General features: G+C 45.5%; 1 long non-coding RNA gene, 4 other non-coding genes and 2 pseudogenes across 5 annotated transcripts; all 7 read right to left on the bottom strand.

The window, feature by feature from the left end:
- Positions 1-824: 824 nt before the first annotated feature.
- Positions 825-960, bottom strand: LOC138668285 (U2 spliceosomal RNA; annotated as a pseudogene).
- Positions 961-26,914: 25,954 nt separating this feature from the next.
- On the bottom strand, positions 26,915-27,116 carry LOC138668053 (U2 spliceosomal RNA; annotated as a pseudogene).
- Positions 27,117-31,872: 4,756 nt separating this feature from the next.
- Positions 31,873-65,330, bottom strand: LOC138664261 (uncharacterized). The gene is made up of 4 exons (XR_011318316.1): positions 65,269-65,330; positions 35,688-35,744; positions 32,436-32,688; positions 31,873-31,986 (listed from the first exon to the last, which is right to left on the bottom strand). It is a non-coding gene; the product is annotated as an uncharacterized lncRNA (long non-coding RNA).
- LOC138668163 (U2 spliceosomal RNA) lies at positions 39,175-39,371 on the bottom strand. Its single transcript, XR_011319107.1, has one exon. It is a non-coding gene; the product is annotated as a U2 spliceosomal RNA (small nuclear RNA).
- LOC138668169 (U2 spliceosomal RNA) lies at positions 46,990-47,177 on the bottom strand. Its single transcript, XR_011319110.1, has one exon. It is a non-coding gene; the product is annotated as a U2 spliceosomal RNA (small nuclear RNA).
- LOC138668155 (U2 spliceosomal RNA) lies at positions 54,104-54,292 on the bottom strand. The gene has a single exon (XR_011319104.1). It is a non-coding gene; the product is annotated as a U2 spliceosomal RNA (small nuclear RNA).
- Positions 62,448-62,631, bottom strand: LOC138668161 (U2 spliceosomal RNA). The gene has a single exon (XR_011319106.1). It is a non-coding gene; the product is annotated as a U2 spliceosomal RNA (small nuclear RNA).
- Positions 65,331-72,089: the final 6,759 nt, after the last annotated feature.

Genomic DNA, 72,089 nt, shown 5'->3' with positions numbered 1-72,089 from the left:
CAGTTGTCTTCCCAGCTCTCCTGAAGCTGGGCATAGACCCCCCCCCACCATATGGTCTGCTGCTGTTTCAGCAGCAGACTGAAGACGGCGCCATTTTACTCTGCCTTAGATAGGCCCAGAGCCCATTGTGACACGTGAGAGTTCCGGAGTCAATGGCTAAAGGCCCCATTGTGACAGCAGGTGAAGGTTCCGTGCACAGATTCTATCTACTGCAGGCAGCGCACCTGATTAGTCAAAAGCATTAGAATACTACTCACACAGTACAAGACAAGATAGACAAGACTAGCATATTCAAGATCATCACAGACCCAATTTTTCCTTTTTTATTTAAATACATATCATACACCACATAATTAAAAGTCAGTGGTCCACAAGAGGGAGCAAATGTTTTACAAAGGAATTCGTGCATGCGGTCACAAATGTAGTATGTATGGCCGAACTACTCGCAGGATACTTCAATTTAAACACTTAATACTAACAGACAGCAGGGGCCTAATTTTGTAGATGGCACAATATATTAGCAACACTATTACAAAGGCCTCATTCGGGCCTACATCTTAACACACTTGTTGCAACCAGCAAAGATTGATTGATTGATTGATTGATTGATTGCATATTGGATGCAATCCAATGCTGAACATGCATAGGTGAAAGCAAGGCACAGGAAATGTTGCAAATGGTCCAGTGAAATTGAGCAAATTGCTACATTTGCCATCTGAAACGTGCTTCTTTGACCCTGAAAAGAATTCTCATAAAGGGTTAAATGACAACTTGCTGTGCTGATTTCAATTCAATTCAATCTGTTTTTGGAAACCGGATCAGAGAAGGGGTGCACTGTTCCCGGAGATACTGCAATAACGGGTCAATGCGTGGAGTGGACAGAGCAACCTCTATTTCCAGCTCCCTGTTCTAAAAATCCATTTAATATATTGTTAGGGCTAGCGGAACGCACCAAATAATAAGACTGATAGTGTATGGTGCATTCGCAGCCCGGGGTCCACCGTGCAGAGATGGAACCTGCTGCTAAGTAATGACGGACTATATGGCGGTACTCATAGGTATACACATGTGGGTTAAACTTCACCCAATGTGAAGGAAGCGATCCTGTTGCATCACAAGATCGCGGTACCGCACATAGAAGGCGAGCAAGCAGTCAGCGAACTTAACCCCAACTAGGATTGAAGTCCGATTAGACCCTTGCTGGCACAACACCGCAACTGGGTGTGTAAGGAAGTTGAGTAACAATATAGGGCACAAGAGTGCATGCGGTGCCGCACTGACGAACGCCACTAACCACCCAGGCTTGGGTAAGGAAAGCACAGAGGAAGTGCACGGCGCCGTACTGGCGGTCACAGCAACTGGATGCTGTAACGTGTGATTAGTGCTGATGGCTAAGTCGGGCGCTAGATAGCAACCACACACCTTCCGCGAACAGACATTCAATAGGGAAGGGGTTTCCAAGGACGACTTGCACTCACAACAAACACACGTAAGCAAATGTACACTAGCGCATGGCCGTGCGGTCATGCGCAGTTTATATAGTTGCAGCACAGGAAGTGGCCACGGATACTTTGCCCTTCCAAGACCTGCCAAGAGGACCAATGGAATGTGCTGCAGAGCCTGAGCACATGACCCTCGATCTCCAACAGGAGATCTTGCCCTGGGCATGCTCAGTGTGTGCAGACAAGGACTTAGTCCCAGAGAAGTCCGCTCGCTGCTGACCAGCACTGGGTTTAATAGCAGAAGCTGAAGAAGCAGCAGTAACTCTCTGTACAGAGTGAGACTGAGCAAGATGCTGGGTCTGACGTCCCTGCTGAGCAGACTCCACTGCGGCTGGATAAGGATGGGAGACCGCAGCGAAGATGGCCCGAGATTCCCCCTGTGCAGAAGCGGGAACTTGAGACCTAACATTACCCCCCGTCCTAGGGCCTCCCCCTCCTTGGGCCTCGCTACGCTCGAAAGCAGCAATGAGCTGTGGGGCCCGAATGTTTTCAGCAGGCTCCCATGACCTGTCCTCTGGGCCATAACCCTTCCAATCCACCAGATAGAACTTTTTGCCGCGTACCACCTTGCACCCCAAAATAGCGTTCACCTCGTAATCGTCCGTAGACGAACCCGATGTCCCGGCAGATGACTCGGAAAACTGGGACATGTATACGGGTTTCAAGAGGGACACATGAAAGGTGTCGGTGATACCCAAGCGTGGAGGAAGAGCCAAACGGTAGACCACAGGATTAACCTGTTCGAGAACCTTGAAGGGACCCAAGTAGCGAGGAGCAAACTTAGTGGACTCAACTCGCAGCCTGATGTTACGGGCGGAGAGCCACACCAAGTCGCCAGGGGCAAAGATCGGAGCGGGGCGCCGATGGACATCGGCGGAGGACCTCATTCTCTCCTTGGAGGCCCGGATGGCATCCTGCGTGCGGTCCCAAATGTCCCGTGCCTCCACAGCCCAGTCTACCACCCTGGAGTCAGCAGAAGACACAGGCATGGGCACAGGAACACGCGGATGCTGGCCGTAATTTAGGAGGAATGGAGTCTGACTGGTGGAGTCGGCTACGGCATTGTTAAGTGCAAACTCTGCCCACGGTAGCAAGGATGCCCAGTCATCCTGCCTGGCAGAATCAAAATGTCGCAGATATGTGACCAAGGTCTGGTTGGCCCTTTCTACCAACCCATTCGTCTCGGGATGATATGCCGAAGAGAGATTTAACTCAATACTGAGTAGACGACAAAGTTCCCTCCAGAATCGAGACACAAACTGGGGACCCCGGTCACTAACAATTTTGTCTGGCATACCGTGTAGGCGAAAGATATGCTTGACGAACAAGACAGCCAACGCCCGTGCAGAAGGTAGCCGTGGAAGAGGCACCAAGTGCACCATTTTGGAAAAATGGTCGGTGATCACCCAGATAATGGTGCAGTTACGAGACTTGGGTAAGCCCACCACAAAGTCCATCCCGACCATCTCCCAGGGCCTGTCCGCCACCGGCAGAGGAAAAAGCAAACCAGCTGGCCGTTGCCGAGGAGTCTTGTTCTTGGCGCAAGAGACACACGCCCGAACATACTCTGCGACATCACGAGCCATATGCGGCCACCAGTACGTCCTCGCCAGTAACTCAGATGTCCTCTTGGTACCAAAATGTCCACCCACCCTGGACGAGTGTGCCCAAGAGAGAACCTCCCGTCGCAAATTGGATGGAACAAAAGTCTTGCCCGGGGGCACAGACTCTAGCGAAACCGGGGTCACAGTTCTCAAGCTCTCGGTGGGGACAATAAGCCAAGGCTCCTCCTCCTCCTCCGCAGATGACACAACGGAGCGAGAGAGAGCGTCGGCCCGAATGTTCTTCTCCCCAGAAAGAAAATGGAGAGTGAAATGAAACCGGGAGAAGAATAAGGACCATCTGGCCTGGCGAAAATTCAACCGCTGGGCTGTCTGCAGGTACACCAAATTTTTATGGTCTGTGAAGACTTGGAAGGGAAAACGTGCTCCCTCCAAGAGATGTCTCCACTCCGAGAAAGCCAACTTCATGGCTAGCAACTCCCTGTCCCCGATGGAATAATTCCTCTCTGCTGGTGCGAAGGTCTTGGAGAAACAGAAGCAAGGATGCTTCCGACCTTGAGCATCCTTTTGGAAGAGGACTGCTCCAGCACCAACAGAAGAGGCATCCACCTCCATGATAAATGGCTTATCAACATCGGGGCGGTGTAGAATGGGAGCGCTAGCGAAGTGTGACTTTATAGAGATAAAGGCCTTGGAGACCTCCTCAGACCACAATTTGGGATTCGCCCCCTTCTTGGTGAGGGCAACCAAGGGAGCTACCAAAGTTGAGAAGTGCGGGATGAACTGGCGATAATAATTGATGAACCCCATAAAGTGCTGCACCGCTTTAAGAGAATGGGGTTCCTGCCAGTCCATCACAGCCTGTAGTTTGGCAGGATCCATAGCCAATCCCTGGGCTGAGATGATGTAGCCTGTTGTGAATTCTGTGGCAGAGCTCCATCTTGTGGTCACAAGTGGTACTTCGGCTGATTCTCTCTGTGAGCTTCCGTTGGTGGAGGAAAGTGGTACTGCGGCTTCTGAGTTTCCTTCCTCAGGTGATATGGTGAAGTCGTTAGGTGCTACCCTATTTAACTCCACCTAGTGCTTTGATCCTGGCTTCCAGTTAAATCTCTAGTATTGGACCTGTTTCCTCCTGGATCGTTCCTGTGGCCTGCTGCTCTGCATAGCTAAGTTCCTCTTTGCTATTTGTTTGCTGTTTTTTTTTCTGTCCAGCTTGTCAATTTGTTTTTCCTGCTTGCTGGAAGCTCTGGGACGCAGAGGGTGTACCTCCGTGCCGTTAGTTCGGTACGGAGGGTCTTTTTGCCCCCTTTGCGTGGTTTTTGTAGGGTTTTGTGTTGACCGCAAAGTTACCTTTCCTATCCTCGCTCTGTTCAGAAAGTTGGGCCTCACTTTGCTAAGTCTATTTCATCTCTACGTTTGTCTTTTCATCTTAACTCACAGTCATTATATGTGGGGGCTGCCTTTTTCTTTGGGGTATTTCTCTGAGGCAAGGTAGGCTTATTTTCTATCTTCAGGCTAGCTAGTTTCTCAGGCCGTGCCGAGTTGCATAGGCAGCGTTAGGCGCAATCCACGGCTGCCTCTAGTGTTGGTTTGAGAGGATTAGGGATTGCGGTTAACAGAGTTCCCACGTCTCAGAGCTCGTTCTTGTTTATTGGGTTATTGCCCTGTCACAGTATGTACGCTGACCTCTATGTCCATTGTGGTACTGAATTACCTTTCATAACAGTACAGGAAGCCAAAAATACTAATGATTCTCAATAGAGGCAAAAAAAGAGTTCTGAGACCATTTTTTTTTCTCTTTGCACTGTGTTTTGCCTTTTTTTTTCCCCTAGACATTTGGGTGGTTCAGGACACAGGTGTGGACATGGATATTCAGGGTCTGTGCTCTTCATTGGATAATCTCGTTATAAATGTACAAAAGATTCAAGATTTGGTGGTTCAGAAGCCTATGTTAGAACCAAGAATTCCTATTCCTGATTTGTTTTATGGTGATAGAGCGAAGTTTGTGAATTTCAAAAATAATTGCAAACTGTTTCTGGCCTTGAAACCTCGCTCCTCTGGTGATCCAGTTCAACAAGTGAGAATTGTTATTTCTTTTTTGCGTGGTGATCCTCAGGACTGGGCATTTTCCCTTGCGCCAGGGGATCCTGCATTAAGTAATATTGATGCGTTTTTCCTGGCGCTCGGATTGCTGTACGATGAGCCTAATTCAGTGGATCAGGCAGAGAAGAATTTGCTGGCTCTGTGTCAGGGTCAGGATGAGATAGAGGTATATTGTCAGAAATTTAGAAAGTGGTCTGTACTCACTCAGTGGAATGAAGGTGCGCTCGCAGCTATTTTCAGAAGAGGTCTCTCTGAAGCCCTTAAGGATGTCATGGTGGGATTTCCTATGCCTGCTGGTCTGAATGAGTCTATGTATTTGGCCATTCAGATCGGTCGACGCTTGCGCGAGCGTAAATCTGTGCACCATTTGGCGGTATTACCTGAGCTTAAACCTGAGCCTATGCAGTGCGATAGGACTTGGACCAGAGTTGCACGGCAAGAACATAGACGTCTGAATGGGCTGTGTTTCTACTGTGGTGATTCCACTCATGCTATCTCTGATTGTCCTAAGCGCACTAAGCGGTTCGCTAGGTCTGCCACCATTGGTATGGTACAGTCAAAATTTCTTCTGTCCGTTACCTTGATCTGCTCTTTGTCATCGTATTCTGTCATGGCATTTGTGGACTCAGGCGCTGCTCTGAACTTGATGGACTTGGAGTATGCTAGGCATTGTGGGTTTTTCTTGGAGCCCTTGCAGTGTCCTATTCCATTGAGAGGAATTGATGCTACGCCTTTGGCCAAGAATAAGCCTCAGTACTGGACCCAGCTGACCATGTGCATGGCTCCTGCACATCAGGAGGTTATTCGCTTTCTGGTGTTGCATAATCTGCATGATGTGGTCGTGTTGGGGTTGCCATGGCTACAAGTCCATAATCCAGTATTAGATTGGAAATCCATGTCTGTGTCCAGCTGGGGTTGTCAGGGGGTAAATGGTGATGTCCCATTTCTGACTATTTCATCATCCACCCCTTCTGAGATTCCTGAGTTCTTGTCTGATTACCGGGATATATTTGATGAGCCCAAGTCCGATACCCTACCTCCGCATAGGGATTGTGATTGTGCTATCGATTTGATTCCTGGTAGTAAATTCCCAAAAGGTCGACTGTTTAATTTATCTGTGCCTGAGCACGCCGCTATGCGGAGTTATGTGAAGGAGTCTTTGGAGAAGGGGCATATTCGCCCGTCATCGTCGCCATTAGGAGCAGGGTTCTTTTTTGTAGCCAAGAAGGATGGTTCACTGAGACCTTGTATAGATTACCGCCTTCTAAATAAGATCACGGTTAAATTTCAGCATCCTTTGCCATTGTTACCTGATTTGTTTGCTCGCATTAAGGGGGCTAGTTGGTTCACCAAGATAGATCTTCGTGGTGCGTATAATCTTGTGCGTATTAAGCGAGGCGATGAGTGGAAAACTGCATTTAATACGCTCAAGGGCCATTTTGAGTATCTTGTAATGCCATTCGGACTTGCCAATGCTCCATCAGTGTTTCAGTCCTTTATGCATGACATCTTCCGAGAGTACCTGGATAAATTCCTGATTGTGTACTTAGATGACATTTTGATCTTCTCGGATGATTGGGAGTCTCATGTGAAGCAGGTCAGAACGGTGTTTCAGGTCCTGCGTGCTAATTCTTTGTGAAGGGATCAAAGTGTCTCTTTGGTGTCCAGAAGGTTTCATTTTTGGGGTTCATCTTTTCACCTTCTACTATCGAGATGGACCCTGTTAAGGTCCAAGCCATCCATAATTGGACTCAGCCGACATCTCTGAAAAGTCTGCAAAAGTTCCTGGGCTTTGCTAATTTTTATCATCGCTTCATCTGCAATTTTTCTAGTATTGCTAAACCATTGACCGATTTGACCAAGAAAGGTGCTGATGTGGTCAATTGGTCTTCTGCTGCTGTGGAAGCTTTACAAGAGTTGAAGCGTCGTTTTTCTTCTGCCCCTGTGTTGTGTCAACCAGATGTTTCGCTTCCGTTCCAGGTCGAGGTTGATGCTTCTGAGATTGGAGCAGGGGCCGTTTTGTCGCAGAGAAGTTCTGATTGCTCGGTGATGAAACCATGTGCCTTCTTTTCCAGGAAGTTTTCGCCTGCTGAGCGAAATTATGATGTGGGCAATCGAGAGTTGCTGGCCATGAAGTGGGCATTCGAGGAGTGGCGTCATTGGCTTGAAGGAGCTAAGCATCGCGTGGTGGTCTTGACTGATCATAAGAACTTGACTTATCTCGAATCCGCCAAGCGCTTGAATCCTAGACAAGCTCTTTGGTCGTTGTTTTTTGCCCGTTTTGACTTTGTGATTTCATATCTTCCGGGCTCTAAAAATGTGAAGGCGGATGCTCTGTCTAGGAGTTTTGTGGCCGACTCTCCAGGTGTATCTGAGCCGGTGGGTATCCTCAAAGAGGGAGTAATTGTGTCTGCTATCTCCCCTGATTTGCGGCGGGTGCTGCAAAAATTTCAGGCTGATAAACCTGATCGTTGCCCAGTGGAGAAACTGTCCCTGATAGGTGGATGAATAAAGTTATCTCTGAGGTTCATTGTTCGGTGTTGGCTGGTCATCCTGGAATCTTTGGTACCAGAGAGTTAGTGGCTAGATCCTTTTGGTGGCCATCTCTGTAGCGGGATGTGCGTACTTTTGTGCAGTCCTGTGGGATTTGTGCTCGGGCTAAGCCCTGCTGTTCTCGTGCCAGTGGGTTGCTTTTGCCCTTGCCGGTCCCGAAGAGACCTTGGACACATATCTCTATGGATTTTATTTCGGATCTTCCCGTCTCTCAAAAGATGTCAGTCATTTGGGTGGTCTGTGATCGCTTCTCTAAGATGGTCCATTTGGTACCCTTGTCTAAATTGCCTTCCTCCTCTGATTTGGTGCCATTGTTTTTCCAGCATGTGGTTCGTTTGCATGGCATTCCGGAGAATATCGTTTCTGACAGAGGTTCCCAGTTTGTTTCGTGGTTTTGGCGAGCCTTTTGTGGTAGGATGGGCATTGACTTGTCTTTTTCCTCGGCTTTCCATCCTCAGACTAATGGCCAGACCGAACGAACCAATCAGACCTTGGAAACATATCTGAGATGCTTTGTTTCTGCTGATCAGGATGACTGGGTGTTCTTTTTGCCTTTGGCTGAGTTCGCCCTTAATAATCGGGCCAGCTCGGCTACTTTGGTTTCACCGTTTTTCTGCACCTCTGGGTTCCATCCTCGTTTCTCTTCAGGGCAGGTTGAGTCTTCGGACTGTCCTGGTGTGGGTACTTTGGTGGACAGGTTGCAGCGGATTTGGACTCATGTGGTGGACAATTTGACCTTGTCCCAGGAGAAGGCTCAACGTTTCGCTAATCGCAGATGCTGTGTGGGTCCCCGACTTCGGGTTGGGGACTTGGTTTGGTTATCTTCTCGTCATATTCCTATGAAGGTTTCCTCTCCTAAGTTTAAACCTCGTTTTATTGGTCCATATAGGATTTCTGAGGTTCTTAATCCTGTGTCTTTTCGTCTGACCCTTCCAGATTCTTTTTCCATACATAACATACTCCATAGGTCATTGTTGCGGAGATACGTGGCACCCGTGGTTCCATCTGTTGATCCTCCTGCCCCGGTTTTGGTGGAGGGGGAGTTGGAGTATATTGTGGAGAAGATTTTGGATTCTCGTGTTTCTAGATGGAAACTCCAGTATCTGGTTAAGTGGAAGGGTTATGCTCAGGAAGATAATTCCTGGGTCTTTGCCTCTGATGTCCATGCTCCCGATCTTGTTCGTGCCTCTCATATGGCTCATCCTGGTCGTCCTGGGAGCTCTGGTGAGGGTTCGGTGACCCCTCCTCAAGGGGGGGGTACTGTTGTGAATTCTGTGGCAGAGCTCCCTCTTGTGGTCACAAGTGGTACTTCAGCTGATTCTCTCTGTGAGCTTCCGTTGGTGGAGGAAAGTGGTACTGCGGCTTCTCAGTTTCCTTCCTCAGGTGATATGATGAAGTCGTTAGGTGCTACCCTATTTAACTCCACCTAGTGCTTTGATCCTGGCTTCCAGTCAATGTTCTAGTATTGGACCTGTTTCCTCCTGGATCGTTCCTGTGGCCTGCTGCTCTGCATAGCTAAGTTCCTCTTTGCTATTTGTTTGCTGTTTTTTTTTCTGTCCAGCTTGTCAATTTGTTTTTCCTGCTTGCTGGAAGCTTTGGGACGCAGAGGGTGTACCTCCGTGCCGTTAGTTCGGTACGGAGGGTCTTTTTGCCCCCTTTGCGTGGCTTTTGTAGGGTTTTGTGTTGACCGCAAATTTACCTTTCCTATCCTCGCTCTGTTCAGAAAGTTGGGCCTCACTTTGCTAAGTCTATTTCATCTCTACGTTTGTCTTTTCATCTTAACTCACAGTCATTATATGTGGGGGCTGCCTTTTTCTTTGGGGTATTTCTCTGAGGCAAGGTAGGCTTATTTTCTATCTTCAGGCTAGCTAGTTTCTCAGGCCGTGCCGAGTTGCATAGGCAGCGTTAGGCGCAATCCACGGCTGCCTCTAGTGTTGGTTTGAGAGGATTAGGGATTGCGGTTAACAGAGTTCCCACGTCTGAGAGCTCGTTCTTGTTTATTGGGTTATTGCCCTGTCACAGTATGTGCGCTGACCTCTATGTCCATTGTGGTACTGAATTACCTTTCATAACAGTAGCCTAGGAAAGGTAAAGACTCCTGCTCAAACATACACTTCTCCAACTTGGCATAGAGGGAGTTTGCCCGTAGGAGGTCGAAGACTTTGCAAACATCTCTCCGGTGGGAGTCAATATCTGGAGAGTAGATGAGAATATCATCCAGATAGACTACGACCGAGGTGGAAAGCATATCCCGGAAGATATCGTTCACAAAGTCTTGGAAAACGGCTGGGGCATTACAGAGCCCGAAGGGCATCACCAGATATTCATAGTGCCCATCCCTGGTGTTAAAAGCCGTCTTCCATTCGTCCCCCTCACGGATGCGAATCAGATTGTAAGCACCCCGCAGATCTAATTTAGTAAATACCCTTGCTCCCCGAAGCCTATCGAATAGCTCAGATATCAAAGGCAAAGGGTACTTGTTCTTAACGGTGATGGCGTTAAGACCCCTGTAGTCTATGCATGGACGCAATTCCCCACTCGTCTTCTGCACGAAGAAGAACCCTGCCCCAGCAGGTGACACTGACTTCCTGATGAACCCTCTTGCCAGATTTTCCTGGATGTACTGTGACATTGCCTCCATCTCCGGGAGAGATAGCGGATAGACTCGACCCCGGGGAGGCTCAGCACCAGGCAAGAGGTCAATAGGACAGTCATAGGGGCGATGGGACAGAAGGGTCAGCATAAGACCAATACTGCTTGGGGAGAGAGGATAGATCTGCGGGTACCTCTGTTGTAGCAACCTGAACGCACTCCCTCTGACACCTACCCCCACAAGATTCACTCCATCCCAGAATTCTGCCTGAGGACCACTCGATATGAGGAGAGTGGTACCGTAGCCAAGGTATTCCCAACAGGACCACATCAATTCCCTCTGGAATGATAAGCAGAGAAATAATCTCCTGATGAGATGGCGACATGGACAGAGTAAAAGGGATTGTCTGATGAGTTATCTGTGAGGGCAGAGTCGACCCATTCACCACTCGTACCATTACAGGTTGAGCTAGCATAACCAGAAGTATTGCGTGGCGTTGGGCGAAGGCAGAAGACATAAAATTGCCCTCCGCCCCAGAATCCACACAGAGCTCTACCGAGTGGGAGAATGAGCCTATAGTAATTGTCCCCTTAAAGGACGATTTAGAGGCAAACGGCGCCGTGTCTAGGGTACCTCCACCTACGACCACTAGACGCTGACGTTTCCTCGACCGCTGAGGACATCTGGTGGCTAGATGTCCAGACTGCTGGCAAACATGACAGACCCTGAGTGCACAAGCGGTCCGGGACTTAGATCCCGCTTGTGACACTTCCCTGGCCTCATGTGACTCAGGAACCAGGACCGGAGATTCCAGAGGTTTGGCGAAAGTAGGAGCCAGCCGAAACCTCTGCCTACACTGGGCTCGCTCTAACCTCCGCTCGTTAAAACGGATTCAATTCGAGTGGAGACTGTTATTAACTCCTCCAGTGTGGCAGGAATCTCCCTAGTGGCCAGAGCGTCCTTTACGTGGTCAGCCAAGCCCCTCCAAAATATGGGGATAAGAGCTTTATCCGACCATTCCAGCTCAGATGCTAAAGTGCGGAATTGGACGGCAAAATGACTGACTAAGGACTCACCCTGAGTTAATGCCAGCAGTTGGAGCGCAGTGTCATGGGTGACTTGAGGTCCTAAAAAGACCTGTTTCAAAGTGCTCAAAAACAGCGGAGCACTCTGCACCACATGATCGCCACACTCCCACAGCGGCGTAGCCCATTCCAACGCCCTGTCCGACAATAAAGACACAATAAATCCCACCTTAGCCCACTCTGTGGGGAAACGTGCAGCCAGAAGCTCGAGATGAATAGAGCACTGACTCACAAATCCCCTACAAAATTTGCTATCACCAGAAAATTTTTCTGGCAGCGGGAGGCGAGAAAATGTCGGAACAGGGGTGGCAATGGACAAAGTTGCTGCAGCCACGCTGGCAGCCTGTACAGCAACTGAGGTAACATCCACAGCTGAGGTTGCGCTCTCGAGAGCCACCAACCTACCCTCCAGCTGCTGGATATACCACAAGGATTGCTGTTTGTCCGTCATCACTAGCCAGACCCTGTCGCTAGTGTAATGTTAGGGCTAGCGGAACGCACCAAATAATAAGACTGATAGTGTATAGTGCGTTCGCAGCCCGGGGTCCACCGTGCAGAGATGGAACCTGCTGCTAAGTAATGACGGACTATATGGCGGTACTCTTAGGTATACACACGTGGGTTAAACTTCACCCAACGTGAAGGAAGCGATCCTGTTTCATCACAGTATTGCGGTACCGCACATAGAAGGCGAGCAAGCAGTCAGCGAACTTAACCCCAACTAGGATTGAAGTCCGATTAGACCCTTGCTGGCACAACACCGCAACTGGGTGTGTAAGGAAATTGAGTAACAATATAGGGCACAAGAGTGCATGCGGTGCCGCACTGACGAACGCCACTAACCACCCAGGCTTGGGTAAGGAAAGCACAGAGGAAGTGCACGGCGCCGTACTGGCGGTCACAGCAACTGGACGCTGTAACGTGTGATTAGTGCTGATGGCTAAGTCGGACGCTAGATAGCAACCATACACCTTCCGCGAACAGACATTCAATAGGGAAGGGGTTTCCAAGGACGACTTGCACTCACAACAAACACACGTAAGCAAATGTACACTAGCGCATGGCCGTGCGGTCATGCGCAGTTTATATAGTTGCAGCACAGGAAGTGGCCACGGAAACTTTGCCCTTCCAAGACCTGCCAAGAGGACCAATGGAATGTGCTGCAGAGCCTGAGCACATGACCCTCGATCTCCAACGGGAGATCTTGCCCTGGGCATGCTCAGTGTGTGCAGACAAGGACTTAGTCCCAGAGAAGTCCGCTCGCTGCTGACCAGCACTGGGTTTAATAGCAGAAGCTGAAGAAGGAGCAGTAACTCTCTGTAGAGAGTGAGACTGAGCAAGACGCTGGGACCGACGTCCCTGCTGAGCAGACTCCACTGCGGCTGGATAAGAATGGGAGACCGCAGCGGAGATGGCCCGAGATTCCCCCTGTACAGAAGCGGGATCTCGAGACCTAACATATATGGTCCCCAAATAGGGGAGGTATCAGATATTAAACTGATAAGAACAGATTTTTTTTTCTTTTCGCTTTCCACTCAGATTTCTAATTGAAATGTTTTATGTCTTCCATATTTCATAGGATTAAGACCAAAACCAAGAATTCATCATCGTGAACAAGAGATAAGTAAGAACACACAAAAAACATTAAGACCGTCATATTATACATTAAGAATCTTCTTTCATTCTTTCTGTCTCCACCTTCGATCTGCTTCCTGTACACCTACATCTTTTCTATCCTTCCAATAATATGTAAATAAATAACTAAGACCAAGCTGGATACAATCATTTACAGATAATACGGTCCTCTTATACAATAAAATATTCCTACATTTCCATAAAGACATTTTAATCACAGATATTATTAACCAAACAATTTTAAAATCAATATTTCTTATCCCAATCCCATAAAATACCAGGTTAAAATCTAAAGACCTAAGACCGCTTAAAACACCAACCAAAGTACTGATCTTCCTCCATACTTGTTGTGCAAAATCGCAATTCCAAAAGATATGTAAACATGTCTCATCCTCTATACATCCATATCTCGGACACTGAGCATTTCTCGCTAGCCCTCTCCTATGATTAAAGTCCTTAGTGGGAAGACACTTTTTAACAATGCTCCATAACAAATCTTTCTGCTTGTTTAACACAAAAGGCACATTAACCCGCAGCCATATTTCTTTCGATACTTGGGATGAAAAAAGATCTATTGTACACATCAACCTGTTATTTTCCAAAAACCTTAAAATTTTCCTGTGATTAATTAAAATATCTTTACCTACATTAACTAGATTAAACTCTCTTATAATCCTTTCCAAAATTAAATAATGCTCTGGGGGTATCCATCTATGGGGTCTCTTCAGATCCAACACACACCATTTATATTTCCTAATGAAAAAAACACAATTATATGACACAATAGCTTTCAAATTTGAATTCCCCCCAACCAGAACATTAAAACACAAGGATAAATATTTACAGAATAAAAATCTTCTAATATCTGGGAAATTTTTTCCTCCATCCTCCTTCTTTTTATATAACTCCTCTCTTCTAACCCTTTCCATCTTTGTGCCCCAGAAGAAATTAAAACACTCCTTAATAATCTTCATCACAGAGTTTGGAGGCATAAAAACAACGGCAACATATAAAATCAAGGGTAAAAGAACTTGTCTTATCACTAAAATCTTCCCCTCCATCGATAGGCATCTTAATTTCCACAGACTAATCTTTTTTCTTACGCGCTCCAAGAGTGACTCCCAATTCTTTACATTTCCACAATTTGATGAAAAAAACACCCCTAAAATTTTCAACTCCGGAACCACTACAAGTCTACAGCACCCATCAATATTAAAACCTCCAATTAATAAAACCCCTGATTTTTCAAAGTTAACCTTAAAACCTGAAGCACCACCAAACCATTCCACCGTCCTTAAAACTCTGTTAAAACTCCTCATGCTCCTCACAAAAATTGTAACATCATCCATATATGCAACAAGTTTCACAGGCACATTATTATTACCCGGTAAAAACACACCATCCACCACTTTATCATAGGAGATAGCGGGCATCCCTGTTTAACCCCACAACACACTTTAATATTCCCAGATAAAAACCCATTTCCAGACACTTTACTAAACGATGAATCATACAAACACTTAATACGGCTAATAAAATCCACCGGGCAACCAATTTTCTTTAAAACTTCAAATAAAAAGCAATGCGACACTCTATCCTAGGCCTTCTCAAAATCGAATGTAATTAATGCTAATTCCTGACCCCTCTCCTTAAAATCCCATATCACATCTCTAACCATTAAAAGCGAGTCGGTAATTTTCCTCCCAGGAACAGCACAGGATTGATCCTCCCCGATAACCATTGCAATCACCTTTTTCAGACGATTAGCAAGGACTTTTGCATAAATTTTATAATCTGTATTAAGAAGAGTTAGAAGGCCTCCAATTTTTAATAAGACTCTTCTCCCCCTTTTTAAAAAGCAAAACAATCAAACCCTCCGCCCACGACCCTGGAATACAACATGTAGACATCACTTTATAAAACAACTCAAACAAATCTTCTTTTAAAACACTCCAAAAGGTCTTATGAAATTCTATAAGCAAACCGTCCATACCTGGGGTTTTTGAGTTCGAAAAACTTTTAATTGTTTCCCATAGCTCATTTACAGTAAAATCACTATTTAAAAACTTCTTCCCCTCCTCAGAAAAAAACACTTCAGATTATTCAAGAAGTAATCTCTTAATGAGCCATCACTTGCTTTCTCAGAAAATAAATCCGTATAAAATTCTTCAACTTTCTTAATCTTCACCTCTAAAACAACTTCACCTTCCACATTCTCCATAAAATCTTTCTTATCTACTATTTTTTTTAAAGAAAAAATTGGAACATTTTTCATCTTCTTCCAAAATTCTCACCCTGGCATTGCAAATTATCTCCTTACCCTTCTCATGTAAAATTTTCCCTATTTGACTTTTAACACACTATATTTCTTCATCCAGAAAATCCCCATTATTCCTAAATGTATAAAAACAATGTAATTTTGCATTCAGTAACCGATATTGTTCCCTCTTCTCTTTAGCTTTCCTTCTACCCACCTTAACAAAAAAAAGTTTAGTTTCTCTTTTAAAAAAAATCCCACCACTTAAAAAAATCTTTAAAACACCTCTTCTTCAAACTCAGCTTCTTATAAAAAGTATGAAACTCTAAAATTACCCTTTTGTCATCTAAAAGAGAATTGTTCAGCTTCCAATTATTATTATTATTATTATTTATTGTTATAGCGCCATTTATTCCATGGCGCTTTACATGTGAGGAGGGGTATACATAATAAAAACAAGTACAATAATCTTAAACAATACAAGTCATAACTGGTACAGGAGGAGAGAGGACCCTGCCCGCGAAGGCTCACAATCTACAAGGGATGGGTGAGAATACAGAAGGTGAGGGTAGAGCTGGTCATGCAGCGGTTTGGTCGATCGGTGGTAACTGCAGGTTGTAGGCTTGTCTGCAGAGGTGGGTCTTCAGGTTCTTTTTGAAGGTTTCGATGGTAGGCGAGAGTCTGATGTGTTGTGGTAGAGGGTTCCAGAGTAGGGGTGATATGCGAGAGAAATCTTGTATACGATTGTGGGAAGAGGATTCCAATGTGTGGATCGTCTATTTTCCATTTCCCTACATCCAGCAACACACCTTATTAATTTATGGTCTGAGAAGCAGCTTGTTTCTGATTTAAAAGAGTCACATTTAAAATGGGTAGATACAAAAAAGTAGTCAATTCTAGACCGAGCTCTATTACTTTCCCATGTGTTAGGGGTCGAGTTCCCGCTTCTGCACAGGGGGAATCTCGAGCCACTTCCGCTGCGGTCTCCCATTCTTGTCCAGCCGCAGTGGAGCCTGCTCAGCAAGGACGTCGGTCCCAGCGTCTTGCTCATTCTCACTCTGTTCTGAGAGTTAGTGCTGCTTCTCCAGTCTCTGCCATTAAAGTCAGTGCTGGTCAGCAGCGAGCGGACTTCTCTGGGACTAAGTCCTTGTCTGCATGTACTGAGCATGCCCAGCGTAAGGTCTCCCGTTGGAGATCGAGGGTCATGTGCTCTGGCTCTGCAGCACATTCCATTGGTCCTCTTGGCAGGTCCTAGAAGGGCAAAAGTGCTGTGGCCACTTCCTGTGCTGCTGCTATATAAACTGCGCATGACCGCACGGCCATGCGCTAGTATTGTCTAACAATTGCTAAATGTGTGTATGTTGTGAGTGCAAGTCGTCCTTGGAAACCCCTACCCTAGTGAATGTCTGTTCGCGGAAGGTGTATGGCTGCTACCTAGCGCCCGACTTAGCCTACAGCACTAAACACACATCTCAGCGTCCTGTAGCTGTGCCTGCCAGTACGGCGCCGTGCGCCTGCCTTGCGCTTTCCATACCCGAGTCTGGGTGGTTAGTGGCGTCCGTTAGTGCGGCATCGCTCGCACTCTTGTGCACTTATATTTCTTTAGGTTCTCTACACACCCAGTTGCGGTGTTACGCCAGCAAGGGTCTAATCGGGCTCCAATCCCTTCTGGGGTTAAGTCCGCTGACCACTTGCTCGCGCACTAGTGCGGTACTGCGGTCCTGTGAATTAACAGGATCGCTTTCTTCACGCTGGGTGAGGTTTAACCCACGCGTGTATCCTTTAGTGTACCGCCATATTGTCCGTCTTGCTAGCTGCAGGGTCTTTTACCTGCACGGTGGACCTCGGACTGCGAACGCACCTAGTTTCTTACCATCTATACTTGGTGCGTTCCGCCAGTCCTTAACATAATACTAGCGCCAAGGTCTGGCTAGTATGGCGGACATTCAGCAATCTTTGCGGTATATCCAGCAGTTGGAGGGTAGGTTGAAGGTTCTCGAGAACTCAACCTCAGCTGTGGATGTTACCGCAGTTGCTGTAAAGGCTGCTGGCGTGGCGGCAGCAACCTTGTCCACTGCCACCCCTGTTCCGACATTATCCCGCCTCCCGTTGCCAGAAAAATTTTCTGGAGATTGCAAAACTTGTAGGGGATTCGTGAGTCAGTGCTCTATCCACCTCGAGCTCCTGGCTGCACGTTTTCCTACAGAGCGGGCTAAGGTGGGATTTATTGTCTCGCTGTTGTCAGACAGGGCGTTGGAGTGGGCTACGCCGCTGTGGGAGCGTGATGATCATGTGGTGCAGAGTGCTCCGTTGTTTCTGGGCACGCTGAAAAAGGTCTTTCTAGGACCTCAACTCACCCATGATACAGCGCTCCAACTACTGGCATTAACTCAGGGTGAGTCCTTGGTCAGCCATTTTTCCGTCCGATTCCGTACTTTAGCTTCCGAGCTGGAGTGGTCGGATAAAGCCCTTATCCCCATATTCTGGAGGGGCCTGGCTGACCATGTTAAGGACGCTCTGGCCACTAGGGAGATTCCTGCCACACTGGAGGAGTTAATATCTATTTCTACTCGTATAGACCTCCGTTTTAACGAGCGGAGGTTGGAACGAGCCCAGTGTAGGCAGAGGTTTCGGCTGGCTCCTACCTTCGCCAAACCTTTGGAATCCCCAGTCCAGGCATCTGAGTCACATGAGACCTTGGAGGTGACACGAGCGGGATCTAAGTCTCAGTCCGCTCGTGCACATAAGGTCCGTCATGTTTGCCAGCAGTCAGGACGTCTTGCCTCCAAGAGTCCTCAGCGGTCGGGGAAACGTCAGCGTCTAGTGGCAGTTGGAGGAGGTACACTAGACACGGCGACGTTTGCCTCAAAGTTGTCCTTCAAGGGGACAATTACCATAGGCCCATCCACTCTTACGGTCGAGCTATGCTTGGATTCTGGGGCAGAGGGTAACTTTATGTCCTCCGCCTTTGCCCAGCGTCACGCAATACCCTTGGTGATGCTCGCCCAGCCAGTGACCGTTCGAGTGGTAAATGGGTCAACACTACCTTCACAGATTACCCACCAAACCATTCCTTTCACGCTATCTGTGTCTCCATCACATCAGGAGATAATCTCCCTATTAGTCATTCCTGAGGGAATTGATGAGGTCCTGTTGGGGATACCATGGCTTCGCTACCATTCTCCTCATATTGAGTGGTCCTCTGGGAGAATTTTGGGATGGAGTAAATCCTGTGAGGGTAGATGTCAGAGGGAGTGCGTTCAGGTTGCTACTACACAGGTACCCGCAGATCTTTCCTCTCTCCCCAAGCACTATTGGTCCCATGCAGACGTGTTCTCCAAAAGAGCTGCGGAGACTCTTCCGCCTCACCGCCCCTATGACTGTCCTATTGACCTCTTGCCTGGTGCTGAGCCTCCCCGGGGTCGAGTCTACCCGTTATCTCTCCCGGAGACGGAGGCAATGTCCCAGTATATTCAGGAGAATCTGGCAAGAGGATTCATTAGGAAGTCAGTGTCACCGGCAGGGGCTGGGTTCTTCTTCGTACAGAAGAAGACTGGAGACTTACGTCCATGCATAGACTACAGGGGTCTTAACGCCATTACCGTTAAGAACAAGTACCCATTACCCCTGATATCTGAGCTCTTTGGTAGGCTACGGGGAGCAAAGGTATTTACAAAGTTAGATCTGCGGGGTGCTTACAACCTGATTCGCATCCGTGAGGGGGATGAATGGAAGACGGCTTTTAACACCAGGGATGGGCACTATGAATATCTAGTGATGCCCTTTGGGCTCTGTAATGCCCCAGCCGTTTTCCAAGACTTTGTGAACGACATCTTTCGGGATATGCTCACCACCTCGGTCGTAGTCTATCTGGATGACATTCTCATCTACTCTCCAGATATAGACTCCCATCGGAGAGATGTTCGCAAAGTCTTCGACCTCTTACGGGCAAACTCCCTCTACGCTAAGTTGGAGAAGTGTGTGTTTGAGCAGGAGTCCTTGCCTTTCCTTGGTTATATCCTTTCTGCCCAGGGTTTGGCTATGGATCCTGCCAAGCTACAGGCAGTAATGGACTGGCAGGAACCCCATTCTCTTAAAGCGGTGCAGCGCTTTATGGGGTTCATTAATTACTATCGCCAGTTCATTCCACACTTCTCAACTTTGGTAGCTCCCTTGGTCGCCCTCACCAAGAAGGGAGCAAATCCCAAGTTGTGGTCAGAGGAGGTCTCCAAGGCCTTTCTCTCGATTAAGTCACACTTCGCTAGCGCTCCCATCCTACATCGCCCCGATGTAGATAAACCATTCATCTTGGAGGTGGATGCCTCATCCGTTGGTGCTGGAGCAGTCCTTTTCCAAAAGGATGCTCAAGGTCGGAAGCATCCTTGCTTCTTCTTCTCCAAAACTTTCACACCAGCGGAGAGGAATTATTCCATCGGGGACAGGGAGTTGCTAGCCATGAAGTTGGCTTTTTCAGAGTGGAGACACCTCTTGGAGGGAGCTCGCTTTCCCTTCCAAGTCTTCACTGACCACAAGAACTTGGTGTATATACAGACGGCCCAGCGGCTAAATTCTCGCCAGGCTAGATGGTCCCTGTTTTTCTCCCGGTTCCATTTTACCCTCCATTTTCTCTCCGGGGAGAAGAACGTTCGTGCCGACGCTCTCTCCCGCTCTGTAGTGTCATCTGAGGAGGAGGAGGAGGAGCCTCGGCTTATTGTCCCGCCTGAGAGCTTGAGAACTGTAGCTCCGGTTTCGCTGGGGTCTGTGCCCCCGGGCAAGACTTTTGTGCCAGCTAACTTGCGACCGGAGGTTCTCTCTTGGGCTCACTCCTCCAGAGTGGGTGGGCATTTTGGGACCAAGAGGACTTCTGAGCTTTTGGCGAGAACATATTGGTGGCCGCATATGGTCCGAGATGTCAAGGACTATATTCAGGCGTGCGTTTCTTGCGCCCAGAATCGGTCTCCTCGGCAACGGCCTGCTGGGTTGCTTTACCCTCTACCGGTGGCAGACAGGCCCTGGGAGATGGTCGGAATGGACTTTGTGGTGGGCTTACCCAAGTCGCGTGGCTGCTCCATTATTTGGGTTGTCACCGACCATTTCTCTAAGATGGTACATTTGGTACCGCTTCCTCGGTTACCCTCAGCACGGGCCTTGGCGGTGTTGTTCATGAAGCATGTTTTCCGATTGCATGGTATGCCTGATAAGATTGTCAGCGATCGGGGTCCCCAGTTCACGTCTCGGTTTTGGAGAGAGCTCTGCCGTTTGCTCAGCATAGAGTTAAACCTCTCCTCTGCATATCATCCCGAGACGAATGGGTTGGTGGAGAGAACCAACCAGACTCTGGTGACATATTTGCGACATTTCGTCTCCGCTAGGCAGGATGACTGGGCATCTTTGCTACCTTGGGCGGAATTTGCCTTGAACAACGCCGTAGCCGATTCCACTGGCCAAACTCCTTTTCTCCTTAATTACGGCCAGCATCCGCGTGTTCCTGTGCCCATGCCCGTGTCATCCACCGATTCTAGGGTGGCAGACTGGGCGGTGGAGGCACGGGACATCTGGGACCGCACACAGGATGCCATTCGGGCCTCCAAGGAGAGAATGAGGGTTTCGGCTGATACACACCGGCGTCCCGCTCCGGTCTTTGCTCCCGGCGACTTAGTGTGGCTCTCCGCCCGTAACATCAGGCTGCGAGTTGAGTCCACTAAGTTTGCTCCTCGCTACATTGGCCCGTTTAAAGTTCTGGAACAGGTCAACCCTGTGGTTTACCGTTTGGCCATTCCTCCATGCCTTGGTATCACCGATACCTTTCACGTTTCCCTCTTAAAGCCCGTTCGTTTGTCTCGGTTTTCTGAGTTATCTGCTGGGACATCGGGTTCATCCACGGATGAGTTTGAGGTGAATGCTATTGTGGGAAGCAAGGTGGTACGTGGCAAAAAATTTTATTTGGTGGATTGGAAGGGTCATGGTCCAGAGGATAGAACCTGGGAGCCTGTGGAGCACATTCGGGCTCCGCAGCTCATTGCTGCCTTCGAACGTAGCGAGGCCCAAGGAGGGGGGGGCCCTAGGAGGGGGGGTAATGTTAGGGGTCGAGTTCCCGCTTCTGCACAGGGGGAATCTCGAGCCACTTCCGCTGCGGTCTCCCATTCTTGTCCAGCCGCAGTGGAGCCTGCTCAGCAAGGACGTCGGTCCCAGCGTCTTGCTCATTCTCACTCTGTTCTGAGAGTTAGTGCTGCTTCTCCAGTCTCTGCCATTAAAGTCAGTGCTGGTCAGCAGCGAGCGGACTTCTCTGGGACTAAGTCCTTGTCTGCATGTACTGAGCATGCCCAGCGTAAGGTCTCCCGTTGGAGATCGAGGGTCATGTGCTCTGGCTCTGCAGCACATTCCATTGGTCCTCTTGGCAGGTCCTAGAAGGGCAAAAGTGCTGTGGCCACTTCCTGTGCTGCTGCTATATAAACTGCGCATGACCGCACGGCCATGCGCTAGTATTGTCTAACAATTGCTAAATGTGTGTATGTTGTGAGTGCAAGTCGTCCTTGGAAACCCCTACCCTAGTGAATGTCTGTTCGCGGAAGGTGTATGGCTGCTACCTAGCGCCCGACTTAGCCTACAGCACTAAACACACATCTCAGCGTCCTGTAGCTGTGCCTGCCAGTACGGCGCCGTGCGCCTGCCTTGCGCTTTCCATACCCGAGTCTGGGTGGTTAGTGGCGTCCGTTAGTGCGGCATCGCTCGCACTCTTGTGCACTTATATTTCTTTAGGTTCTCTACACACCCAGTTGCGGTGTTACGCCAGCAAGGGTCTAATCGGGCTCCAATCCCTTCTGGGGTTAAGTCCGCTGACCACTTGCTCGCGCACTAGTGCGGTACTGCGGTCCTGTGAATTAACAGGATCGCTTTCTTCACGCTGGGTGAGGTTTAACCCACGCGTGTATCCTTTAGTGTACCGCCATATTGTCCGTCTTGCTAGCTGCAGGGTCTTTTACCTGCACGGTGGACCTCGGACTGCGAACGCACCTAGTTTCTTACCATCTATACTTGGTGCGTTCCGCCAGTCCTTAACACCATGTTATTTCTTCATCCTTGTTTTTCCCACAAGCAACCCAGACATCATGTAAATTACAAGCAGATATAACCCCATTTAAAAAAGTAACCGAGCTGTCCTTTTTGTTATTTATATGACAATTAAAATCCCCACTAACAATTATCGGTTCCGACCCAGTTAAAAACAACTGTAAAATTTCAAATAATTCACGCCTTCTACTTTTAGCAGGATAAGCATACACACAAAAGCACTTAATTGTCAGATTTGATTTTTTGACCACCACTTTTAAAATCCGCCCCGGGTATATTTCCTCATAGTCTACAATATCCCACTGTTGACTACACAAAAAACCAACACCATCACTCTTATGCTCATTTCCTCCTGAAAAAATAGCCTTCCCACTCCAATGCTCTTTTAAGAAATCATAATTAACAGACTTTCTCAAATTACATTCCTGCAAAAAAATAAAGTCTATGTTTTCCAATTCCAAAAAATTATATAAAGCAGCTCTTTTGTGTTCATTATTTAATCCCTGAACATTCAGGGAGGCAAAGTGAATCATCTTGATCTATTAATCTTAGGGCATACCCCCTCGCCCTCATCTGAAGAAGTAAAGGCTGTAATCTCCTGCTCATCCGATGAACTGGAGACCGCAATGTCTTTTGCTACATCTATTTCTTTTTTTTCTATAGCAATCACTTTCCCTCCACATAGCGTATCTTCATCAACTTCTTCCTCTACTCTTCTTTTCAGAGTCCCCCCCGAACAATCCATCGAGATTACAACACCCGACAGATGCGCGGACAGAGACCCAGAAGTCACAGGCTCACCTAACGGTAAGGATTCTGTTGTGAATTCTGTTGTCGGGCTCCCTCCTGTGGTCATGAATGGTACTTCGGCTGGTTCTGTTCATGGACTTCCTCTGGTGGGTGTTTCTGAGTTTCACAGGTGACGAGGTTAATTCGTTAGCTGCTGCTCTATTTAACTCCACTTGGATCTTTGCTCCATGCCACCTGTCAATGTTCCAGTATTGGTCTGTTCACTCCTGGATCGTTCTTGTGACCTGTCTTCCCATCAGAAGCTAAGTTCCAGCTTGTATTTCTTTGGTTTGCTATTTTTCTGTCCAGCTTGCTCTTTAATTTGTTGTCTTGCTTGCTGGAAGCTCTGGGACGCAGAGGGAGCGCCTCCGCACCGTGAGTCGGTGCGGAGGGTCTTTTTGCGCCCTCTGCGTGGTCTTTTTGTAGGTTTTTGTGCTGACCGCAAAGTAACCTTTCCTATCCTCGGTCTGTTCAGTAAGTCGGGCCTCACTTTGCTAAATCTATTTCATCTCTGTGTTTGTATTTTCATCTTTACTCACAGTCATTATATGTGGGGGGCTGCCTTTTCCTTTGGGGAATTTCTCTGAGGCAAGGTAGGCTTTATTTTTCTATCTTCAGGGCTAGCTAGTTTCTTAGGCTGTGCCGAGTTGCATAGGGAGCGTTAGGCGCAATCCACGGCTATTTCTAGTGTGTTTGATAGGTTTAGGGATTGCGGTCAGCAGAGTTCCCACGTCCCAGAGCTCGTCCTTATTATCAGTAATTATCAGGTCATTCCGTGTGCTCTTAACCACCAGGTCCATTATTGTCCTGACCACCAGGTCATAACAGGATTCATCTTTTCCCTCAACAACATCTCCTGCTTGTGTTTCATCATTATCTAATTTAGCATCACTTTGCATATTAGCTATTCTACTTCCTGGGGGGCAACTTTGCACTATTTTCCCCAACCCTACCAATACAGCATCTTTCTTCACAGACACTACCTCCTTCTCCTCACTCCCCCTTGCTTCTTCCTCCAAAACTTCCTTCTTCCGATCTTCTTTCTTCGTTCCTCCTCTCTTCCTCTAGTAACTCTAATCGACTCCTCTCCTCCTTCTTTCTTTTTTCTTCCTCCTCCATCTTCTTATACCTCTCTTCCTTCTTCTTCCTTCTCTCTTTACCCACGTTTTCCTCCTCTTTTCTTTTCTTCTCCTCCATTTCCTTTTCCTCTTCTACATTCATTCTTGTCTCTTCCACACCCTCATCAGCCTCCTGCTGCTGACCCTCAGGTGCTATATCCATATCTTCATTATCCTTCTGTTTCTTTTTTGGGCAATCCTTCCCCAAATGATCAGATCCTGAACATTCTGAACATTTTTTACATCCATCATCAGCATGACCATACTTCCGACATGCTCTACAATAGGCAGGCATTCCCGAAAAAAATAAGTACCCACGGCTACGGTTTATGAAAACAACAGGTGGAGGCCTGGCCACACCACCCTCCTCCCGTGAGTCCTTTTTGAAAGACACCAGATAAGTCCGCTTACCATTCCAAACCCCAAAACTAGTTTTTCCTTTTGCCTTCTCGATCACTTTATCACAATAATTATGAAGAAAGCTCACAATCTCCATCTCAGAGATAAAGGGGCTGAACATATTGATAGTCAGAAGTCTCATTGAGAATTGAAATGAGGGAATTATTTTAACTCCCTCAAATAGCGTATTCTCTCTATTTTCTTCATAGAGAGAAAAAACCCGCTCACACTGGGAACTTTTCAATAAAGTAACGTCATAAAAGCCCAGTGAAAAAAAACTTTGAAAACAATAGTACTCATCTTTCTCAATTTTCAAAAAACTGCAAATGTTGTCATAAATAAAGCTGGAATCCTTCTCTTGTCTGTACACAGCAGACACCACAAACCAAATTGTGTCCTTTAGAGGATACTCCTCATAAAAATAGTCATTGGGGTTTGAGGCTCCCCCACTCATCCTACCTCCAGTATTCCTCCTGAACTCCATCTCTGACTCTTTTCTTCTTTCCACAGATGAAATAAGGAAAATTGAAGAAAAAACTCCTTCGATCGCCAAACATCCCTGGATTCCAATCCTCCTTCAAACCGACCACGACTCCACGAAGAAAAACCGTCCACCAGCGAGAAAAGGTATTCCCAGCTTCAGCAACTACTCCCAATAGCAGCAATTGAGTGATGATCACCCAAAAGGCCGAGAGCAGCAACCTCCACACAGGTCACCTTTAGCCTAAACACTAGACCCACAACAGATCTTTGCCAAAAGGCCGAGAAGCGATGACCTGAAATGGTTTGCCACTCCGGACGCACCATGGCCTACAACCAAGACCCACTGTGGAGAGAGCCCAAAAGATTGCCCAGGGAAAGACATTTTTTTCTAAACTCTGGATGCCTTCTCAAATGGCAGTTCTGGTGTGTGTGGGGGTGTGTGGGGGGTGTGTGGGGGTGTGTTCAAGCTGGGCCCAACGCGTTTTTTTAAAATCTGCATAACTCCGCCTAATCTGCATAACTCCGCCTATTTGAACACACCCTCCATCCCTTTTGCGCTAAAGAGTGCAACTATTAGTGCAAATATGCAAATTGCCTCTGGTGAGAAAAAGAGGACTTCAACTCTATAGCAGCAAGCACCTGTTGTAAGTAGCGATCCTACAAGTTACAATCAACTCATTAATGAGTCATGCAATATGACTTAGGATTAAAGCCAAATCAGTATCTCAATTCGCAGACACGGTGTTTGGGGCTCTTGGCCTTCATCAGTGCGAAGCAAGAGGACTGATTTGGCTAGGTGAGAGGCACTGGACTGGCATCTAAGGGGTAACGTTTCTCCTGATGGAGAGTGACATACCAGCTGACTTGTCAAGGTAAGGAGGCCTATTCAAGAAACAGGCAGAGCGAGAGTGTAATTCAAAAACCAGACAGGCTAGCAGTTGTCTTCCCAGCTCCCCTGAAGCTGGGCACAGACCTTCCCTACCATGTGGTCTGCTGCTGTTACAGCAGCAGACTGAAGACGGCGCCTTTTTACTCTGCCTTAGATAGGCAGAGCCCATTGTGACACGTGAGAGTTCCGGAGTCAATGGCTAAAGGCCCCATTGTAACAGCCGGTGAAGGTTCCGTGCACAGATTCTATATACTGCAGGCAGCGCACCTGATAGGTCAAAAGCATTAGAATACTACTCACACAGTACAAGACAAGATAGACAAGACTAGCATATTCAAGATCATCACAGACCCCATTTTTCCTTTTTTATTTAAATACATATCATACACCACATAATTAAAAGTCAGTGGTCCACAAGAGGGGGCCAATGTTTTACAAAGGAATTCATGCATGCGGTCACAAATGTAGTATGTATGGCCGAACTACTCGTAGGATACTTCAATTTAAACACTTAATACTGACAGACAGCAGGGGCCTAATTTTGTAGATGGCACAATATATTAGCAACACTGTTACAAAGGCCTCATTCGGGCCTACATCTTAACACACCTGTTGCAACCAGCAAAGATTGATTGATTGATTGATTGCTTGATTGATTGATTGCATATTGGATGCAATCCAATGCTGAACATGCATAAGTGAAAGCAAGGCACAGGAAATGTTGCAAATGGTCCAGTGAAATTGAGCAAATTGCTACATTTGCCATCTGAAACGTGCTTCTTTGACCCTGAAAAGAATTCTCAGAAACGGTTAAATGACAACTTGCTGAGCTGATTTCAATTCAATTCAATCTGTTTTTGGAAACCGGATCAGAGAAGGGGTGCACTGTTCCCGGAGATACTGCAATAATGGGTCAATGCGTGGAGTGGACAGAGCAAGCTCCATTTCCAGCTCCCTGTTCTAAAAATCCATTTAATATATGGTCCCCAAATAGGGGACGTATCAGATATTAAACTGATAAGAACAGATTTTTTGATTTAATAAACTCTTTTATTCTCATTCGTTCCAAAAAATAAGTTAACAATCGTGTACTTTGCCGCAGCCCAGTACACACATAATTCTACATTTTTTGTACAAAGCATAAGAATACGACGCACTACCTATACATCAAACTCCTATGCTACACCAAAACACTCAAGCTGAAAGAAAAAGCATGTTAAACAAAACAGTACGACGACCTGTGATAGGAGAGAAGGGGATTGGGAAGAGGGGGTAAGGAGGGGGAGATCACAGGCCCGAAGCTTTATTGAAAGACAAGATACATAGGGGAAAAGGGGGGAGGAAAAGGGGTTTTAGTCCTTGTCCTCATCCGCATCCTCCGGACCGTCGACGATGGAATAGTCTCTGAGCAGGCTGTGGATCAGCCTGCGGCAGTCCTGGATGGACATCTTCTCCCTCCTTAAGATGAGCCGGTTCCTGGCGACCCAAATAGCGTCCTTGAAGCAGTTCATAAGGCGCCAAGCCTCCTGGATGGCTCCGATGGTATGAACCCCAGGGAAAAGTCCGTAAAGCACAGAATGGTGCGATAGGCTTGCTCTGGGGACAGAGTTCCTCAAGTCGTCCTCTAGGGCAGTCAACAGGCGCTGTGCAAACCGGCACTCCCAAAAAGTGTGCAAGGATGTTTCTTCCACGAAGGGGCACCTTGGGCAGTACCGTGTCTTACACAGGTTCTGGGCATGCATGAACGACCGGACGGGCAGCCCGCCCTGAATCGCCATCCATGACAAGTCCTTGTGCCCGTTGGTCAGCCTGTCGGATGACACATTAGTCCATACAGTCTCCAGTGTGTCCTGGTGGAGTCCTATGATGTCCTCAACATCGTCCTTGGCTCTGATCAGTTTGTGGATAGTTTTGGGCTTCCACAGGTCGGGCTTCAGTCCCTCCAGTTGGTGTTCTCCCACGAACCGAACAACGTCCCCATAGTACCATGCCGTCGTCCAGTTGTAGGGGTAGGAGCTGTCCCACTTGTCCCAGCCGAGTCGCCTCCAAAGAGGAAGCAGGAAGAAGCGAGACATGGACCTGCCCGCAGAGCCTCTCTTGACTTGCAGAGTCCGGCAGACACAATCACAGACAAAGGAGGACCGCAGGAGGGTGGGGATATCTGGAACGCCCTTCCCACCCTTGCGTGGCTCCTTGTACATGACGGCCCGCCTGACTCTGTCCATCTTGGAACCCCAGACAAAGTGGAACACTGTCCTGCTAATGGCCCTGCACACGGTGACATGGGGGGGCCAGGCCTGGGCTGTGTACTGCAGCACGGGCAGTACTTCATTACACAGGACAAGAACCTTACCCTCGCAGGTGAGGTGTCTGAGGTTCCAGAGGCCGATCCGTTGGTTAACCTTGGCCAAGCGTTCCTGCCAAGACTTGAGGGCCGCTCCTTCCTTCCCGAACCAGACTCCAAGAAGCTTGATGAAATCCAGCTGGATGTTGAAGGGGAAAGGGGCGGAGGAGGCCAGTTGCCAATCCCCGAAGATTATGGCTTCAGACTTCCCGCAGTTGACTTTAGCCCCTGAAGCTTGACCGAACATCTCACACGTCTGGACGAGGGCATCGACTGAGCCACGGTCGGCGCAGAAGACGGTGACATCATCCATGTAGAGCGAGCACTTGACCTCATGTCTTTCCGGACCCGGTGCGGTGATCCCCCTGATCTTTCCATTCTGCCGGATAGCCTCTGCAAAGAGCTCTATAACACAAACAAAAAGGAGAGGTGACAGAGGACAGCCTTGTCTGACCCCAGAGAGGACAGGAAAGGTGTCAGTCTTCCAGCCGTTCACCAACACCAAGCTGTGGATATCAAAGTACATTAGACGGACATACGCACAAAACCTGTCACCCAAACCTAACCGCTGCAGAGCTCTTCCCATGAACCCATGGGAAACCCGGTCGAAGGCCTTTTCCTGATCCAAGGAGACCAGGGCCGTGTGTGCACGGCGGACCTTGATGTACTCGACCGTGTCCCGCATGAGAGCAAGGCTGTCTGCAATGCGGCATCCGGGGACGCCGCAGGTCTGGTCCAGGTGGATGATCCGTCCGATGACCGTCTTCAGTCTTGTCGCCATCGTCTTGGCCAGGATCTTGTAGTCCACATTGAGCAGAGTGATGGGACGTCAATTCTTCAGGTCGCACCTCTCCCCCTTCCGTTTGTACAGGATCGTGACCATTCCTTCCCTCAATGACGGAGGCATTCTACCCTCCACCACCATCTCCTCGTAAAGTTCCAGCAGGTCCGGGCAGATGAGGTCTCCCAGCGTTACGTAGAGCTCTGCCGGAAGTCCATCACTGCCCGGGGTTCTGCCGGTCCTAAAGGATTTAGCGGCAGCGAGCAATTCGCCCACCGTCAGAGGTTTGTCCATGGTTGCCGCACCTGCAGGGTCAAGATGGCTAGTGATACCTGACAGGAACTTATCGGCAGCATCGGGGTTGGTAGTCTTGTAGGAGTAGAGATCGCTGTAGAAGTCGCTGATGACCCTCATCACGTCCTCCTTCCCACGTCGTATATTTCCACTCTCGTCTCGCAGCTCATTCAGGGGCATGTGGCTGGCATGGAGTTTCCTGAAAAATAACGAGTTACATTTCTCACCCTTCTCTATGTTCTCCACCTTGGAACGGAAGATGATTCGCCTGGACTCCTCCTCGAAGTGCCTTTTCAGGCCTCTCTTGGCCTCGTCCAGCTCCTCCCTCACATCCCAGCCGCAGTGGAGGAGATCCTGCAGTGACCGCAGCTGTCGCTGCAGTCCTCTGAAGTCCCTCCTCTTCTCATGTGCCTGTTGTTGACCCTTGGCCTGAAAGAAACAGCGAAACTCGAGTTTAACATATTCCCACCAATCGCAGACCGTTCGGAAGCTACCTTTGCAGGACCTCCACATTGCGTAGGCGGCTCTGAGTTCCTCCACAACCTCAGACTGAGACAGTAGAGCACAATTCAGCTTCCAGGAGCCTGGGCCAGGTGGGAAACCGTGGCCCAGGACACCCTGTAAGCGAATGGCTCTGTGGTCAGAGAAGAAGAAGGGGACCATAGAGTGCATACTCTGCCTGACTGCTCGAGAGGTGAACACAAAGTCGATCCTGGAATGCAGTGAGCCATCGGGTCGACTCCATGAATAGTTCACTGAGCCTCTCCCCATGGAGCCCACCACGTCCTCCAGACGGGCCTCGGTCACCATCTCGATGAGCAGTTTGGACGTGATGTCCAACTTGGCAGACGTGTCAGAACTACGACCGTCTTCCTCGATAGGGCAGTTGAAATCCCCGGCCATCACTAAGGTCCTGGTGGTGGCAAGCTGGAGCCGCAGGGTCTGGAAAACCTCCAAGCGCTCGTTCTTCAGAGGGGGCGCATACACGTTGATGAACCTAATGGGTTCCCCCCCCCAGTTGCCGTCTACAACAAGAAGCCTGCCGCAGACGAGCTCCTGGAAGGACTCAAGCGTGAAAGCGTTCCCCCTGATAAGGATGGCGACCCCTGCAGACTTGCAGTCACCCCCTCCGGACCAGTAGGATGGACCATGGGACCACTCCCGGGCCAGATGTTTGAAAGACCTAGAGGAGGGAAGGGAACATTCCTGTAACATATAAACACACAACTGAGCTGTAAGAAAAGCATAAACAGTCTGGCGTCTGAATTAGTCCCTGATGCTCCTAACATTAATGGAAAATAAGTTAATATTAGCCATCATTGAAGGGAAAAAGGGAAAAAGTTAGTGCAGGTGATACACCTTAGTTACCTCTCTGGTCGGGTGGGTCCCCGTCTATGACTACTGCCGGTGATGGAATCTCCACCAGGCCCTGTTCCTCCATCTGATCGAGCAGCGTGGCTTCCAACTCGGCGACCACCGTCTCCACCTCCTCTGAGTCAGCCACCAGGGTTTCAACCATGTGCTCCATCTCCTCTTGTTCTGGGAGGGTGTCTTCCTCCTCATCCTTGTACTCGACTATTTTATTTTTGGTGGAGGTTTCAGCGGTGGGGCTGATCTCCACTTTCCTCTTTCTCTGGGTTGCACCTGGAGAGACAAGAGGGGGAAAGTTCTCCTCGTAGGAGGTTGAGGCAGCTGGAGAAAATGTTAATTCCACCTCAACCATGGTCTGGGGGGGTAGAGTGGCTGCCGGGGCAGGGGAAAGGACACCTGCTGAGGAGTAGGGAAAGGAAGTGGAGGTGGAGGCCTCAGTAGGGGTGGTCGGGGTGGGGAGGGATGGGATGGGGGTGACAGGTGGGGGATTAGGAGAGGGGTGGCAGTATTCTTACCCTTCTTTGTCTTTTTCTTTTCCATGGGCTTTGGGGCCGCTGGGACCACCGCTGGGGGCCCGGTCACCGACACCTTGCCTGCCTTGGTCTTGGTCATCTGGGCCTTGGCCGTAGCGACCTTGGCCACCGCGGGCTCGGTCGTCGGGAACACAGCCTCCCAGATATCGGTCCCCGCAGCCACCGATGCCCAGGATCTCCGCCGCTCGGGGCAGTCTCTGTACATGTGGTCCGCCAGTCCACACAGGTTGCAGGACTTCTTCCTCGGGCAGTCCTTCGAGCTGTGTCCCGTCACCCGACAAGTCCTACAGGCATCCTCCTTGCAGTCCTTCATCTCGTGCCCTGTCCTGCTGCATCTCCTGCAGTTACGTGGCATGTCCAGGTAGTAGATGAGGCCATAGGAGTTGCCCAGGGAAAATGTTGGGGGCAGGTGCTGAAGTCTGTCCGAGCAAGCCGGGTCCCTGTGGAGCCTAACAGTCACTGACCACTTACCTGTCCAGAAGCCGCAGCCATTCAGGATGTGGGTTGGTTCCCTCACGACTAAACAGAAGCATCTCAGGAAGGTGCAAATGTCTTTACCTGGGGTATGCGGGTTGCGCATTGAGATGGTGATCCTCCTCTCATCCTTCTGGATAGGGCAGCTACCTGTGAAAGCAGAGAGAGATGGATCCGAACTTCCTGCACTTACCATTTCCCAGAATCTCCTGCAGGCATTCACCGTGGCAAAGGTGACGAAGAAGATCCCCGTCAAGAAGGTCTGGACGCAGAGGGTTTCCGACGTCGTGAAGCCTCATTCCAGCAGCATCTTCTGGCTGAACACATCCGAGGACATGTCCGGCACCCTCCCATCCACTTCCTTGAGCTTCAGGGCCACCATCTGCCTCATCCAGGGCTCCAGGGTTGGATCTTCCCGGTGAGGCTTCTGGGTTCCCTTCTGCTGGCCGGCAGTGGAGGCAGAGTCCTTGGGGGCAGAAGAGGCCTCTAGCTGGGCCTTCGTGGTGGTCCCTTGCTCCAGGTTCTTTCCGGCTTTCCTCCTCGTGCTTGCCATGATTCCTCCTGCAGGTGTCAATTGGAACCGGATCTGGAACTCTTACCGGAGGGGGTGGAGCTGTGCAGATTCTTCTCCCGTCGTTTTCTGGACAGATTCCCCGAAAGGTCTCTGTCTCGCTGGATTTCTTTCTTGAAGATTTTTCAGGGCAGCCCGATTCTTCTCCAATCTTTTTCTTGCAGAGCTTTGTCTTCCAACCGATATCCGATCTCTCCTCCTCCCGATGTCAGCAGGTCTCCGCAGCTCTTCTGTGTCGAGTTCGATCGCCCTTGTCAAGTGTAGATCTTAGCTCTTGTGTTCTGATAAGAACAGATTTTTTTTTTTTTAACCATTCAGGTTAGTTTTAAAGCAATCTGTAAGAATTCCCAATACTTACTTGCTAAAAACTTATCATCATGGCCATATTTTTTTTAATAGTAAAGCAATCTTATTTAACAGAAGAAAGATAATCTTATTACACTTCATAAGATACAAGACTCCAAAAAAATCACTGATATTTCACAATATAACGCCACTTTTTGAACTTCCATATTCCCTCGGCATCTGTTCCACCACCGCCTCTACAATCTAACTTATATACTAAGAACAACCTAGAAAAAATAATCTTAACACATTCATTTACAGTAATTACTTTCCTTTTAAACACAAAGATTCCTCACATCCCACAAACTCTCTAAGACACAAGCCATAATTAACCATAACACTCTCTGTTTCACCCGTCCACAAGCACCAATCCCAAACATAGCCACACGCCAATCCACAAAAGTCACTCCAGCCAAACTCTTACACAATCCTCCCACACACTTCCACACATTATACGCAAACCCACAGTTCCACATCACATGCATAACCGTCTCACATCCACCACATCCATCTCTTGGACACACATCTGATCTGATCAAATCTCGCCTCTTTTGTACATCTCTCACTGGAAGGATATTATGAAGCGCCATCCACACTACATCCTTCTGCTTGTTTGACATCCCAAACGTGTCCACCATCCTCCATGCATCTGCAACCTCATTCCCTCTTAAACCAACTATATCACACTCGACCTCAGTTGCATAGATTTTCCTATACACACTCCTAACCATTCTAAACTCATTCATCGGCACACTCAACAAATCATGCTTCCTAACAAACTTCTCAATCACTTCATACCACACTGGACACTTAAAAGAAACAGGCACTCTTGCATCCCTCTTCCTCCAAAATAAACCATACAACATCCAACCAGCAGAATAACTTGCCATACACGCACACTTACTACCTTTACTTAACAGAACCACAACTGTCTTAATATAATGGAGTCCTAAAAATCTCAATATTAGGAAAAGCCAACCCACCATGCTGGCAGGCCTTATAAAGGCTATCCCTCTTCAGCTTCTCCATCTTGCTACACCAGAAAAAAGTAAAAATAAGTTTCTCTACTCTCTTAACTTTCCTATAAGGAGATGGAAAAATTGTAGCCACAAAAAGCAGGATAGGCAAAACCACAGCTTTGATAATTAAAACTTTGCCACGCAAAGAAAGCTCTCTCATCCTCCAAAAATTCAGCTTTCGCTCAACACGCATGCCACACTCCTCCCAACTCTCATTCCCTTTCAGATCATCATTGAAGAATACCCCTAAAATTTTAATTGCACCCTCTTCATACTTAACTCCATCCATGCGAATACTATCATCCCCAAAACACTTGAAACTACACTTATTCCAATTGACCCTAAACCCAGACGCACCACAGAAAAAATCCAGAAGCAGCCTCACCCTACTCATTGATGCCATACTTTCACTCACAATCACCACATCATCCATATAGCCTAACACCTTCACATGCTTACCACCACTCCCAGGCACTAACAGTCCTCTCATCATTTTCTCACGTCTCACTAAACACAACAAAGGCTCAATCACACATACAAACAAGACAGGGGACATAGGACACCCCTGTCTAACTCCTGACTTAATCAACACCTTCTCACTTAGCCAGCCATTCACTAAGAACTCACTTGACACCCAATCATACAAAGACCTAACAGCATTCAGAAAAACCCTAGGAAACCCAAAATTCTCCAAAACTTTAAACAAGAACACATGAGAAACTCTATCGAAAGCCTTTTCGAAATCAATCGCTAGAACCATGCACTTCTGCTTTCTTACTTTACAGTCACCAAGCATATCCCTTAATACCAGTAAATTATCACTCATACTCCTACCAGGCACAGCACACACTTGGTCATCCTCCACCACACACCCAATCACCTCACGCATACGATTTGCTAACAACTTACTATAGACCTTATAATCAGCATTAAGCAACGTTATGGGTCTCCAATTTTCCAGATGCTTTCTCTCACCCTTCTTAAAAACAAGTACCACTACACCTTCTTTCATAGACTTACACAAAACACCATTCATCCACATATACCTACAAACCTCAGTCAAATCACCACCCAAAAACTCCCAAGCTTTCACATACAGTTCCACAGGCAGCCCATCATTCCCAGGCGTCTTATTCTTTTAGCACTCATAACCACTTTCTTCACCTCATCCAGGATAACATCATCACATAAAATATCACACTCATCTGAGCCAAGTCTCTTATCCAAACCATTTAATACATGTGACACAAGCCCAGAATCAATCCATTTCTCATCATACAACTTACTATAAAACTCATTCACACCTTTTAAAACATTCTTCCCAGTTACACAAGATCCGTCTTCACCAACTATTTCACTCAAATCCAACTTCCTTCCATTCATTTTTTTGAAAAAATACCTCGTGCACTTTTCGTTTTTTTCTAAATGCTCTATTTTGGTTCGGTAAATAATTTCTTTACCTTTTTCGTCTAAAAGACATTTTAACTCATTCCTTGCAACCACAAGCTGATCAGACATATCCATCCCACTTGCAACACACCCACACAACCAGTCAATCTTTCTGCTTAAATCATTAAATCTATTACGATATCTGGCAGCTTTCCTGTAGCACCATTTTTTAAAGAAATTTTTCATCTGCAACTTCACCCAATCCCACCACTCAAGCACACTATCAAAATCACGCTTACGCCACCTCCAACTTGCATACCTTCTCTCCAACTCATTCATCACCTCTTCATCCTCCAACAACCTCAAATTCAACTTCCACACCTCTCCCCCATACACTATGTCCCCATTCGCACTTAACACTCCACGCAGGCATTCATGATCAGAAAAAGGAACCCTATGTTGAGCAAAACCTGAACAAAACATATTTTTAGAAAACAACATCCTATCTATTCTAGATGTAATATTACCTCGGTCAGCATAATATGTTGACGGCGGTGGAATGCCATACCCAAAAATTGCAGCATCTGAGAAAGAAAAATCAAAGATTAGTTGGGACAACTTTTTCCCTGTAATGTCCACATTTCCTTCTGTGGCACAATTGAAATCACCAACGAAAACAGTAGGTATTTTCCCTGGAAGAAAAAAACTCAATTTCTCAAGAAGAGCAAGTCGCTTTTCTTTTTTTGTAGAACAGTATAAATTAATAATTCTAACCTTCCACCCCCTGTAACTTAAAAAAACAATAATACACCGACCCACCTCCACAACCGTATAACTATCAATGGTAATATTTTTGTTACCAACTAAAATTCCCACCCCATCATTTTTATTAGAACTTGATCCCGACCAGACATGCTGGCCATATGGCCAGTCTTTATCCCCTGGAGATTCAAAAATCCCGCATTCTTGTAGGCAGTAGACATCTGCACTCAGACTCTTAAGATAGTCCTGAACAGTAGTTCTACGGGTGACAGATCTAATTTGCCTAACATTAAGGGACACAATGTCCCAACCAGAATGATGCGGCATAAAAGGGGAATCCCTCAAAACCTACAAAAAGAAAAAAAAAACAATGTTCAGCCCATATCAAGCACGTCAAAGTTATTGGCACTTGGCGGGATGCCAAAAGTCACCTCTTCAGGAGAAAAGACATCTGTCGGGTAAACCCGAGAACCCACAGGGCTATCACACACAGGAGCAACAGAGGGACACCCAGTCCTAGGCTTCTTCCTGGAAACACAAGGTTCTTCCTCATCAGAGGACCTGGCAGCAGACAAGTCTCCTTGGCCACCACCTTCAGATTCCTCCAAGGCAGTTTCACTCCAAGATATAGCTGGGGATTTTGACAAATCCATTTCCCCCTCTCCACGGACACCAGACTGGAGAGGGAGAGGTGACTCCACTTCCAAAATTTTCATGCCAAAACCATCTGACCCACGAGGCTGGACTTGGGCGTCCTCAAGTATGTCCTCAATCTCCGAGTCGTCCTCTTACTCACTGGAATTGACTGCCCCCCGATATCTGCTAGGGGGCTCAATGGAGTTTCAGCAACAACAGTTGGAGTAGCAGGCCTAACCGCGGTCACTTGTGCAAAGGACCTAGGTGTGATTCTGGCCCGACACTCCCAAAGGACATGTCCATCTTCACCACAAGCATCACACTTTATCTGGTTCTTGCAGTCTCTCGCCATGTGACCGGTCTCATTACACCTCCTGCAGGTTGGCTGATTACTGCAGGACTCTTGGATGTGGCCATAAGTACTACACCTTCTACAGAAGAAAGGAGCATCAGGAAAATACAAAAAGCCAGTATCTCTTCCAATTGAAAAGTTCATAGGTGGATAGTGAATACCCCCTGGTCCCTGGGGGTCCACCGCAAACCTGACAAAGTACTTGTATTTACCCGTCCACAAGCCCTCCTCGTTATTGATCCTGTGAGAAAACTGCACAAAGACACAATGCCTCCTCAGGAAAGCAGTAATACTATCCTGGGAGCAAAAAGGATTGTGCATGAACACAACCACTGGGACATCCCCCTTAGAATAAAGAACGGTGAAAATAAGTCCATCTAAAAGGGTGCTCTCTTTAAAGCCAGTCAAGGTTCTGAAGAGGTTTTGGCAAGCAGCCATAGTAGAAAGAACCAGCACGTACCTTCCATCTTTTCTAAATTCTTGCAGGCAAACGATATCCGTCTTTTTTACCTTCAGGGCATCATAGAAGATGGCATTCACCAGGTAGGACAGGGAGAAGTGTCCCTTCTTTTCTTCAGCGACCTCAATTCGGAATCCATTCTTGACCCGGGGGTCCCCGGTCCCAGCAAATTTCAGCTTGACTCCCATAGTCACGCCTCAAGGATCGCCTTCCCGTTTCTTCCTCACTATCCCCCTATAGCAGCATCTGGCTTAAGCCACCGAAGTGGCAATGCCAGAAGGCCGAGGGACAGCACGCAAAGAACCTCCTGGACAGACACTTGATCTGAGCGAAAAGGCCGAAAAGCGATAGCCTGTAATGGTTTGCCACTCCGGACGCACCATGGCCTACAACCAGGACCCACTGTGGAGAGAGCCCAAAAGATTGCCCAGGGGAAGACATTTTTTCCTAAACTCTGGATGCCTTCTCAAATGGCAGTTCTGGTGTGTGTGGGGGTGTTTGGGGGGTGTGTGGGGTGTGTTCAAGTTGGGCCCAACGCGATTTTTTAAAATCTGAATAACTCCGCCTAATCTGCATAACTCCGCCTATTTGAACACACCCTCCATCCCTTTTGCGCTAAAGAGTGCAACTATTAGTGCAAGTATGCAAATTGCCCCTTTAAAAAAAATGAGTACTTCAACTCTATAGCAACAAGCACCTTTTGTAAGTAGCGATTCTACAAGTCACAATCAACTCATTAACGAGTCGTGCAATATGACTTAGGATTAAAGCCAAATCAGTATCTCAATTCGCAGACACGGTGTTTTGGGCTCTTGGCCCTCGTCAGTGCGAAGCAAGAGGACTGATTTGGCTAGGTGAGAGGCACTGGACTGGGGTCTAAGGGGTAACGTTTCTCCTGATGGAGAGTGACATACCAGCTGACTTGTCAAGGTAAGGAGGCCTATTCAAGAAACAGGCAGAGCGAGAGTGTAATTCAAAAACCAGACAGGCTAGCGGTTGTCTTCCCAGCTCCCCTGAAGCTGGGCACAGACCCCCCCCACCATGTGGTCTGCTGCTGTTACAGCAGCAGACTGAAGACGGTGCCCTTTTACTCTGCCTTAGATAGGCCCAGAGCCCATTGTGACATGTGAGAGTTCCGGAGTCAATGGCTAAAGGCCCCATTGTGACAGCCGGTGAAGGTTCCGTGCACAGATTCTATCTACTGCAGGCAGTGCACCTGATTGGTCAAAAGCATTAGAATACTACTCGCACAGTACAGGACAAGATAGACAAGACTAGCATATTCAAGATCATCACAGACCCCATTTTTCCTTTTTTATTTAAATACATATCATACACCACATAATTAAAAGTCAGTGGTCCACAAGAGGGAGCCAATGTTTTACAAAGGAATTTGTGCATGCGGTCACAAATGTAGTATGTATGGCCGAACTACTCGTAGGATACTTCAATTTAAACACTTCATACTGACAGACAGCAGGTGCCTAATTTTGTAGATGGCACAATATGTTAGCAACACTGTTACAAAGGCCTCATTTGGGCCTACATCTTAACACACCTGTTGCAACCAGCAAAGACTGATTGATTGATTGCATATTGGATGCAATCCAATGCTGAAAATGCATAGGTGAAAGCAAGGCACAGGAAATGTTGCAAATGGTCCAGTGAAGTTGAGCAAATTGCTACATTTGCCATCTGAAACGTGCTTCTTTGACCCTGAAAAGAAGTCTCATAAAGGGTTAAATGACAGCTTGCTGTGCTGATTTCAATTCAATTCAATCTGTTTTTGGAAACTGGATCAGAGAAGGGGTGCACTGTTCCCGGAGATACTGCAATAACGGGTCAATGCGTGGAGTGGACATAGCAAGCTCCATTTCCAGCTCCCTATTCTAAAAATCCATTTAATATATGGTCCCCAAATAGGGGACGTATCAGATATTAAACTGATAATAACAGATTTTTTTTTTATTTGAAGCATCTTTCCAAGGCTCTGAAAACTGTGACCGAAGTCACAGAAAAAACAGAGCACAAGGCGAGGATTCATGTGGACCCTTCCCGTAGGAGAGGGTCCCCAATAAACCATCCCCGTCCCTCCGAGCCAGAAGGCCACAGCGAGGATCAGGGATCTTCGATGCTCTCCATAGCCGAAGCTGGGGGAGAGCCTTTGTCGTGCTCCCAGTGTCCAAACAGACTGCCACTCTGGTGTAGCTTGGAGCCGGTTTCATGTTGGTTTCTCAGCCCAAAGCTGACCGGACCTTCGGCCGGGTTTATAAAAATTTCCCATTCTAGCCAGAAGGCCAGGAATAGGAGGGGTTGCTATAGAAAGTATGAAAGGCTAGGTGCGGCGTGCTACGGAGTCTAAGACTTACCCGGGATTCCACTCCAAGCAAGCTCAGACTCCCCCCAGGGCGACCACTCCTGGGGCACATTGCACCAAAAGCCCTCACACTTACTCAGCCCAATGACTTCGATCCTGGGGGCCATGGTTTCCATCCGATGGCTATATGAGCCACCTGGCATACTAGCAAGTGCACAACCCAGTGTGTATTAATATATCAATGTACTAGAGTGGTAGGTAGAGGCCACCTTTTCGAAAGATAAGGTTTCAACATAGTTTTATTGTTCACAAAGATAACACGTTACAAAAATAAAAAGGAACATTTGAAACATTATAATGGATAATACACCTAAAATACAGAAATACCAAGACATTTAAAAAAAACACAAATATAAAAACACAAATATAAAAACAATCAAACAATTGTGTTCCATAATTGTATACACCACATTGAAGCAGCTTCTTTTGCACCATACAGTTTTTATCTCTAAGATAATAGATATACATTTCACTTAGAGCAATTTTTATACAATTAGCTGAATCAATAAAATCACGTTTAAAAAGTAAAATATTTCTGACTTTCCACATGGCATTTTTAAAACAATTAATAATTATCCAGGCCACTCTGAATTGTTTAAGATTTGGGCACTTAAAAAGACCGTACAAGACATAAATATGGTTAAAATCTCTCAGGCCACATGCCCATTTTAATAGTGGCCCTACCTTTCTCCATACCTCCTGTGCAAATGGACAGTTCCACATGAGATGCAGTTCAGACTCGTTCTCGCAGCATGTTACTCTTGGACATTTGGCCCTTGCCACCAGCCCTCGCCTATGTTGGAACTCACGAGTAGGGAGGCACTGGTGGACAATTGCCCAGGCAAGGTCCTTGTCCACATTTGCTAGGTATTTCCCGTACACATTTCGCCACACCGTCTTGGACCTTGCCTGTGAAAAATTGGAGACAGGAATTGTATCCTCCGAATGCCTACAAGCCATTGATACCTTCCTCTGATCTCCCAATATGTCAGGTTCCAACTCCTGGAGACCTAACTGTCTGACCGTTTTCTCAAGTATCACATACTGTTTAGTAGGACATAGGGCACAGGAGAATCCAAAGGTAAACGGAACCATCTTTTAAAAATCATTCCTGCTGCATATTTTAAAAAATAACTAAAAATGCCATCAGATTTAAAAACTTTAAAACAGAAACAGAAATATTTTATATAAAAGAAAGTAAAAAAATTGGGAACATCTTTACCCCCATTAATTTTGTCTTTATACATCAAAACTCTTTTTAATTTTTCCATTTTGGAACCCCATAAAAACATAAAAACAATTCTAGTTACTTTTTTAATCTGTAGATTGGAAGGGGGAAAAACCATTGCAACATACAACATAATGGGAATTAAAACAGCCTTGATAATTAAAATTTTCCCTTCCATACTGAGGTTCCTTAATTTCCAGAGAGAGATCTTTTTCTCTAATTTGTCTATAGCAGAGTCCCAATTAGGGGTACCTTCATTGGCTTGGTTAAAAACAATACCTTAAATTTTTATCTGATTCGTTTGAATCACTATCCCAGGGGTCAAAGAAGAGTCCCATCTACATACATTAAAACAATCACTTTTGTCCACATTTAGTTTAAAACCAGAGGCTTCACAGAAGAATTCAGTATTTCTCAATACCCTTCTGAGGGATGTGGAATCTGGGCATAATATGGTGACATCATCCATGTAACTTAGGACTTTAACCTGCATACCCCTTCCCCCAGGAATAGGTACCCCTTTAATTACTTTATCTTTTCTTAATAAAGTTAGCAGTGGTTCCATCGCACAGATAAAGAGTAGTGGAGACAGAGGACACCCCTGTTTTACCCCAGACAGCAGAGGAACTCCCTTTGTTAAAAACCCATTTATAGAGATTTGACTAAAACAGGAATTGTATAAAAGCATGATGCGGGTTAAAATTTTCTCTGGAAACACCATTTTTTTAAGAACCATAAAAAGGAAATCGTGTGATACCCTGTCAAATGCTTTTTCGAAATCCAAAGATAAAATGGCAAGACCTTGACCTCTCTCTTTAAAATACCATATAGTATCTCTAATTATATTAAGTGGCTCAGCTATCGTTCTACCGGGGACTCCACACACTTGGTTAGGGTGAATTAATTTTGAAATAAAAGGTTTTAAACGGAGTGCAATGAGTTTGGCTAAAATTTTATGATCCATATTTAAAAGTGTAATAGGCCGCCAATTTTTATGTTGGCTCCTGTCTCCTTTTTTGTATATTAGAGACACCAAACCTCTCCTCCAAGAAGGGGGTAATTCCTTGGTATTAAAAGCTTCTTTGAACAATAAAAACAAATCCTCCTTTAAAATCCCCCAAAAAGTCAGATAAAACTCAATTGGTAAACCATCCTCACCGGGAGATTTCCCATTGGAGAAGCTTTTGAAGCTCCATAAAAGTTCCTCACTGGTGAGATCACTGGATAAAATACTTTGGTCTAAAAAAATCCAACTTAAAATCAAGGGAATTAATAGCATAATCTAAAAAGGAAGGATCTATCACTTTGGTATTAAAAAGATGTTGATAAAAATAAAAAGCTTTATCTAACATTCCCACAGTATTAGTTTCACCCTCCAGATTTAAAATTGCGTCCCTCCTCCCCATTACCTTTTTGAAGAAGAAACGGGAACATTTTTCTCCTTCCTCCAGATGCTGTACATGGGAGTTAAAAATTATTTGTTTTCCTTTCTCATCCAGGGCACTTTTTATTTCAGACTTCAAATTTGCAATATCATCATCTACATCAACTCCAACATCTTTTAGTTTAAAAAGTACCTGTAATCTCATATTTAAAACATAGAACCACTGCTTTTTCTGTTTAGCTTTATTTTTTCCTTCCTTAATAAAGAAAAATTTAATTTTAGGTTTTATCCTCTCCCACCACCCTAGCATAGAGGCTCTGGGGTCTCTTTTGGATTGCCAGTGTTGGTACACGTGTACAAACCTTTCCTGAATCTCAGGGTCCTCTAGGAGAGTTGTATTTAATCTCCATGATCCCTTTGAGATTTTTTGTTCCCCCTCCAGCTCCACAGATAAAACCTTATGATCTGAAAATAAATTAGATAAAAGAGAGCATTTATGGGCCTTAAAACCAGTTGAAGCAAACATAAAATCAATCCTAGAAGAAACTCTCCCATTGGACCATGTAACCCCCGGGTCCACCGGCATGAGCACCTTCCAACAATCTTGCAACTTAAAATCATCAATCAAACTTTTTAATAGATAGGTGGTACGGTCCTTACGGTTCACATCACCACCCTGTCGACATTCCCCCTCCCGCGTGCAATTGAAGTCTCCTCCAACCAACAGGGGGGTTGACCCAACACAAAATAAAGGCAAGATATCAAATAATTCAGCTCTCTCTTGCTTTCCAGGAGGGGCATATACATTCAATATACGCAAAGGAAGTCCTTTGAAACTAAGATGGACTAAGATAGCTCTACCCGGCATAATCTCAGTCACGGACTGAATGATGATAGAATGTCCACGGCAGAGTAGTCCAATTCCGGCAGCTCGGCAGTCATTGGCACCAGACCACACAGAAGTGCACAGTGTCCAATCTTCTTTTATGTCCTTGTAATTTAGACTGCACTGTATGCCACATTCTTGTAAGAAAAACAGATCAAAGTCAAGTGTCTCTAAATAAGAGAATAAAGCAGCCCTGCGTATAGGGCTCTTTAGGGACCTCACATTTAGTGAGGCAATCTTTATGGGAGCAGACATTTAAGAGGAATCAGAACTTAGTGTAGAAAAAGAACCGATTTCCGGCATCTCTACCATCTCTCCAGGGGTCAGGATTTGTTGAATATTACTTTGATCTGAGGCAGGAAGAAAGGCGACATCCTCTCTAGGCTCCTCTCCAGTACTTCAACATCCAAATTTCCTCTGAACCTTAGGCTGCTTTACCTCATCTCTCTGTCTTTTCAGATGCTGTGTGGAGTCCATATCCTCTGGTTCATTTACATCTGCTGCCATCTTGGAGGTCTGGTCTATGATGTTATCCCTCTGTTCATCCTCTGCTCTCGATCTGGTCAAGGAGTTACTGCGACTCCTGGTACATGGCTTACGACCCAATGAGGTCTTATCAGGAACTTTTTTATTTCGCGCCTTAGAGGTTTCCCTCCGGTTTTCCACGCTGACTGATCGTTTAGGATTTGTACCCTGCTTGCCTTTACCCGAGCTTCCCGTTAACGGTAGGGCGAAACTGGGATTTTCCTTTTCCATCGGGGTACTAAAGGACTCCTCGGCTCCGCACAATGCTGGGGGTGCATTCATGCTGAACGAGGGCCTTATCTCCTTTTGACTCTGGGCGACTGCGACATCTAGAGCCACTACATTGATCAATTCTATATTTGGGGAATCCCCAGGAGGATTTAAAGAGACCCTACGACCATCCCTCCGAGAATCCACCGGCAAGTTTTCCGGCGGGACTACAGAAGGGCCTAGTCCGGACCCGTCAGCGTGCGCCAACCCAGGTCCAGGGGCAGGTATCGCCATACTCCCTTCGGTGACATTTTTGATAGTCAGTTGGCCTGACTTAGACGGACCATCAGCTCTTGTCCTTTTGCTCAGACAATTTTTGAAGGCGTGACCGGCCTTCCCACATAGATTGCATACGATATCAGAGTCACACATGGCGGAGGTGTGCCCACTCTTACCGCATTTATTGCAGAGGACTACATGAGCGTTTGCGCAACTTTCTCGAGTATGCCCATGTTCTTGGCAATTTTGGCAGCGCAAGGGCATTCCTGGGTAGCGTAGGAAGTCCCTGACACTACCAATTGCGAAATTGGCAGGTGGATGGCATAAGCCCCCAATGTTACCACGTTCCATATGGAATTTTACAAGATATTTCCTCTTCCCATTCCAGAAGCGTTGGGAGTTGAGGATCTCATGTGAGAAGCGCACTGACTTGCAGTAACGCCTCAAAAAGGTTTCGATATCGCCCTCGGAGACAAATGGACTGTACATGAAGAGCACCAATGGTACTTCTTCTTCGCCATACAGAAAGTCGAACCTTAGTCCATTCAGTACGTTACTGTTCTTGTCCGCAACCAACAATGCTGCAGGGATGTTTTCACAACATGATTTGGCCGTAAACGAGATGGTATATCGGCCACGGAACTCCTGGTCGTACAGACACAGGATTTTATTTCTCTCTAGGAGGAAGAACCCGAAAAGAACCTCATTCACAATATAGTGCAGGTTCTTTTCATGACGCTGGCATTCATCCACCTCGATTCTAATGGATTGTCGCAGAGGAGTCTCCCCCACCGCAAATCCAAAAGAGAATGGCATTTTTGGCCCTCAGGGACTAAGCCCCTTCCCTATAGTAACAAGGGACAGAATCCCACCAAAGGCAAGACCCGACCCAAGACCGAGAAGGGGGTACCTAAAGAACGTACTCTGCCCACTAAGCGATTTAATGCTCAGCAAAAGGAACGCCCTTATTATTCAGGTCACCCTGAAAACAAGACGCGATCACTCCTCGTTGTCTGGGGGCTAAGCCGGACGCCTATAGCAGCAAGGGGGTGAAGTCCCCACCGTTAATTAAGGACAATCCCCCAAGGCCGACGAACCGGGTACCCCAGACACCTTAGACCAGACGAAGTACAGCAACCGTGAAGCCACTACACTTGATCTTAGCCAAAAGGCCGAGAAGCGATAGCCTGTAATGGTTTGCCACTCCAGACGCACCATGGCCTACAACCAGGACCCACTGTGGAGAGAGCCCAAAAGATTGCCCAGGGGAAGACATTTTTTTCTAAACTCTGGATGCCTTCTCAAATGGCAGTTCTGGTGTGTGTGGGGGTTTGTGGGGGTGTGTGTGGGGTGTGTGTGGGGGTGTGTGGGGGTGTGTTCAAGTTGGGCCCAACGCGGTTTTTTTAAATCTGCATAACTCCGCCTAATCTGCATAACTCCGCCTATTTGAACACACCCTCCATCTTTTTTGCGCTAAAGAGTGCAACTATTAGTGTAAGTATGCAAATTATCCCTTTAAAAAAAAATGAGGACTTCAACTCTATAGCAGCAAGCACCTGTTGTAAGTAGCGATCCTACAAGTCACAATCACCTCATTAACGAGTCGTGCAATATGACTTAGGATTAAAGCCAAATCAGTATCTCAATTCGCAGACACGGTGTTTGGGGCTCTTGGCCCTCGTCAGTGCGAAGCAAGAGGACTGATTTGGCTAGGTCAGAGGCACTGGACTGGGGTCTAAGGGGTAACGTTTCTCCTGATGGATGGAGAGTGACATACCAGCTGACTTGTCAAGGTAAAGAGGGCTATTCAAGAAACAGGCAGAGCGAGAGTGTAATTAAAAAACCAGACAGGCTAGCTGTTGTCTTCCCAGCTCCCCTGAAGCTGGGCACAGACCCCCCCCCCCCCCTACCATGGGGTCTGCTGCTTTTACATCAGCAGACTGAAGATGGCGCCATTTTACTCTGCCTTAGATAGGCCCAGAGCCCATTGTGACACGTGAGAGTTCCGGAGTCAATGGCTAAAGGCCCCATTGTGACAGCCGGTGAAGGTTCCGTGCACAGATTCTATCTACTGCAGGCAGTGCACCTGATTGGTCAAAAGCATTAGAATACTACTCGCACAGTACAAGACAAGATAGACAAGACTAGCATATTCAAGATCATCACAGACCACATTTTTCCTTTTTTATTTAAATACATATCATACACCACATAATTAAAAGTCAGTGGTCCACAAGAGGGAGCCAATGTTTTACAAAGGATTTCATGCATGCGATCACAAATGTAGTATGCATGGCCGAACTACTCGTAGGATACTTCAATTTAAACACTTAATACTGACGGACAGCAGGGGCCTAATTTTGTAGATGGCACAATATGTTAGCAACACTGTTACAAAGGCCTCATTCGGGCCTACATCTTAACACACCTGTTGCAACCAGCAAAGATAGATAGATAGATAGATAGATAGATAGATAGATAGATAGATAGATAGATAGATAGATAGATAGATAGATTGCATATTGGATGCAATCCAATGCTGAAAATGCATAGGTGAAAGCAAGGCACAGGAAATGTTGCAAATGGTCCAGTGAAGTTGAGCAAATTGCTACATTTGCCATCTGAAACGTGCTTCTTTGACCCTGAAAAGAAGTCTTATAAAGGGTTAAATGACAGCTTGCTGTGCTGATTTCAATTCAATTCAATCTGTTTTTGGAAACTGGATCAGAGAAGGGGTGCACTGTTCCCGGAGATACTGCAATAACGGTTCAATGCGTGGAGTGGACAGAGCAAGCTCCATTTCCAGCTCACTGTTCTAAAAATCCATTTAATATATGGTCCCCAAATAGGGGACGTATCAGATATTAAACTGATAAGAACAGATCACTTTTCAAATTAGCTTTATTAAAATCAGACATACATCATAAATTTCAAACAAATCCAGGACTTGAATAAAATATGACATAAAAACAAATACAAATCTGATTTTAAAACAAGGTAAAATAAAAAAATAAAACAACAATAAAAACAGTACAATACATATGCATATAAAACCGTGTTCTTTCAGATTTTAAAACCATTGTTGTTAAAATAATCCAAGTACAATAAAAATTCACACTTGAATAAAACATGGCTTAAAACAAAATCTGATTAAAAGTACAATTAAGAACACAAATAAAAGCAACTAATATGCATATAATTTACATATGTAAATACATGTTCCAAATTTGTAAACACCATAACTGTTTTGCTTCTTTAACTCCCATTTTTTTTACAATCTCGCAGGTAGTATGTATACATCTCGCATAGTGCCAACCCAATGCAGTCATTTACAGAAATAAAATCACGCCTAAACAGGAATATATTTCGCACTTTCCATAGGGATTCTTTAAAACAATTGATCATTAGCCATGCCACTCATGCTTGTTTCATGGTAGGGCAGTTAATAATACCATAAATAATTGTGTCACAGGTTAGGGATTGTATCCCACATATCCACTTTAATAGGGTACCCACTATTTGCCAGAGCTCCTGAGCGTAGGAACACTCCCAAAATATGTGGAAGACTGACTCGTCTGGCGCACACCTGTCTCTAGGGCACCTGGCACTGGCAACCAAACCCCTATGGTGTTGGAAGGCCCTTGTTGGGAGGCATTGATGAACTACCTGCCAAGCCAGGTCCTTTTGGGAATTACTAAGGGCTGGACAGGCAACATTATTCCATACTAGCCTACTTTTGGAAATGGAAAAGTTGGACACGTCCTGCATTACTTCATGACCCTTACAAATAATTGTCAGTTTCCGCTGGTCAAGAAGAAACTGACGGTCAACGTGAGCTAAATCATACTCAGAAATGGTGCTTTCCAGAACCCTGTATTGTTCGGGAGGTGATAGAAGAAAAGGAGAGTTAGCATGCTGAAATCCAGCTTCCTGAAAGTGAAACCTGTTGCATACCTCAGGAAACACGAGAAAGCCCCAACATTGTACAGATTTTTATAACAAAATACAAAAAAAATTTATAAAAATGAACAGTTTTAGGTTGGGAAACGCCTTACCACCATTCTTTTTACTTTTACAAACCACCTCCCTCCTTAATTTCTCCATATTGGACCCCCAAAGAAAGTAAAACATGGGTTTCATAAGCTTTTTTAGATAAAAGGAGTTTGGAGGGAAGACCATGGCGGCATACAAAATGATGGGAAGCAATACCATCTTGATCACCAGGATCTTACCCTCCATTGATAATTTGCGGATTTGCCACAGGGAAATCTTTTGGTGCAATTTATTGAATACCAGGTCCCAGTTTTCCTTACCATCATTTGCCTGATTGAACAAGATGCCCAGAATCTTAATTCCAACTGATTATGTTGGGACCCGGGGGAGGTCTGATTCCCATTGGCCCATTATAAAACAGTCACATTTATTTATATTTAGCTTAAAACCAGAACCCGCACTAAAAATTCCCATGATTAAAATTGCTCTATTAATGGATGCAGAGCTGGTGCCATACACTGATACATCATCCATATAGCCCAGAGCCTTAACTTGCTGCCCACCCCCACCTGGAATAAAATTCCCCCTGATCACTTTGTCCTGACGCACAACAGTGGCTCGATGGAACAGACGAATAAAAGTGGGGACATGGGACAGCCTTGTTTTACTCCGGAATGGAGTACCACCTCTTTAGTTAAAAACCCATTAATTAAAACCTGTGCAAATGACTGTTTGTATAAAAGCGATATTTTCTGGATAAAAGACATAGGGAACCCCATCCTTTCTAAAACTTTAAAAAGATAAAAGTGGGAGACCCTATCAAAGGCCTTCATAAAATCCAAGGATAAAATCGCTAATGGCTGTTTTCTCTCCTTCTGATACCAGATCAGATCCCGAATTAAATTAAGGTGCTCCCAGATTGATCTCCCGGGGACCCCACAAACCTGATCAGGATGGATCACATTTTTAATAACAACCTTCAGACGACCAGAAATAATTTTTGCAAGGATTTTATAATCAGTATTTAATAGTGAAATGGGCCTCCAATTTTCCAGTTTTGTTCTATCGCCTTTTTTAAAAATGAGGGTGATCATGCTTTTACGCCATGAGTACGGTAAAGAGTCGGCCATAAAGGCTTCACTAACCACTTGAAAAAAATCAGTTTTAATAGTATCCCAAAAACAAATATAAAATTCAATAGAGAGGCCGTCTGATCCAGGAGCCTTGCCATTTAGCAAAACTCTTTAGGACCGCTTCAACTTCAGATGTTAAAACATTATTTTCTAAAAACTCCTGGTCCTCCTTATTTAAAAACTGGGATAAAACATTAAGATTTCCTAAAAGCATGGTCCCATCAATATTTTTAATGCTAAAAAGATCATTATAAAAATTAAAAGTTTTCTCTAAAATGCCCACAGTGGAGGTCTCTCCTTCCAATTCCACAATCATTTGTTTTTTGTCATTCACTTTTTTAAAGAAAAACCTCGAGCATGACTCACCCTCTTCCAAGTATTTTACACTGGCACTAAAAATGACCTCTTTACCTTTTTGGTCCAGGAATCTGTGGATTTCAGTTTGGATTTTGGCCATCTCGCCATCCACACCAGGCACTCCCCATTCCTTAAGCCTATGGAGAGTTTGCAACCTGACATTAAAATCTCTGAAACATTTTCTTTTTTCCCATGCCTTTCTTTTGCCAACTTTGATAAAAAAACTCTTTAATGCAGGTTTTAACACACTCCCACCACCCCAGCATACTCTGTTTTGGGTGTTTCCGCCCCCTCCAAGATTTATATTTGGCTATAAAGTCTGCCCTTACCAACTCGTCTTCTAAAAGGAGAGTATTAAGTTTCCACATACCTTTACCTACATTTGCATCCCCAGGAACCTGCAGGTTGGCATGTAGCAACACATGATCAGAAAATATGTTTTCCATCAGCCCTACGTTACTGGGTTTAAAAACATCATTAGAACAAAAAATAAAATCAATGCGAGAAGACAGCCCTCTACCCTTCCACGTATATCCTGGGTCAGAAGGGTGGGACTTCCTCCATACATCTAATAATTTAAGATCTGTCACTAGGTGTTTTAACAGACTAGATGTTTTGTCTGTTCTTCCAGCACCATCACCACCACTCCGCCCCTCTTCCAACCTGACACAATTAAAATCTCCTCCCACTATTATTGGAGATGGACCTGTTAAAAAACAAAGATATGTCATTAAAAAGGGAGGCACGTTCATTTTTCTCAGGGGATGCATAAATATTCATAAAACGACAGGTAAAGCCATTTAAAACAACGTGGGCCAATAAGGCACGGCCTGGAATAATTTCAGTGACAGATAAAATATTTACATTTTGGCCTTTGAATAAAATCCCAACCCCAGCAGCTTTATTTTCATTTGACCCTGACCAGACAGAAGGTCCTGCTGTCCAGTCTTTAATTAGGTTGGAATATGAAAGTCCATGATCAATACCGCACTCCTGCAGGAAAAAGACCTCAAAACTCAAAGTCATTAGCCATGTAAACAAAGCAGCCCCCCTAGTGGGGCTCTTTAAGCTTCTCACATTCAGTGGGGCAATGTGGATGTCTGCCATGTTAAGTTTTTTTATAATGATTCTTGGAACTCAGCATCAGACTCAATAATTTGTGATACGGCAGGTGATAAAGACGGCACAGTCAGTAAACTGGCAGTATCCTCGGAGTCCGTGTATTCCTCTATTACGATAGTCCCTTCTGGGCTCAGGAGAGGTAGAGCAACAGCCAGAAAGATTTTACGGGATGACTTAGGTAGGCCTCCCTCCTCCCGAGTCTCCTCACAGCTCCTCTTACCACAGATGCTGAGATCCATCTGGTCCGCAGGATTCTTTCCAGGCTCTGCAGCTGGTGGAATGTCCATAACCCCGTCAGGGCCTCCGACAGATGTATCCCCAAGAACAGGGTGACGAGCAGGTCCGGCACCAGGATCACCACTTGACTCATGGCCTCTATCCTTTGGACACACATCAGGACATCCCTCTGGATTGGCATCTGGTTGGGCCTCTGGACAGGTTTCAGGGCAGACATCCGATACACCGTCAACATGGTCATCAGCAGGGACCTCTGGATGGACATCAGGAATGGCACCAACCGCTCTGGATACACGCCTCTTTTTTTGATCTTTCTCAGATCTCCTCTGAGGAAGTGCCCCCTCTACGCCAGGCGGAACCTGGACATCTGCAGGAGTAGGCACGGGTACCACTACGGCTGTGGGAGCCGAGTCATTAGACTTGGGTACCGTCCGAGCTTCAACTGAGTCAGACTGCATTAGACCCGCAGTGATGTCCGCAAAGCTCACACCGGTGACCACTGAGCTTGCCCTGCTTGCATTAGCTGGGACCCCTGCGGAACTAGCCGCAGATGTCCCGTAGCCACCACGAGACCTTGTCCGCATTGGACAATTGCTTAACAGGTGATCAGCCCGTCCGCAACTACTGCAGGTCTTTTCGTTTTTGCAGTCCTTTGAGGCGTGACCCCATTTACCACAGTTGTGGCACTGACTCATCCGCTCATTTTTACAGTCACTTTGCAAGTGACCAAGGTCGCCACACTTTCGGCATCTGAGCGGCTGTCCGTTGTAAAACAGATAGCCGTGGTCTCTCCCCAGCACCACTGTGGAGGGGGGGTGCATAAGGCCTTCTACTCCCCCAGGGTCAGCTCTAAAGCGTACCATAAAGCGCCGTTTCCCATTCCAGAAACCGCTTCTCCCTTTGATGTTCCCCGTGTACCTTACAGACGTGCAGTATCTGTTCAGGTACAGCTCAATATCCTCTCGGGACACATGAGGGTTGAACATATGCACTACGAGGGGTACATCAAGTTTGCCATACAGAGCCGTGAAGACCACTCCATCCAACAGCTTGCTGAAACGCTCGCTCTTGACTCGCTCATAGAAGTTTTGGCAAACAATCTTGGTTGCCAGCGTTAGGACATACGAGTTCTGCCCCTTCTCCTGCAGGCAGTAGACGTCACTCTCTTTAACGCTCAGTAGATTCCTTAGAACCTGTACGTAGAACTCTCGAGGGTTGTCGTACCCGACATGGTTTTCTGGAACCTCGATCTTAATCGAGTTCCTGATCTGGTCGGCGCCAGACAAGAATTGCCATTCGCATGGCATCGCAGCTGTTTTGGCCAAGGCTTGCCGTGAAGACAGGCTCGGCATTTTGCCGGGGGATCGCAACTCGTTGCCTGGGGACTAATCCAGCTCCCTAATAGCAGCAGGGGGGTGAAGTCCCACCATAAGTGAGACAATCCCCCCAGGCCAAGGAGCCGGGTACCCCAGGCACCTTCCAGTCAAGACCAAGGCAGCAACTATATGGTCACTACACTTGATCTTAGCCAAAAGGCCGAGAAGCGATAGCCTGTAATGGTTTGCCACTCCGGACGCACCATGGCCTACAACCAGGACCCACTGTGGAGAGAGCCCAAAAGATTGCCCAGGGGAAGACATTTTTTTCTAAACTCTGGATGCCTTCTCAAATGGCAGTTCTGGTGTGAGTGTGGGTGTGTGGGGGGTGTGTGGGGGGTGTGTGGGGGTGTGTGGGGGTGTGTTCAAGTTGGGCCCAACGCGTCTGCATAACTCCGCCTATTTGAACACACCCTCCATCCCTTTTGCGCTAAAGAGTGCAACTATTAGTGCAAATATGCAAATTGCCCCTTTAAAAAAAATGAGGACTTCAACTCTATAGCAGCAAGCACCTGTTGTAAGTAGCGATCCTACAAGTCACAATCGACTCATTGACGAGTCGTGGAATATGACTTAGGATTAAAGTCAAATCAGTATCTCAATATGCAGACACGGTGTTTGGAGCTCTTGGCCCTCGTCAGTGCGAAGCATGAGGACTGATTTGGCTAGGTGAGAGGCACTGGACTGTGGACTAAGGGGTAACGTCTCTCCTGATGGAGAGTGACATACCAGCTGACTTGTCAAGGTAAGGAGGCCTATTCAAGAAACAGGCAGAGGGAGAGTGTAATTCAAAAACCAGACAGGCTAGCAGTTGTCTTCCCAGCTCCCCTGAAGCTGGGCACAGACCCCCCCCCCCACACCATGTGGTCTGCTGCTGTTACAGCAGCAGACTGAAGACGGCGCCATTTTACTCTGCCTTAGATAGGCCCAGAGCCCACTGTGACACGTGAGAGTTCTGGAGTCAATGGCTAAAGGCCCCATTGTGACAGCCGGTGAAGGTTCCGTGCACAGATTCCGTGCACCTGATTGGTCAAAAGCATTAGAATACTACTCGCACAGTACAAGACAAGATAGACAAGACTAGCATATTCAAGATCATCACAGACCCCATTTTTCCTTTTTTATTTAAATACATATCATACACCACATAATTAAAAGTCAGTGGTCCACAAGAGGGAGCCAATGTTTTACAAAGGATTTCATGCATACGGTCACAAATGTAGTATGTATGGCCGAACTACTCGTGGGATACTTCAATTTAAACACTTAATACTGACAGACAGCAGGGGCCAAATTTTGTAGATGGCACAATATATTAGCAACACTGTTACAAAGGCCTCATTCGGGCCTACATCTTAACACACCTGTTGCAACCACCAAAGACTGATTGATTGATTGATTGATTGATTGATTGCATATTGGATGCAATCCAATGCTGAAAATGCATAGGTGAAAGCAAGGCACAGGAAATGTTGCAAATGGTCCAGTGAAATTGAGCAAATTGCTACATTTGCCATCTGAAACGTGCTTCTTTGACCCTGAAAAGAAGTCTCATAAAGGGTTAAATGACAGCTTGCTGTGCTGATTTCAATTCAATTCAATCTGTTTTTGGAAACTGGATCAGAGAAGGGGTGCACTGTTCCCGGAGATACTGCAATAACGGGTCAATGCGTGGAGTGGACAGAGCAAGCTCCATTTCCAGTTCCCTGTTCTAAAAATCAATTTAATATATGGTCCCCAAATAGGGGACGTATCAGATAATAAACTGATAAGAACAGATAAGGTTTCAACAAATTTTATTGTTCACAAAGATAACACATTACAAAAATAAAAAGGAACATTTGAAACATTATAATGGATAATACACCTAAAATACAGAAATACCAAGACATTAAAAAAAAAAACACAAATATAAAAAACACAAATATAAAAACAATCAAACAATTGTGTTCCATAATTGTATACACCACATTGAAGCAGCTTCTTTTGCACCATACAGTTTTTTATCTCTAAGATAATAGATATACATTTCACATAGAGCAATTTTTATACAATTAGCTGAATCAATAAAATCACGTTTAAAAAGTAAAATATTTCTGACTTTCCACATGGCATTTTTAAAACAATTAATAATTATCCAGGCCACTCTGAATTGTTTAAGATTTGGGCACTTAAAAGACCTTGCCACCAGCCCTCGCCTATGTTGGAACTCATGAGTAGGGAGGCACTGGTGGACAATTGCCCAGGCAAGGTCCTTGTGCACATTTGCTAGGTATTTCCCGTACAGATTTCGCCACACCGTCTTGGACCTTGCCTGTGAAAAATTGGAGACAGGAATTGTATCCTCCGAATGCCTACAAGCCATTGATACCTTCCTCTGATCTCCCAATATGTCAGGTTCCAACTCCTGGAGACCTAACTGCCTGACCGTTTTCTCAAGTATCACATACTGTTTAGGAGGACATAGGAGCACAGGACAATCCAAAGGTAAACGGAACCATCTTTTAAAAATCATTCCTGCTGCATATTTTAAAAAATAACTAAAAATGCCATCAGATTTTAAAACTTTAAAACAGAAACAGAAATATTTTATATAAAAGAAAGTAAAAAAATTGGGAACATCTTTACCCCCATTAATTTTGTCTTTATACATCAAAACTCTTTTTAATTTTAACATTTTGGAACCCCATAAAAACATAAAAACAATTCTAGTTACTTTTTTAATCTGTAGATTGGAAGGGGGAAAAACCATTGCAACATACAACATAATGGGAATTAAAACAGCCTTGATAATTAAAATTTTCCCTTCCATACTGAGGTTCCTTAATTTCCAGAGAGATCTTTTTCTCTAATTTGTCTATAGCAGAGTCCCAATTAGGGGTACCTTCATTGGCTTGGTTAAAAACAATACCTAAAATTTTTATCTGATTCGTTTGAATCTCTATCCCAGGGGTCAAAGAAGAGTCCCATCTACCCACATTAAAACAATCACTTTTGTCCACATTTAGTTTAAAACCAGAGGCTTCACAGAAGAATTGAGTATTTCTCAATAACATTCTGAGGGATGTGGAATCTGGGCATAATATGGTGACATCATCCATGTAACTTAAGGTACCTTCACATTAAGCGACGCTGCAGCGATACCGACAACGATCCGGATCGCTGCAGCGTCGCTGTTTGGTCGCTTGAGAGCTGTCACACAGACAGCTCTCCAGCGACCAACGATGCCGGTAACCAGGGTAAACATCGGGTAACTAAGCGCAGGGCCGCGCTTAGTAACCCGATGTTTACCCTGGTTACCATCCTAAAAGTAAAAAAAACAAACGCTACATACTTACCTACAGCCGTCTGTCCTCCAGCGCTGTGCTCTGCACTCCTCCTGTACTGGCTGTGAGCACAGTGGCCGGAAAGCTGAGCGGTGACGTCACCGCTCTGCTGTCCGGCTGACCGACGCTCACAGCCAGTACAGGAGGAGTGCAGAGCACAGCACTGGAGGACAGACAGCGTTAGGTAAGTATGTAGCGTTTGTTTTTTTTACTTTTAGGATGGTAACCAGGGTAAACATCGGGTTACTAAGCGCGGCCCTGCGCTTAGTTACCCGATGTTTACCCTGGTTACCAGTGAAGACATCGCTGGATCGGTGTCACACACTCCGATCCAGCGATGTCAGCGGGAGAGCCAGCGACCAAAGAAAGGTCTGGCCCTCTAGCCCCGACCAACGACATCACAGCAGGATTCTGATCGCTGCTGTGTGTCAAACTAAACGATATCGCTAGCGAGGACGCTGCAACGTCACGGATTGCTAGCGATATCGTTTAGTGTAAAGGTACCTTTAGGACTTTAACCTGCATACCCCTTCCTCCAGGAATAAATACCCCTTTAATTACTTTATCTTTTCTTAATAAAGTTAGCAGTGGTTCCATCGCACAGATAAAGTGTAGTGGAGACAGAGGACACCCCTGTTTTACCCTAGACAGCAGAGGAACTCCCTTTGTTAAAAACCCATTTATAGAGAATTGACTAAAACAGGAATTGTATAAAAGCATGATGCGGGTTAAAATTTTCTCTGGAAACGCCATTTTTTTAAGAACCATAAAAAGGAAATCGTGTGATACCCTGTCAAATGCTTTTTCGAAATCCAAAGAAAAAATGGCAAGACCTTGACCTCTCTCTTTAAAATACCATATAGCATCTCTAATTATATTAAGGGGCTCAGCTATCGTTCTACCGGGGACTCCACACACTTGGTTAGGGTGAATTAATTTTGAAATAAAAGGTTTTAAACGGAGTGCAATGAGTTTGGCTAAAATTTTATAATCAATATTTAAAAGTGTAATAGGCCGCCAATTTTTAAGTTGGCTCCTGTCTCCTTTTTTGTATATTATAGACACCAAACCTCTCCTCCAAGAAGGGGGTAATTCCTTGGTATTAAAAGCTTCTTTGAACAATAAAAACAAATCCTCCTTTAAAATCCCCCCAAAAGTCAGATAAAACTCAATTGGTAAACCATCCTCACCGGGAGCTTTCCCATTGGAGAAGCTTTTGAAGCCCCGTAAAAGTTCCTCACTGGTGAGATCACAGCAGAGGAACTCCCTTTGTTAAAAACCCATTTATAGAGAATTGACTAAAACAGGAATTGTATAAAAGCATGATGCGGGTTAAAATTTTCTCTGGAAACGCCATTTTTTTAAGAACCATAAAAAGGAAATTGTGTGATACCCTGTCAAATGCTTTTTCGAAATCCAAAGAAAAAATGGCAAGACCTTGACCTCTCTCTTTAAAATACCATATAGCATCTCTAATTATATTAAGGGGCTCAGCTATCGTTCTACCGGGGACTCCACACACTTGGTTAGGGTGAATTAATTTTGAAATAAAAGGTTTTAAACGGAGTGCAATGAGTTTGGCTAAAATTTTATAATCAATATTTAAAAGTGTAATAGGCCGCCAATTTTTAAGTTGGCTCCTGTCTCCTTTTTTGTATATTATAGACACCAAACCTCTCCTCCAAGAAGGGGGTAATTCCTTGGTATTAAAAGCTTCTTTGAACAATAAAAACAAATCCTCCTTTAAAATCCCCCCAAAAGTCAGATAAAACTCAATTGGTAAACCATCCTCACCGGGAGCTTTCCCATTGGAGAAGCTTTTGAAGCCCCGTAAAAGTTCCTCACTGGTGAGATCACTGGATAAAATACTTTGGTCTAAAAAATCCAACTTAAAATCAAGGGAATTAATAGCATAATCTAAAAAGGAAGGATGATAATGTATGCAAAACTGTAAAGCGCTGCGGAATATGTTAGCGCTATATAAAAATAAAGATTATTATTATTATTATTATCTATCACTTTGGTATTAAAAAGATGTTGATGAAAATGAAAAGCTTTATCTAACATTCCCACAGTATTAGTTTCACCCTCCAGATTTAAAATTGCGTCCCTCCTCCCCATTACCTTTTTGAAGAAGAAACGGGAGCATTTTTCTCCTTCCTCCAGATGCTGTACATGGGAGTTAAAAATTATTTGTTTTCCTTTCTCATCCAGGGCACTTTTTATTTCAGACTTCAAATTTGCAATATCATCATCTACATCAACTCCAACATCTTTTAGTTTAAAAAGTACTTGTAATTTCATATTTAAAACATAGAACCACTGCTTTTTCTGTTTAGCTTTATTTTTTCCTTACTTAATAAAAAAAAATTTAATTTTAGGTTTTATCCTCTCCCACCACCCTAGCATAGAGGCTCTGTGGTCTCTTTTGGATTGCCAGTGTCGGTACACGTGTACAAACCTTTCCTGAATCTCAGGGTCCTCTAGGAGAGTTGTATTTAATCTCCATTATCCCTTTGAGATTTTTTGTTCCCCCTCCAGCTCCAGCTCCACAGATAAAACCTTATGATCTGAAAATAAATTAGATAAAAGAGAACATTTATGTGCCTTAAAACCAGTTGAAGCAAACATAAAATCAATCCTAGAAGAAACTCTCCCATTGGACCATGTAACCCCCGGGTCCGCCGGCATGAGCACCTTCCAACAATCTTGCAACTTAAAATCATCAATCAGACTTTTTAATAGATAGGTGGTACGGTCCTTACGGTTCACATCCCCACCCTGTCGACATTCCCCCTCCCTCGTGCAATTGAAGTCTCCTCCAACCAACAGGGGGGTTGACCCAACACAAAATAAAGGCAAGATATCAAATAATTCAGCTCTCCCTTGCTTTCCAGGAGGGGCATATACATTCAATATACACAAAGGAAGTCCTTTGAAACTAAGATGGACTAAGATAGCTCTACCCGGCATAATCTCAGTCACGGACTGAATGATGGTAGAATGTCCACGGCAGAGTAGTCCAATTCCGGCAGCTCGGCAGTCATTGGCACCAGACCACACGGAAGTGCCCAGAGTCCAATCCTCTTTTATGTCCTTGTAATTTAGACTGCACTGTATGCCACATTCTTGTAAGAAAAAAAGATCAAAGTCAAGTGTCTCTAAATAAGAGAATAAAGCAGCCCTGCGTATAGGGCTCTTTAGGGACCTCACATTTAGTGAGGCAATCTTTATGAGAGCAGACATTTAAGACGAATCAGAACTTAATGAGGGAAGAAAATCTAAATCCGGCATCCCATCCTCCACCTCTCCAGGGGTCGGGATTCGCTTAATATTTCTTGGATCTGAGGCAGGAAGAAAGGATGCATCCTCTCTAAGCTCCTCCCCAGCACTTCAACATCCAAATTTCCTCTGGACCTCAGGCTGCTTTACATCATCTCTCTGTCTTTTCAGATGCTGTGAGGAGTCCATATTCTCTGTTCCACTTACATCTGCTGTCATCATGGAGGTCTGGTCTGCTGTCGTCATGGAGGTCTGGTCTATGATGTCATCCCTCTGGTCTTTCTCTGCTCTCGATCTGGTCAAGGAATTACTGCGACTTCTGGTACATGGCCTAGGACCCAATGAGGTCTTAACAGGATCTTTTTTATTTCGCGCCCTCCGACTTTCCACATTGGCTGATCGATAAGGAAACGTACCTCGTCTGCCTCTACCCAAGCTTCCTGTTGACGGTAAGGTGAAACTGGGATTTTCCTTGTCCATCGGGGTACTAAAGGTCTCCTCGGTTTCGCACAATGCCAGGGGTGCATTCATGTTGAACGAGGGCCTTCTCTCCTTTTGACTCTGGAAAACTACAGCATCCAGAGCCACTACATCGATCAATTCCACATTTTGGGAATTACCCAGGAGGATTTAAGGAGCCCCTACGACCATCCCTCTGAGAATCCACCGGCGAGCTTTCCGGCGGGACTACAGAAGGGCCTGGTCCAGACCCGTCAGCGTGCGCCAACCCAGGTCCAGGGGCAGGTGTCGCCATACTCCTTTTGGTGTCATTTCGGATAGTCAGGTGACCTGACTTAGACGGACCATCAGCTCTTGTCCTTTTGCTCGGACAATTTTTGAAGGCGTGACCGGCCTTCCCGCATAGATTGCATACGAGTCAAACATGGCGGAGGTGTGCCCACTCTTACCGCATTTGTTACAGAGGACTACATGAGCGTTTGCGCAACTTTCTCGTGTATGCCCATATTCTTGGCAGTTTCGACAGCGCAAGGGCATTCCTGGGTAACGTAGGAACTCCCTGACATTTCCAATTGCAAAAGTGGCAGGCGGATGGCATAGGCCCCCAATGTTACCACGTTCCGTATGGAATTTCACAAGATACTTCCTCTTCCCATTCCAGAAGCGTTGGGAGTTGAGGATCTCATGTGAGAAGCGCACTGACTTGCAGTAATGCATCAAAAAGGTTTCGATATCGCCCTCGGAGACAAATGGACTGTACATTAAGAGCACCAATGGTACTTCTTCGCCATACAGGAAGTCAAACCTTAGTCCATTCAGTACGTTACTGTCCTTGTCCGCAACCAACAATGCTGCATGGATGTTTTCACAGCATGATTTGGCCGTAAACGAGATGGTATAACGGCCTCGGAACTCCTGGTCGTAAAGACACAGGATTTTGTTTCTTTCTAGGAGGAAGAACCCGAAAAGAACTTCGTTCACAACATCGTGCAAATTCTTTTCATGACGCTGGCATTCATCCACCTCGATTCTAATGGATTGTCGCAGAGGAGTCTCCCCCACCGCAAATCCAAAAGAGAATGGCATTTTCTTCCCTCAAGGACTAAGCCCCTTCTCAATAGTAACAAGGGACAGAATCCCACCAAAGGTAAGACTCGTCCCAAGACCAAGAAGGGGGTACCCCAAGAACGTACTCTGCCCACTAAGCGATTTAACGCTCAGCAAAAGGAACGCCCTTATTATTCTGGTCGCCCTGAAAATAAGACGCGATCACTCCTCGTCTGGGGACTAAGCCGGACACCTACCTATAGCAGCAAGGGGGTGAAGTCCCCACCGTTAAGTAAGGACAATACCCCAAGGCCGACGAACCGGGTACCCCAGACACCTTAGACCAGACCAAGTACAGCAACCGTGAAGACACTAGACTTGATCTTAGCCAAAAGGCCGAGAAGCGATAGCCTGTAATGGTTTGCCACTCCGGACGCACCATGGCCTACAACCAGGACCCACTGTGGAGAGAGCCCAAAAGATTGCCCAGGGGAAGACATTTTTTTCTAAACTCTGGATGCCTTCTCAAATGGCAGTTCTGGTGTGTGTGGGGTGTGTGTGGAGGTGTGTGGGGGTGTGTTCAAGTTGGGCCCAACGCGTTTTTTTAAAATCTGCATAACTCCGCCTAATCTGTATAACTCCGCCTATTTGAACACACCCTCCATCCCTTTTGCGCTAAAGAGTGCAACTATTAATGCAAATATGCAAATTGCCCCTTTAAAAAAAATGAGGACTTCAACTCTATAGCAGCAAGCACCTGTTGTAAGTAGCGATCCTACAAGTCACAATCGACTCATTAACGAGTCGTGGAATATGACTTAGGATTAAAGCCAAATCAGTATCTCAATTCGCAGACACGGTGTTTGGGGCTCTTGGCCCTCGTCAGTGCGAAGCATGAGGACTGATTTGGCTAGGTGAGAGGCACTGGACTGGGGTCTAAGGGGTAACGTTTCTCCTGATGGAGAGTGACATACCAGCTGACTTGTCAAGGTAAGGAGGCCTATTCAAGAAACAGGCAGAGCGAGAGTGTAATTCAAAAACCAGACAGGCTAGCAGTTGTCTTCCCAGCTCCCCTGAAGCTGGGCACAGACCCCCCCCCACCATGTGCTCAGACTGAAGATGGCGCCATTTTACTCTGCCTTAGATAGGCCCAGAGCCTACTGTGACACGTGAGAGTTCCGGAGTCAATGGCTAAAGGCCCCATTGTGACAGCCGGTGAAGGTTCCGTGCACAGATTCTATCTACTGCAGGCAGTGCACCTGATTGGTCAAAAGCATTAGAATACTACTCGCACAGTACAAGACAAGATAGACAAGACTAGCATATTCAAGATCATCACAGACCCCATTTTTCCTTTTTTATTTAAATACATATCATACACCACATAATTAAAAAGTCAGTGGTCCACAAGAGGGAGCCAATGTTTTACAAAGGAATTCATGCATGCGGTCACAAATGTAGTATGTATGGCCGAACTACTCGTGGGATACTTCTATTTAAACACTTAATACTGACAGACAGCAGGGGCCTAATTTTGTAGATGGCACAATATATTAGCAACACTGTTACAAAGGCCTCATTCGGGCCTACATCTTAACACACCTGTTGCAACCACCAAAGACTGATTGATTGATTGATTGATTGCATATTGGATGCAATCCAATGCTGAAAATGCATAGGTGAAAGCAAGGCACAGGAAATGTTGCAAATGGTCCAGTGAAATTGAGCAAATTGCTACATTTGCCATCTGAAACGTGCTTCTTTGACCCTGAAAAGAAGTCTCATAAAGGGTTAAATGACAACTTGCTGTGCTGATTTCAATTCAATTCAATCTGTTTTTGGACACTGGATCAGAGAAGGGGTGCACTGTTCCCGGAGATACTGCAATAACGGGTCAATGCGTGGAGTGGACAGAGCAAGCTCCATTTCCAGGTCCCTGTTCTAAAAATCCATTTAATATATGGTCCCCAAATAGGGGACGTATCAGATATTAAACTGATAAGAACAGATTTTTGCGTTTATATTTTACTATATCGTAGTCTTTAGCTTTTCTTCAAAACTTTAAAATAACATCTTCCATAGGTGATAGTTCCATGTACTTAGGGCTCTCTTCTTACCAAGCTTCTTCACGTCAAGTAGATAGTACATATACAGTTCGCTTAGCGCCAGTCTGATAAAGTCTTTGACTTCTATGTGGTCTTTTTTGAACACCAAGATGTTTCGGGTCTTCCACAAAGCATTTTTAATACAATTTAGTGTACACCATAAAACTCTTTCTTTTTCTTTGACCATGTTTAAAAAAATTCCATATAAAACCACTTCATGACTCAAAAAATTAAGACCAGATAAAAATTTTAAAAGCTCACCACATTGCTTCCAAACTTGCTGTGCAAAGTCGCAATTCCAGATAAGGTGCATAGTAGTCTCGTCATTATTGCACTGATGCCTAGGACAAGTCTGAATACTACTCAGTCTTCGTTTGTACTGAAAGTCGCGGGTTGGCAGACATTCCTGCACAATCATCCAGGCTAAGTCTTTATGTTGGTTGGTTAAATAAGGTGCATTTACTATTTTCCAGACTTTTGCCACTCTGTTGAATGAATAGTAGCTGATGGGCGCCATGACTTCTTGCTTTCTTATTTGCTGAAGCAATTTCCTTGGATTTTTCAATGTTGGCATATCAATAGATTCCAAGTCATACAGCCTAACAACTTTCTCCAGGATGACATATTGCTTCGGAGGAGATAGCAACACTGGGCACGTTAGAGAGATAGATACCCATTTTCTTCTTCTAAAAATATGGCCAGCGGCATATCTTAAAAAATGCGCCCAAGGGCTAAAAAGATATATATTCTTAAAACAGAGGCTAAAAAACTTAGAATATAAAAACAATTTAATATTAGGAACGTCTTTACCACCTAGGTGGTGCGGCTTGTGCATGGTTTTGCGCTTGACTTTTTCAAATTTTGAGCTCCATATAAATTCAAACAGCATTCTCTGCAGCTTTTTTGCAACAAGGTCACTTGGAGGGTAAACATAGCTGAGATAAAGCATAATGGGTAACAAAAGGGCTTTGATGATTAAGACTTTACCTTCAATTGTCAGCTTTCTCAACTTCCAGAAGTCTATTTTCTTCTGAACCTTCTCTCTTACCACATCCCAGCTCTTTGTGCCGTTATTTTGCTGGTCAAAAACAACTCCTAAAATTTTTATCTTCTCTGACTGAATTGGTAAGTCAGGGATGGACACATCAGACCAGTTTCCTCGGGCAAAGCAATCACATTTCTCAATGTTTAACTTGAAGGCTGAGGCTTCACAAAAAAAATGTGTGGTTCTTATGGCTCTCCTTAATGCAGCAGGGGACGAACAAAAAATAGTGATGTCATCCATATAGCCCAATACTTTAACATGACGTCCATCACCACCAGGGATAGGGACACCTTTGACCACCTTATCTTCTCTCAGCATGGATAGGAGAGGCTCTATTGCACATATAAACAGCACTGGAGATAATGGGCAGCCTTGTTTTACACCCGAGTGCAAGAAGACTTCTTTTGATAAAAAACCATTAATTAAAATTTTACTAAAAGAGTCCTTATACAAAAGTGCCACTTGTTTAATAAAAATTTCAGGGAAGCCCATTTTTCTTAAAACCAACCATAAAAACTGATGAGACACACGATCAAAGGCCTTTTGAAAATCCAGTGATAAAATTGCCAAGTCTTGACTTCTAGACTGTTGATACCAGATCACGTCTCGGATGGTATTGAGGTGCTCAGCAACTCCTCTTCCCGGCACTCCACATACCTGGTCTTCATAGATCACTTTAGATAAAACCCCTTTAAAACGATTCACCAGAACTTTGGACATCAACTTGTAGTCTACATTTAACAGTGTGATCGGTCTCCAGTTGGCCAGGTGGGATTTGGCTCCTTTTTTAAAGATCAAAGATACCAGACCACTTCTCCATGATAACGGCAGGACATCACACTTAAAAGCTTCTTTAAAAACTAAAAACAAGTCAGGTCTTAAAACATCCCAAAATTCACGATAAAATTCTGCAGGCAAACCATCAGAACCAGGGGTTTTCCCATAAGAGAAACTCTTGATAGCAGCATCAATTTCAGGCAAGGTGACTTCAGTGCATAACTGTTCTTGGTCTCCACGGTCTAGGCTGTATTTCAGTGAATTTAAGGCACCTTTGATAAAAGACTGGTCTATAGTTTTTTGATTAAAAAGCTGTTGATAAAAACGTTGAGCTTGGCTAAGCATTCCATCTGTTGTAACTTCACCTTCTAATTCTGTTAGTATATCCTTAGCAGCGACTACTTTTTAAAAAAAGAATCTTGAGCATTTCTCGTTCTTCTCCATTACTTCAATTTTTGAATTATAAATTATCTCTTTGCCCTTTGACTCTATACTCTTCTTAATTTCTTTTTTCGTTTTGTCAATTAAATCATCCATCTCAAGTCCCACACTTCTTAATTGATAACAGGTCTGCAGATTAGTAATAAGTCTCTTATGCCAAGCAGCTTTTTCCCTTGCTTTGGCTATGCTGACCTTTACAAAGAAGCTTTTAATCTTCGATTTACAGTATTCCCACCAGTCTAGCAGAGTTGAAAATTTTGTTTGTTTTGTTCTTAAATAATTAAAAAACGCTTTAAAATCTGTTCTTACCTTAGGGTCTTGTAGCAATGTCGTATTTAGCCTCCAGACCCCTCTTGCTTTAACAAGCCCAGGCAACTCCAACTCTGATAGCAGCATTTTATGATCTGAAAAAATGTTCGGGATTAAAACAACAGATTTAACATTCACATATTGGGACAGAAAAATAAAATCAATACGAGACTTGGAAGAAAGATTCCCCCAAGTATAACCAGGGTCATTACTATGCAACTCTTTCCAGGAATTTCTAAGAGAAAAGTCAGTTAATATATCTTTCAGTTGTTTCTCTGTTTTATCTTTTTTAGGTGCACTGGAACTCCCACTCCTCCCCACCCCAGGCAAAATACAATTAAAGTCACCACAGAACATCAGGGGCGACGAACCAGGTAGGTAATATTGCACATCCTCAAACAACTGGTACCTCTCTTCTTTTTCAGGAGAAGCATAAATATTCAGGAGTCTAAAATCTGCACCTTTAACCCCTTAAGCCCCGAGGGTGGTTTGCACGTTAATGACCGGGCCAATTTTTACAATTCTGACCACTGTCCCTTTATGAGGTTATAACTCTGGAACGCTTCAACGGATCTTGGCGATTCTGACATTGTTTTCTCGTGACATATTGTACTTCATTTTAGTAGTAACATTTGTTCGATATAACTTGCGTTTATTTGTGAAAAAAACGGAAATTTTGGCGAAAATTTTGAAAATTTCGCAATTTTCCAACTTTAAATTTTTATGCCCTTAAATCACAGAGATATGTCACGCAAAATACTTAATAAGTAACATTTCCCACATGTCTCCTTTACATCAGCACAATTTTGGAACCAAAATTTTTTTTTGTTAGGGAGTTATAAGGGTTAAAAGTTGACCAGCAATTTCTCATTTTTACAACACCATTTTTTTTTAGGGACCACATCTCATTTGATGTCATTTTGAGGGGTCTATATGATAGAAAATACCCAAGTGTGACACCATTCTAAAAACTGCACCCCTCAAGGTGCTCAAAACCACATCCAAGAAGTTTATTAACCCTTCAGGGGTTTCACAGGAATTTTTGGAATGTTTAAATAAAAATGAATATTTAACTTTTTTTCACACAAAATTTATTTCAGCTCCAATTTGTTTTATTTTACCAAGGGTAACAGGATAAAATGGATGCCAAACATTGTTGTACAATCTGTACTGAGTACGCTGATACCCCATATGTGGGGGTAAACCACTGTTTGGGCGCATGGCAGAGCTCGGAAGGGAAGGAGCGCCATTTGACTTTTAAATGCAAAATTGACAGGAATTGAGATGGGACACCATGTTGCGTTTGGAGAGCCACTGATGTGCCTAAACATTGAAACCCCCCACAAGTGACACCATTTTGGAAAGTAGACACCCTAAGGAACTTATCTAGATGTGTGGTGACCACTTTGACCCACCAATTGCTTCACAGAAGTTTATAATGCAGAGCCGTAAAAATAAAAAATCATATTTTTTCACAAAAATGATCTTTTCGCCCCCAATTTTTTATTTTCCCAAGAGTAAGAGAAGAAATTGAACCTCAAAAATTGTTGGCCAATTTGTCCTGAGTACGCTGATACCCCGTATATGGGTGTAAACCATTGTTTGGGCGTATGGCAGAGCTCGGAAGGGAAGGAGCGCCATTTTACTTTTCAATGCAAAATTGACTGGAATTGAGATGGGATGCCATGTTGCGTTTGGAGAGCCCCTGATGTGCCTAAACATTGAAATCCCCACAAGTGACACCATTTTGGAAAGTAGACCCCTTAAGGAACTTATCTAGAGGTGTGGTGAGCACTTTGACCCAACAAGTGCTTCACAGAAGTTTATAATGCAGAGCCGTAAAAATAAAAAATCATATTTTTTCACAAAAATAATCTTTTCGCCACCAATTTTTTATTTTCCCAAGGGTAAGAGAAGAAATTAGACCACAAAAGTTGTTGTGCAATTTGTCCTGAGTGCGACGATACCCCATATGTGGGGGTAAACCACTGTTTGGGCGCATGGCAGAGCTCGGAAGGAAAGGAGCGCCATTTGACTTTTCAATGCAAAATTGACTGGAATTGAGATGGGACGCCATGTTGCGTTTGGAGAGCCCCTGATGTGCCTAAACATTGGAACCCCTCACAAGTGACACCATTTTGAAAAGTAGACCCCTTAAGGAACTTATCTAGATGTGTGGTGAGCACTTTGACCCAACAAGTGCTTCACAGAAGTTTATAATGCAGAGCCGTAAAAATAAAAAATCTTATTTTTTCACAAAAATGATCTTTTCGCCCCCAATTTTTATTTTCCCAAGGGTAAGAGAAGAAATTAGACCACAAAAGTTGTTGTGCAATTTGTCCTGAGTGCGACGATACCCCATATGTGGGGGTAAACCACTTTTTGGGTGCATAGCAGAGCTCGGAAGGGAAGGAGCGCCATTTGACTTTTCAATGCAAAATTGACTGGAATTAAGATGGGACGCCATGTTGGTTTGGAGAGCCCCTGATGTGCCTAAACATTAAAAACCCCCACAAGTGACACAATTTTGGAAACTAGACCCTCTAAGGAACTTATCTAGATGTGTTTTGAGAGCTTTGAACCCCCAAGTGTTTCACTACAGTTTATAACGCAGAGCCGTTAAAATAAATTTATTTTTTTTTCGCAAAAATTTTTTAGCCCCCAGTTTTGTATTTTCACAAGGGTAACATAATAAATTGGACCCCAAAAGTTGTTGTCCAATTTGTCCTGAGTACGCTGATACCCCATATGTGGGGGGGAACCACTGTTTGGGCGCATGGCAGAGCTCGGAAGGGAAGGAGCGCCATTTGGAATGCAGACTTAGATGGATTGGTCTGCAGGAGTCACGTTGCATTTGCAGAGCCCCTGATGTACCCAAACAGTACAAACCCCCCACAAGTGACCCCATATTAGAAACTAGACCTCCCATGGAACTTATCTAGATGTGTTGTGAGAACTTTGAACCCCTAAGTGTTTCACTACAGTTTATAACGCAGACCCGTGAAAATAAAAATTCTTTTTTTTTTCACAAAAATGATTTTTTAGCCCCCAGCTTTGTATTTTTACAAGGGTAACAGAATAAATTGGACCCCAAAAGTTGTTGTTCAATTTGTCCTGAGTACGCTGATACCCCATATGTGGGGGGGAACCACTGTTTGGGCTCATGGCAGAGCTCGGAAGGGAAGGAGCGCCATTTGGAATGCAGACTTAGATGGATTGGTCTGCAGGCGTCACGTTGCATTTGCAGAGCCCCTGATGTACCCAAACAGTAGAAACCACCCACAATTGACCCCATATTGGAAACTAGACCTCCCATGGAACTTATCTAGATGTGTTGTGAAAACTTTGGACCCCCAAGTGTTTCACTACAGTTTACAACGCAGAGCCGTGAAAATAAAAATCCTTTTTTTTCCCACAAAAATGATTTTTAGCCCCCCAAATTTTTATTTTCCCAAGGATAACAAGAGAACTTGGACCCAAAAAGTTGTTGTCCAATTTGTCTCGAGTACGCTGATACCCCATATGTTGGGGTAAACCCCTGTTTGGGCGCACGGGAGAGCTCGGAAGTGAAGGAGCACTGTTTTACTTTTTCAATGCAGAATTGGCTGGAATTGAGATCGGACGCCATGTCGCGTTTGGAGAGCCCCTGATGTGTCTAAACAGTGGAAACCCCCCAATTATAAATGAAACCCTAATCCAAACGCACCACTAACCCTAATCCCAACTGTAACCCTAACCACACACCTAACCCAGACACACCCCTAATTCTAATCCCAACCCTAATCCCAACCGTAAATGTAATCCAAACCCTAACCCTAGCCCCAACCCTAGCCCTAACCCTAACCCTAACCCTAACCCTAACCGGAAAATGGAAATAAATACATTTTTTTTAATTTTATTATTTTTCCCTAAGGCTAGGTTCACATTGCGTTAGGGAAATCCGTTTAGCACTAGCGGATTGCGCTAACACAATGTCTTTTTAGGTGTCGTGTTTAGTGGTCGCGTTAACGTCCCCGCTCTGGAAGATCGGGGATCGGACCTCGGGCGCGCCGCGGACGCTGCAAGCAGCGTCTGAGGCGCGCCACAAAAGAATGGCACCTTGCTAGCGCGAGCCGAAAATGGCACGCTCTAGCGATGCGCTACACCTGAAAATCACATTGCTGTCAATGGTTGTGCTAACGGACCCGTTGCACGGCGTTAATTGTGACATTTTCGCCGTGCAACGCTGTCCGTTAGCGTTAACCCATTAACGCAATGTGAACCTAGCCTAACTAAGGGGGTGATGAAGGGGGGTTTGATTTACTTTTATAGCGAGTTTTTTAGCGGATTTTTATGATTGGCAGCCGTCACACACTAAAAGACGCTTTTTATAGCAAAAAAGTTTTTGCGTCTCCACATTTTGAGACCTATAATTTTTCCATATTTTGGTCCACAGAGTCATGTGAGGTCTTGTTTTTTGCGGGACGAGTTGACGTTTTTATCGGTTACATTTTCGGACACGTGACAGTTTTTGATCGCTTTTTATTCCGATTTTTTTGTGAGGCAGAATGACCAAAAACCAGCTATTCATGAATTTCTTTTGGGGGAGGCGTTTATACCGTTCCGCGTTTGGTAAAATTGATGAAGCAGTTTTATTCTTCGGGTCAGTACGATTACAGCGACACCTCATTTATATCATTTTTTTTATGTTTTGGCGCTTTTATACGATAAAAGCTATTTTATAGAAAAAATAATTATTTTGGCATCGCTTTATTCAGAGGACTATAACTTTTTTATTTTTTTGGTTATGATGCTATATGGCGGCTCGTTTTTTGCGGGACAAGATGACGTTTTCAGAGGTAACATGGTTATTTATATCCGTCTTTTTGATCGCGTGTTATTCCACTCTTTGTTCAGCGTTATGATAATAAAGCGTTGTTTTTTGGCTCGTTTTTTTTTTTTTTTCTTACGGTGTTCACTGAAGGGGTTAACTAGTGGGCCAGTTTTATAGGTCGGGTCGTTACGGACGCGGCGATACTAAATATGTGTACTTTTATTGTTTTTTTGTTTTTTTTTTATGTAAAGAAATGTATTTATGGGAATAATATTTTTTTTTTCTGCTTTATTTAGGAATTTTTTTTTTATTTTTTTTTTTACAAGTGTGGAAATTTTTTTTTTTTACTTTTTCACTTTGTCCCAGGGGGGGACATCACAGATCACCGATCTGACAGTGTGCACAGCACTCTATCAGATCGGTGATCTGACATACAGCCGGGCAGGATTAGAGCTGCAGCTGCAGCCTGATCCTGACCCGGAAGTGCTCCCTGCAGGACCCGGATGCAGCCCGGCGGCCATTTTGGATCCGGGGACTGCAGGGAGAAGACGCTCGGTACACGGTGAGCACATCACCGTGTACCGATCGTCTCAGGGAAGCCCGCAGGGAGCCCCCTCCCTGCGCGATGCTTCCCTGCACCGCCGGCACACCGCGATCATCTTTGATCGCGGTGTGCCGGGGGTTAATGTGCCGGGAGCGGTCCGTGACCGCTCCTGGCACATAGTGCCGGATGTCAGCTGCGATAGGCAGCTGACACCCGGCCGCGATCGGCCGCGCTCCCCCCGTGAGCGCGGCCGATCGCATATGACGTACTATCCCGTCCATGGGAATTAAGTCCCAGGTCACCTGGACGGGATAGTACGTCATATGGGATTAAGGGGTTAAAACTGACATTTAAAAAAAGAGCACGTCCAGAAAAAACATCCATAAAAGAGTTGATTTTAAAATCATGCGACTTAAAAAGTACCCCAATGCCAGAGGAACGATTCTCATTATCCCCGGACCAGATAGAGGGCCCATGAGTCCAATCATTCCGTAAGTCTGCATAATTCATATCAAAGTCGATGTTACATTCTTGTAAACAAAAAATATCACAGTCCACTGTTGACAAGTAGGACAACAAAGCAGCCCTTCTGGTAGGGCTCTTTATACTCCTCACATTGAGTGAGGCTATTTTAATGGAAGAAGTCATGATGAGACAGCTCAGGTCACACTGCTGTCAGAATCAGACATAAAGCCCACAGGTGTTAATGGGCTCTGCACCTCAGAATCTGAAAAAAGGATGTTCACAGGATCTGAAGGCCTTGGTTCCTCAGGAGGAGCAGCAGGAGGCTTGGGCTTGAATTGCAGGATACTTCTTGGAAGCCTCCTTGGCCACATTACCTTCAGGCCCGTCTTCTGACTTCCTTTTTCTTCGCGTTTCCAGCTCCATTGCCTCATCCTCCGAGTCAGAGCTTGTGGCTTCAGCAGGGGGTCCTCCCTCTGCTATCACCAACATACCATCCGGATCAGGGTGAGCAGACCAATCAGGTGAAGCACCCTCCTTTTCAGCAGGGTCAGATTTCTCAGCTGGAAGTTTTTGTGCAGCAGGAGGCTTTCCCTGAGCAGAAGGTGCCGGAGCGGCAATAGACTTGCTTGCAGGAATATCAGAAGATTGTGCTCGTACCGCAGTCACAGGAGCACCCGCAGAACACCCCTGCACAGCAGACGAGCTGGCAGGCTTCTCTAGTGCAACAAGTGCAGATGTATCAGTAGCAGGTTCAGCTTTTTCCCGCGGAACCGGAACTGGTATACTGGAAGACTGCCCCCGCGTTGAGAACGCAGCTGTGGGAGCAGTGGTGGAACGTCTCTGCATTATGGGTGGCTGCTTCAGCGTATCAGCATAAGTTTGGGCTCTTTTCTTCAAGGGACACTCCCGGAAGGAATGACCCGGGACACGACAGATATTACACACCATCTCATTAGTGCAGTCCATTGTAGCATGTCCGTGCTGGTAGCACTTCTTACA

The sequence above is a fragment of the Ranitomeya imitator genome, chromosome 2 (genome assembly GCF_032444005.1).
Source record: "Ranitomeya imitator isolate aRanImi1 chromosome 2, aRanImi1.pri, whole genome shotgun sequence".
Lineage (NCBI taxonomy): Eukaryota > Metazoa > Chordata > Amphibia > Anura > Dendrobatidae > Ranitomeya > Ranitomeya imitator.
This window is presented reverse-complemented; position numbering and strand designations above follow the sequence as displayed.